Raw genomic sequence first — 72,089 nt, 5'->3', positions numbered from 1 at the left:
CAATAAATTATTCCACCACGAGCATAGATTGTAACATTTATCACACCAATTAAGAGGACTCTACCTATCAAATGGTCATTGAAGGGAAAGATATTATTCTTTGAGAGGTCTCATCGTAGGAGCTTCTAGACAACATACAATTATCATAGGGGGCAAGCATATTCTTTAACCGTTGCAATATCGCGATGAAACATCTACACGGCTAGTGGACTACCGCAATATTGTAGGGGCAAGCGACAATTAGGATAACCACGAGCCCGCGATATCCATATTCGCATATCCATACTTGCCTTGCAGGGTGGTGGGGAAAAGGACCTCCTCACTTCCCCACTATCCTACACTTCATTCACAACCTTTTGAAATCTTTCACGGGGTGGCAGGGAAGCATGCGCCTTGAAAATGAGCTAGTCCCACCAGCCAAACAACCATCACAGCATCACAACCAAAAGTGGCTAGTTCCTGATCACTGTGAAATAGCGATTGTAGACACCTAAAATTGTCCTATATAATTAAAAAAATATTTATTTATTTAATTATTTTATCCTAAGTCTTTTATTAATTAAATAAATAAAAATTTATTTAATTAATTCACTAATCCTCTTCTAAGTCTTTCCTCATTTAAAAAAATACTTTTATTTATTTAAAAAGTCCTTTTCCTAAATTAAATAAATATTTTATTTATTTAATTGATCCAACTTCCTCTATTAATGAAATAAATCTTTATTTATTTAATTAATTCATTCACCTTTTCTATCCATGACACATGTCATTCATCTCTTAATTCCTACACCACCTACCCTCTCATTATTTTCTTATTTTCTCTACCTACCCTTTATTCCTAGCTGGCCATTTATCTTTACACCTCTTAATCTTATCCCTCCATTTCCTATAGTGTTCTCTATATAAGAGGATGCCCTCTTCCTTTTCAACCCTAATCGTCTAATCAATGTGTATAAACACTCATATGCAATCAAGCCTTCTTGTGATCAAGCTATCAACCACAATCCGTTCTTTGTTGAGCTCATGTGCACACATAAAATCTGAAAGAAAATATATCAAACAAGATTAATGGAGATAGGAAAAAATGGAGATTGAAACCCTACTAGACATGTGAATGCTATATCTTATTTTGTTATTGTTTATTTGCATGATCTTAGGTATCTTCATTTGTGTATGGTGGATGCTTTTCATTGTTAGGCTAGGGTTTTTGTGGTTGGATCTTTGTTAGTCTTTCAATATTATTATTTTCATCATCCATTTTCACCATATACAGCGATAACACTTTATTCCTTCATATCATTGGCCACATAGCTTATCGCACAGTTGCGCAAAAGTAGAAAAGTCGCATTGTTCTTGTTTGGAAAGAAAGAGCGATAGGCGCCTACCAAGTGATAACAACTTATTTTCCTCCCGCCAACATCGCTTATCACGCAATCACATGAAAATAGAATAGTGGAAGCATGAAACAAAAATGGAAAGTTCCTCACTGCGCGATAAGCGATAAAAAAGAACTCCCACCAGTCGGTAGCGAGTGAAAGGCGTCGATGCCACCAGGAAGAAGACGCTAAACTTTAAGTGAAATGACCACCCGTGCCGGTCAACAAAGGAAAAGAATAAGGCTGAAAAAGGTTAAGGCAAAAGCCTTAAGGGTTTAGGGTTTTAGGCCTTAGGGGTTTTAACAAGGTTTTTAGCCATTGATGATTTCTTAGATCAGTTATCTACATGGCTAAAGTTGACACAAAAATGGTGAATAATTATGGCGACTCGGATGGGATGGAAAGCCTACTTGGCACAAGATCAGAAGCCTGGGAGATATATTGGGTACAAAGTCCAGATTGAAACATGATAATAAACCTCTTCCCTTGCAACCTGCAAAAAATCAAAATTTTGCCATTCTAGTGAAGAATGGCTTGTGCTCGTGCACTTCTTGAAAAAACAAGAAACCTAACTAATATTTACATTATTACAACTAAGAGGCAATGAATTCCTTTGCCTCTGTCAAAGATGATCCTTCTGAAGGAGTTGATCTCCCTCAGACCATGGTTATAGTCACCAACCAACTGCAACAATTGAAGTCTCTTGCATGCAACATCAGATTATACATGTTGCTCGTGTGGTACAAGAACACCTCACCATTGACTTTGCTATTGTAAGGGATCCATATAAAAGAAGCCTCTGAAATACATGGAGGCACATGAAATGCACATTCAGCAGCAAAGGGAAGATACACCAAGGGTAGGCCAGTACCAAATTTGACCCTTATAGAAGAGAAAGAAACCTCTTCACACAAGGAAGAGTCGATGTTATCACAATTGTCCTACTCCTAGTATGAGTTGAAACCAAAGGAAAAAGGCCTCAAACTCATATGAGGATGGCAAGCATACCATACCTCCCTCTTGATATGCATAAGGGTGCTCCTCAAGCAAATCAAAATCACATGTGCTGACAACCAACTTATCAGCACAAAATTCAAGCTTATGAGACACCTCACAGGAAGATCTAAAATCTTCAAATTGTCTCTCTATTTTTATCTTCTTCTTGGCAACTAACTACAATAACCTCAGGTTCATGGCATGACCCATTCACCATGCCATCTATTGTAAAAACATTACCCCCTGAGGCCTCCTCAACATTAGCCTGTTGCGCCAAAGCTACCATTGGGGAAGGTGTAGACACATCCATCTATTCAAGATCTATAAAGAAGGGAAGATTGTCAAATAAGAGGTTTGAGTCCTCTTCTTTATTATCTTCACACTCCTCCTGCTCAATGACTTTCTACAACTGGTAATCCTCAATATCTTCCTACAGCATCTCTGATTCCTCCATATTGCCCTTACTAGCAGGCAAAGGGCACTAAGGGGCATGAATAATAGGTTCCTACATAAAAACAGTTGGAGATCCCTTGAAACTTGATATTTTGAATTTGGGGCTCTCTTGAATAGGCTCCTCAATAGGCTTGGAAGGTCTCCCCTACATGAAGATTGGGCTTTTGAACTTAGGGGCTCTAGGGGCAGAACCTTCCTCTTGCATGATCTTCATCTCCAAAGCCACCAACTACTTCATTTCTTCCTTCCTAGAAGAAGCAAGTTGCTTTGCAATGAAGTTTTCATGTTGTTGTATTTGGGCCTCCAACTCCTGTTGTTGAAGTTGTGCCTGATTTTGTACAGTTTGATAATCATGCAAAGGCATGTATCTTCTAAAACTTGGGAAGGCATATTGACTAACTTCCTCCTTAATAGGCTAATCTAGAATATAAGAGTTGGTTGGGCTTCTTTAATGGGATCCTCATAAGGTTGTACTTTCTCAAGAACAGGCTCTTGAAATGAGGGAGGACACCTATAGCTTGGAATTTCAGACCTAGGAGATGCACGAGGCCCACCTTGTCTAAAACTTGGAACTTTGAATTTGGTTCTCTCTTTCCTTGCAAGTGACAACTTCATCTCAACCTCTTTTGAATTGATATGTTGTTTGAGACCATCCTCAAACTATCTCTTTTGCATTTCATATTGTTTATCCTAAACATAAGTTTGGCAATCTTTTTCGTTGCAAATCCCAATGTTGTTGTTGTCTTGGGGCCTCCAACTCTTGTCGTTGTTGTTGAGCCTGATAGGCCATCTCCTCTTTCTATTGAAGTTGATCCTGATATTCCATCCCCTCATTAACCTCATATAGCAATTGTCTCAACCCTAGAATCATATTTGTGAGCTCTGCAATTTGTGCTTCTTCATTATTTTGAGGCTGATTAGGCTGCCAAGAAGGTTGAGCAGGGGTGGGTGGGTGGTAAGCATTAGGAAAATACTGACCTACTGTTGGAGAAAAGTTGTTGAGGTTAAAACTAGGAGCGGTCCTAGTTTGAGCTTATTGGTAAGCAGGGGAAGAATGGTTTGCATTCTCATAGAATGGGGGTGAATAGAAGTTACACCCATGATATAAAATTGTGTTAAAGAATTCGAAAGAAATGGATCCTGCTAAACAAAATTCTTAAAAGGGCAAACAAATCTATTCAACCAAATACTGATACTATACCCCAAATTTGCCAAATGATTGTAGAGTCACCAGGTGCTTGATGAACTGAAGAACACATCGAATCTTCAGTTGATTTGCACTTAGGACTACTTGACCAATAGATTTCTTCTTAGAGTTATAAGGTATGTAAATTGTTGCCTCCAAAGGCAGAACTTACTAAAAAACACACCAACTATCAACAATTTAGTAAGAAAACGTGAACTAGAGATAGTTCAACTTCTCCCATCGAGCGTTCCAGAAACTATGGTATGATCGGTGTCTTGGATTGGAACTATCTGGTGAATGGATTTTTTTTTAATTTTTTTAAAGACTAGTCCCACTGGGCATGCCAGAAATTGCTCCCACAAAATTTTGCACCCTTGTTGAACATAGTGCTCAACAACCTTGTGGAACGTGGAAACAACCTCCAAGCATGGGACCTTGCGCATGTGAGGTTGACTGTCCGGAGAAGGACTGATTCCTTATCAATCAGGGTGCAGTGCTAGACCAACCCAATACTTATTAAACCTATTCTAATGCTCTGAGGGGAAAAGGGGAAGAAGGAATGTTGAAAGGGAAAAGAGGTGATGCACCTAGATTGAAAGTTGATCCTCCCTACCCATAACTACACAAGACATCAATGAAAACTACTCAAGGATATGAACAATTTTCTATCCTAATCAGATCCCTAAGAATATGAAAAGGTTAGAATCTTGCAAGGTGACGAGAGGAATTAAAGCAATTCATAGAGAACATCTACAGGGGTGTTAACACAATCGCATAAGCTAAGAATCAGAAAAGAATACATTCAAATAAGAGGTAATACACATTACACATAATATTTAAACTGAAAGAGAGGCAATACATACAATTTTATTGATGTAAGTGTGAGGCAAAGTTTACAGTTGCAAAAAAGTATGAGTTTTTAATAAGACAAACAAGGGCATAAGATCCCCATAAAGGGTTACAAAATTGCCTTTATAGGTCAGGCACAACTGAGAAGATACACTTGATTCAAAGACCCTAACCAGCCAAGGTTTGTTTGCAAAAAAGAGAAAAATCAAACCAGAAAGATTGATCTGATGGTTGTGTGCCCTGAAGATCCTCACTTAACTGAGAAGGAGCAGCAATCTTTGCAATCAAGGGAGCTCCTGCATTAGGATGGTGTCTGAACATCCTCTATCAGACCCATAAGTCTTCAATCTACAATAAATGAGCATGGGTAACTAAAAGGAGGTGTCTTTAGAAGCATGGCGGAGTAATGGCAATCATCCCTCAGCCCTCTGAAAGTGGTTGAGATAGATTGGATTTGATTTGGTTAGCCGACGAGGTCAAAAACTAATTTGTGACCCATTAAGTCGACAACCACCCTTAGGCACCTCCAATTTGAAATCAAGCCACTAGATCCTGCTTATCGTGCACGGATGGATGGCCAAAATTGCACCACAAAGGTCGAGCCCATCAACTAAACAACCATATCATGGTATCATAGACAAAGAGAGAACATATTCTTTAACTGATGTGATACCGCAATGAAACATCTAACCACTGGCAAACTATCGCCATATCGCAAGGGGCAAGTGGTGGTTAGGGATAATCGTCGCAACCTCGTGGTATCCATATTCGCATATCCAAACTTGCCTTGCGGGATGGCAGGGAAAAGGACCTCCTCACTTCCCCACTATCTCACACTTCATTCAAGGCCTTTTGAAATATCTCACAGGATGGTGAGGAAGCATGTGCCTTGAAAATGAGCTAGTCCCACCAGCCAAACAACCATCACAGAAATGCACCCAAAAGTGGGACCCAATTCCCAATTGCTGTGAAATAGCGATAACACTTTATTCCTTCATATCACTGGCCACATCGCTTATTGCGCAGTCACGTGAAAGTGGAAAAGTCACATTGTTCCTATTTGCAAAGAAAGAGCAATAGGAACCTACTAAGTGATAACAACTTATTTTCCTCCCTCCAGGATCACTTATCGTGCATTTGCGCAAAAATAAAACAATGGAAGTAGGGAACAAAAGTTGAAAGTTCCTAATTGCACGATAAATGATAAAAAAAACTCCCGCCTGTCAGTAGTGGGTGAAAGGGGTCAGTCCCACCATGAAGAAGGGACCCTCCAGCTAGTAAAATTTAAGTGAAATGATCGCCCATGTCGATCAACAAAGGAAAAGAATAAGGTCAAAAAAGGTTAGGGCAAAAGCCCTAAGGGTTTAGGGTTTTAGGGCTTAGGGGTTTTAACAAGGTTTTTAGCCATTGATGATTTCTCATATCGGTTATCTGCATGGCTAAAGTTGACATAAAAATGGTCAGTGGTTACTAATGCAAAATATCTTTACTAAGATCTAAGCATGGCATATGCCAAAACAAGCCAAAAAAGACCAAGTTATGAAAGTGATATTTATATTCTCAATGATGAAAAATTGATAGCACCACAAAAAAGTAGACAAAAAATTTTGATTTTTCAAAAAAAAAGGCACCTGAAAAAGAGGTCATATGAGCCTGAACAGAGCCCCAAAAGTTGCAAAAACAAGGATTGGACAGGTACACTTGTGAAAAAATGAAATTTCTTTGAAATTTGTCTACCAAAATCATAATCTAACCACACCACAACAAAGTACATAAAAATTAAACCTAAATAAATTAATAAAAATTGCACTGAAAAAGGCCTCAAAATGACCAAGATACAAGCCTCTAGAGTTGGACTACAAAATTGAAAAGCTCAATAGAGAGGGGTCTGCAAATTTCAAAAAGTGTTGATGTAGTGCTGACATCAACAAAACAAGTGATTAAATTTGATTGTCATATGCTCGTCATGCAAAAAATCCCCTTTCTTGTATTGGTGTTCATATTGTACAGACTAATTACGTGGTGAATGATTTAGTAGAAGGCATGACAATGCAAATGTTGATGTGGACTATACGACCTATTTGCATGGCAAGTTGATGTGCTTGATGAGGTGGCAATCCATACAATGAGTTGGTAGTCCTGCATGACTTTATATACACGGACATGTCACATGTGTCGGTAGTGGTTGTGATGCTAACTAAATGTACGACTGATCATGTGCGACAAGGTGACTTGGCACCAACTGAGCCCTGATTGTGCATGAACCAGTGAATAAGAAGTTATCATGTGTCTATGTGTTGTCATAGCTATTAGCTTGCATGGCACAAGAGGTCGGATCTACGTTGATTGCGGATCTTTGCATGGTCATTGGTTGAAGTGTGATAGTTCTAATACTTAATGTTAAGTACAGATGCCAAGCTAACAACATGAGAGGGGTGGTGAATCATACAAACTTAATCTTCCATAAAAACAACAGATTCAACCTTGGTAACATATACTTCAGTAATATAACCAAAATTGCTAAACATGCAAACTCAAAAGCATATAAACAACATAAAACTCATAACACCAGATTTAACGTGGAAACCCAAATAGGGAAAAACCACTATGGGATTTCGGACCCACTAAGAAATATACTCTTCTAGAGTATGCTCGGTTAAAAGCAAATCCTGTTAAAGATTACAAACACATTGCTAGATGTGACCTGGTTAAGGGATTTCCCTCAGATCTGTTAGGATCTTCACCTTGTTAGAAGTGACCTTGTTAAAGGATTTCAAACACTCGATCAGAATGTCACCTTGCTAGAGGGTTTTACAAATAAGACTGTTAAGTCCACTCGGTTAAGAGATTTTCTGTTACTTCACAAAATAACAGTAATAAAAATCTATCTGCAACTTCACATCTAAAATGCTAAAGCAGATTCTTATTTTCTCAATACAATAGGACTTATCTTGTCCATCTGCTGGGCTTTATACTCTGTTATTCAAACAAGTCTTCAAGCTTCTGTGCTCGGTAATCACTATGTAGCATCCCTGTGCATACACTTGCCCGCATACATTGTTTATCAACAGTTCCTTATTTATAAACAATTTGCCAACTGCTTAATCTCCTTGATCACATTTCCCATGATCAATCATAGCCATCAGATCTTCAAACTTGACTAGGTTCAATGTATCCTTTGATTTGAAAATGGTTTACCCCGCCTTGGAACTTGCATACATTTCTTGGAACTTGTGCTAGGGTATTGCGGTTCAATCTGAGCTGTAGATCTTCCTACCGATCTTCCTTTGCCATAGATTCTTTAACAAACTTCATGCAAGGCATACCAATCATTAATTCAATTCCATCTCACCAGCTTCCTTCATTAAATAATGCTTTTATTCATTCAATGCATTCTGTTATTACTCGGTTGCAACTCGATAAATACTAAACTTCACTCGGTAGACATTTTGCCTTCATTAACCGATAGTGATAACCTTAGGGTTTACCAACTAGGTTCTTTGCTTAGTAACATAGTATAGTATCAACCTTACAATCAACAACATATGTAGGATATCAAAACAATCTAAACATCATAATCTCATCATTGTCTAACTCGGTAATAGTTGCCCATTGAATAACTTATTCATCCCCTTATTCATCGCATTCTTTCTGTGTCTTTTACCAACATCTTTATACTCATCAAATCATACTTCTTAAGATATGGCAACATCATACTGAATTAGAAAATCAATTTCTTGACATCAATGACAATTATAATATTAGGACAGTAAACATCCTTAATCAATTATATCCATAATCATCAACAACCTTCTCAATATCCTTATTGAAATGCCAACAATCTCCCTTTGTCTGTTATAATGCCAACAATCTCCCCCTTTGGCATTGATGGCAAAACCAATTGATTTGACCTAATTAATTTGGATTGTTGTTCTGAAATGCTGAAATGCTCTCCCCCTATCATCAGTCTTCTCCCCCATACATTAGTCTTCTCATTTTTCTTCAGTCTTCTCCCCCTTTGACAACAATGCCAAAAAGTAAAGAACTAAAACATAATTTCTTCCTGTATGAAGTGATTTCCTATTGTTATGTGTCAAATTAGTCTCGGTCATAGCATTTTGTCTTCAATTCTTGTTCCCTGTTATTGTTTCCTACACACCTTTAGAAAACATCCTAAAGTGTGTAAATCAGCATCAACTCCTAAAAGATATTCTGCAGAGTCATCAAATTGATGCGTTCACCGAACTCAGTCAATGAATGGAAGATAGGGGTAGGACCCCTAACTTACTTCTGAGATACTCAAAAGTGTCCCTTGGTAGTGGCTTGGTGAAGATATCTTCTATTTGTTCCTTTGTGCTAACATACTCCAACACCACTTTCTTCTCTTGAGCTTCTTCTCTAAGATAATGATATTTGACAGAGATGTGCTTTGTCTTAGAGTGCATAACAGGATTCTTTGAAATGTTAATGGCACTAGTATTGTCACAGAATATAGTTACTGGCTCGGTAACTTTCTCATTTATACCTTCCAATAGTTGTTTGATCCATGCTATATTGGTACAATTCAATGCTGCAGCAACGTATTCAGCTTCTGTTGTTGACTGTGAAAAACATCCTTGTTTCTTGCTGAGCCAACTCACTAGTCTTTCTCCTAAAAAGAAAGCTCCTCCACTTATGCTTTTCCTGTCATCAATGTTGCTTGCCCAATCAGCATCAGTAATAACTTTTAAATCAAAAATATTTCCTTTCTGATATACTAAGCCATAATCTTTAGTGCCTTTCAAGTATCTGAAAATTCTCTTGATTACTGTCATGTGTGTTTCCTTAGGATCTGCAGAGAATATTGCAACTATACCTACTGCATGTGTTATATCTGGCCTGTTGTGAACAACATATTGCAGTTTTCCAATCATAGATCGGTAAAGTGTCTCATCAACAGATGCAGAATCATCATTCTTTGGTAGTTTACAGTTGGTAGTCATAGGAGTACTTACTGGTTTTGAGTCCTTCATTCCAAATTTCTTCAAGATTTCCTTTATGTATTTGGATTGAGTAATGAAAATCTCATCTTTCATTTGCAGTAATTGTAAACCTATAAAATACTTTATCTCACCAATTAATGACATCTCAAATTCTTTGCTCATTTCATTTCCAAATTTCTTGCATAGAGAGACATTTCCACAAAATATAACATCATCAACAAATATGGCTGAGATCAGTATTCCATTTTCATCATTCTTCATATACATATTGTTGTTTTCACTTGTTCTTATAAAACCAATCTTGATTAAATACGAGTACAATCTTTCATTCCATGCTCTAGGTGATTGTTTCAAACCATATAAAGCTTTGTTCAATTTACATACCTGATCTTTATTCTTGTCTTCAACAAATCCTTCAGGTTGTTCAATAAAAACTTCTTCTTCTAATATACCATTTAGAAATGCAGGTTTGACATCCATTTGATATACCTTGAAATTCTTGTAAGCAACATATGCCAACAAGGTACGTACTCCTTCAAGTCTTTCCACAGGTGCAAAAGTCTCACCATAATCAATTCCCTCTTCTTGGGCATAACCTTTGCAAACTAATCTTGCTTTATTTCTAATGACCTCACCTTTTTCAGTCAACTTGTTTCTGAAAATCCACTTTGTATCAATTACATTTTTGTCCTTCGGTCTTGGCACCAATGTCCATGTGTCATTCTTCTTGATTTGATCAATCTCTTCTGTCATAGAATTTACTTCACTGTTAAATGCCTCTTTCATTATCCTCGGTTCAAATTCAGATATCAGACATGTGTTCTGTCTCAGTTTGTTTCTTGTCATTATTGAATCATCCTTATCTCCTATAATTTGACTTGATGCATGATGTCTTATGACATACTTGGCTAATACAGGCTCGGTAGGCTCTATATGATCTTCTTCATCACTCAGTAACTGGATATTCTCTTCATTTTCTTCAACAGTTCTCTCAGTAAGACTTGTCAGTTGAACATAGACAAATTCATCATAATCTTCTGGTTCCTTGGAATTTCCTTCATCATTTCTTTCTGCAAATTCATCAATTTTCACATTTGCACTTTCTACTATTTTGTTAGATGATTTGATCAGACATTTAAATGCTTTGCTTCTAGAAGAATAACCTAGAAATGTTCCTTCTTCACTTTTTTGATCAAACTTTCCATTTCTATCATCTTTGTGAACATAGCATCTACTTCCAAAGATTTTGAAGTAACTTACATTAGGTTTCTTGTCATACCAGATCTCATATGGTGTCTTCAAAGTTCCTTTCTTCAGTTATACTCGGTTCAGGGTGTAAACTGTTGTGCTTATTACTTCTCTCCAAAATGTTTGTGGCACTTTCTTTTCAATCATTAGGGTTCTGGCACAATCCACAATAGATCTATTTCTTCTCTCAGCAATTCCATTTTGTTGTGGAATTCTTGATGCAGAGACTTGTCTTTTTATACGATGATCATTGCAGAATAAGTTGAACTCATCAGATGTGAACTCCCCTCCTCTATCTGATCTAAGACATTTCAGTTGTATTCCTGTTTCATTTTCAACTCTTGCCTTGTACCATTTAAACATTTGAAAAGCTTCTGATTTTTCTTTTAAAAACATAACTGACATCATCCTTGAGTAATCATCCACAAATAATATGAAATATTTATCACCATAATAACTTTGAACTTTCATAGGACCACAAAGATCAGTGTGCACAAGATCTAAAATTCCCTTAGAAGTGTAGGACTTACTTTTAAAGCTTGATCTTGTCATCTTACCCATCTGGCATCCTCGACACATAGCATTCTCAAGTTTTTCCAAACTCGGTAGACCTCTTACTCAGTGCTTCTTGCTTATTTTGATCAGATTATCAAAATTTACATGACAAAACCTTTTATGCCATAACCAGATATCATCTATCTTTGCATACAAATACTTGTTCCGAGTTGAGTTAAGGTGAAATGTGTTACCTTTGTTTGTGTCCCGGTAGCAGCTAACTTTCCATGCTTGTCATGAACTTTGACAATCCCTTTCTGAAATTCTATTTGGTAACCTGTGTTGTTTAGCTGTGCTACACTTAACAAATTGTATTTCAAACCTTCAACCCAATAAACATCATTGTATTTTGCATTGTCAAGAAGTGTTATAGCTCCTTTACCTTTTATCGGACATGGTGCATCATTACCAAATCTTACAGAGCCTCCATCATAATCTTCTAATATAACGAATTTGTGTTTATCACCTGTCATGTGATGTGAGCATCCACTATCTATGATCCAAGAATCATTAGTATATATGTGAGATATTAGGGATTTTTCTTCATACCTTTCTTCATCTGATCCATCTTTGATAGCCACATAAACTACTTCTTCTGTATCAGTTTCATCTGATTTATCATCATTGGATTCCTCATCAGCTATTAGGCATGACTTTCTATCTCTTCTTCTGAAGTCTCGATGTCCTCTGTAATGATTAGCTTTTTGTCTGTCATCTCGGTAATCTCTCTTTTCAGTAGATTCTTTGTCAAGACAGTTAGAAGCCATAATACCTATCTTATCACAATTGAAACATTTCAGAGGTAGTTTTCCCTTATACATACCTTTGCCTCTCGGTAATCTTCTGGCTAATAGTGCTTCAAATTCTTCTTGCTTTCTAATTTCCTCATATAGTTTGTGCACTTTTTCCATGTTCTTGCGAAATCTCTCACTTGCTCCACTATTATCCCCTTCAGTGTACTTACTCATTCTATCATTGTAATCATCAGATTCACCAATATGAAAAGAACTAAATGCAGACTCAACTTTATTTACCGAATCCCACTGTTATCAAATTTACTTAACTCAAATGCATGTAGCTTACCAATAGTAACATCTAAAGAAACTGGCATATTGGGTACAGACCTCAATTCATTGATTGCAGAGACTCGGATTGCATAAGCTAGTAGAAGGGTTTTTAACAACTTACTTGTTATATCCTTTTCTTCAATAGTTCCACTTGCTCCTTTGATTTGATTGACAATCTCCTTTAGTCTTGTATTTTACTGGGTTATGTTCTCACCTTCATTCATCCTCATATATTCAAGTTGTCCTCTTAGACTATCCACTTTTTCTCTTTGAACATGTTCATCACCGCCATACACAGATATGAGCTTGTCCCACATTTCCTTTGCATCATTGCAGCCTTCTAGATCATTAAACTCTGAGTTGGTCAACGCAGATGTTATTTCAATCATTGATTGAATATGTTCTTACTTTGCCTTTATCTCTTCCATTGTCAATGGATAGGTGCTCAGTGTAATGAAATCATTCTCCAGATAATATACAACATATTCTCCAACTCTCAATAGGTGCAGCTTCATCCTTTTCTGCCATGTAGAGAAACTTGACTTGTTCAGCTTCGGTGCATCCCTCTTATACATCTTTGGATCTTTGCCTCAAGTACCTTTAAACTTTTTCTTCTAGAGTCCAAAGTTCTGATACCAATTGATAGTTCTGATACTTAATGTAAAGTACAGATGCCAAGCTAACAAGATGAGAGGGGGGGGTGAATCATACAAACTTAATCTTCCATAAAAACAACAGATTCAACCTCGATAACATATACTTTAGTAATATAACCAAAACTGCTAAACATGCAAACTCAAAAGCATATAAACAACATAAAACTCATAACACCAGATTTAACGTGGAAACCCAAATAGGGAAAAACCATTGTGGGCTTTCGGACCCACTAAGAAATATACTCTTCTAGAGTATGCTCGGTTAAAAGCAAATCTTGTTAAAGATTACAAACACATTGCTAGATGTGACCCGGTTAAGGGATTTCCCTCAAATCTGTTAGGATCTTCACCTTGTTAGAAGTGACCTTGTTAAAGGATTTCAAACACTCAATCAATGCATTATGTTATTTCTTGGTTGCAACTCAGTAAATACTAAACTTCACTCGGTAGACATTCTACCTTCATTAACCGATAGCGATAACCTTAGGGTTTACCGACTAGGTTCTTTGCTCGGTAACATAGTATAGTATCAACCTTACAATCAACAACATATGTAGGATATCAAAATAATCTAAACATCATGATCTCATCATTGTCTAACTCAGTAATAGTTGCCCATTGAATAACTTATTCCTCCCCTTATTCATCACATTCTTTCTGTGTCTTTTACCGACATCTTTATACTCATCAAATCATACTTCTTAAGATATGACAACATCATACTGAATTAGAAAATCAATTTCTTGACATCAATGACAAAATAATAATATTAAGACAGTAAACATCCTTAATCAGTTATATCCATAATCATCAACAACCTTCGCAATATCCTTATTGAAATGCCAACAATCTCCCTTTGTCTATTATAATGCCAACAAAGCAGTCGTGGAAAGTTGGTTGAAAAGGGTCGATTGTCACCAGCATTGGATAAGCATCAAAGAGAGAGGTCGATATGGGAGCTTGTCAAACCGAAGGTCGAGCATGAGTGTTGGAACCTGCAAAGAAGGCCACTAGAGAAGTAAGGATAAATACGGATGGAGCACTAGGCATGAGAATAGGTAGGGTCTATGGGGAGTCGTCGGAAGGAGGTGTTGGGAGAACGTTGTAAGGAGACAACTGGAGGTCGCCAACAAGAATGATTGAGCCAGAATTGAACAAGTGTTGGCAAGTTAAGCCCAAAGAATAGGTTACCAATAAGTGGTGTGTGTTAGCGATGGTGCAAGTTAGCAGTGGCATCGATGGATGTTAACAGCAAGGAGGAGGCTGACGAGAGGAGAGTCAGATTGAGTTCATAGAGAGGATTTGGGCAATTGGAGTGGGTGCAAACCAAAGAAAGTCAGCAGGAAGATAGATCAGACCGCGGAGTCAACAGAACTGTCTAATCTAACATGAATACAAGTACGGGTACAAGGTATATGTAGCATACCAAATAGTTGTAGATAATAATATATGTTTTAATTTTCCAAAAAATGCAAATTAAAACTATTGCAAACCCAAATTGTTAAAAAATATTGTGACAAATAAAATCAAAATACAATATGCAGAATATAATTTTTTTAATAAAATCATATCATCAATGGCACGTCAGGTCGTACGTCTCGTCCTGCTAAAAAACATTTGCCCCAAAATCAAATTTTGCTAAATATGGACAAATTAATACTCATGAAAATGGCCTCCCAGATGCGAAGATGAGCTCAAATTTGGTGTAGGAAACTCTTGAAATGCACTACACCCCAAATATCTGAATATGTCGACCTTCATATGCACCAAGATCTCTCCAAAGATGATTGTGAATGGCACCCTATAATCTCTGATACCATGTAAGAATTGACTATAGCAATCCAATATCTATAGATCAATTGAATAGCACAAAATCAAGAGAGAACAATAGAGACAAGAATAAATTGTATTCTCATCAAGATGCAAATAGTTGGATTATTGTACATAGAAGACTACCTTGTTTATATAGCCAAGGTGAGTGGATGAGACAATGACAGTCTCATGACATGATAAGGGAGTTAAAAGCTATCAATCCACCTAAAGTGGAACAATGATAATGGGATAAAACCACAAAAGGTGGATCACCCACTGAAGGTGGAAAAGTGATCCACTATAAATGGATATGATGCACTAATAACATGATAAGTCCACCTAAAGTGGAAATGCTCCAATTACTCCTATACAATTCCCTAAGTAAGCTTAATTAAAGTGTAATTATATCATAAGAGAAATAAAATAAATTAATTACACCAACAGCCATCATAGTTGCACCATTAAAAGAGAAGTTGAAAAAGTGGAAGACAAATAAAGTTATCAATTGGACAAAATAATGCCAACAATCACTTGACACTTTGAAACAAAAGATAACAAAAGCCCTTATCCTTTTCCTTTCAAATTGGTTTGTATGGTCCTTCCATGTTCATGTAGATGCATCTAGAAAAGCCATAGGCATCATACTTGCCCAACCTAGAGGATACAAGGATCACCTTGTAGCATTCCCCAATAGGAAACTATCCTAAGTAGAGAGAAACTACACCACCATTGAGCAAGAAGCCTTAGCCATGGTCTATACATTACATAAATTTGGACACTATTTACTATCCACTCCCTTCACATTTTATACAAATCATGAGCCCCTAAGATTCCTCTTAATCAAACTAGTGATATAGAATATATGCAGAATGTTATTCCTCTAGAATTCTGGTAGGAGTCAAGGGATTCAAAACCAAACATGAACCCTTTATGGAAGCTCCTTTGAAGGATTAAAACATGTATGGCATGGCTTGATGAATAATCAAACTTGATTATAAAATAGGGGCATCCCCTAAAAGCTTTGTTATAATCCACCATGAATTATTTTTTGCCAAGATCATTTCCATATCCGTCTTTCAATTCTATGTCCTTCAATCCTAGGATTCCAAGAAGGGGAGAGTGACAATAATGCCCATTAATTTCTACATCAAAACATGATTTCATAAATAGGAAACACCTTCTACAAAAAAGTGTAATTGGATCACTAATATTAGTCTAGCTTGGCACCACTCTAGACATCCATTTACCTTTGGTACTCAAGGCCCACCAAATTGAGAAGGATCCTCACCATGCAAAACATTATGCAAAAAATCAATTGCACCTGCATGCAAGGAAGAAGACAAGTCAAATTTGAAAACAACTTCTTGAAAATAAGCCATCAAATATCCCCTAGAGCCCCTATTAAGGGCAAACCCACCACCAATAAAAGAAGAAACTCTCCACAAAGACAAGATAAGGCCCAAGCAAAACACTCCATACCAAAACTGCAACCAAAAAAACCTGCATTTCCTCTCACAACACCCCAACCACCACCACCCCCCCCCCCCCCCCAAAAAAAAGATCCCTAAGTAAGAAAAAACACACAAGAAAATGTGCAGGTAGGGCTAAGACACCCTAGCCCGCACAAAGATGCCTCCACATGCACGCAATGCCATCCCTTACTTTTTATAATTACATAATTTCTTATTGTAGCATCATAAAATTGCGACCTTGCAATTTTTTACCTCATTTGGCTCTTTGCATTCGCAGATGAATCTCTAAGCATGATTGGAGACCCAAGACATGCTCAAACATCAGAAACTTGCATTTTCTACCACCCTGCACTGCCTGTCCTAAATTGGGGCAGGACAGCGGTGTGGTGCCCCTATCCATGCCCTATTTTTGGCCTCCCTTGACATAATCCTGCATTGGGCTTGTCAATTGTGAGTGGGAAAACATTTTCCTATGTCGGCCTAAGACGAAAAAATCAGTTAAAACCCCTAATTAGCAAGTATATAAGGAGCATCTCCCCTCCTATTTGCATAAGTCCAATAAGAAAATATTAAGTTCAAGAAGCAAAATCAAGCATAAGCTATCATAAGGCGAAATTACCAAGCAATATTGTCATCAAGCATTCAAGCATTAAAACATCTCTTCAAGCGTTGAGCATTTCAAGTCTCCTTTCAAGGCTAGGTGTTGCATTCAAGTCAAGGATTCAACCATTGAAAAGAGGAGATCTCTACCGACATTCAAGACATTCTATTCTACATATCCTTCCAATCAATTCTATCAATATTTCAATTGCATCCTCTCTTGAGATGAATTTTACTTCAGATATTTCCTTTCATTTACTTGCAAGTATTTTCAATCACTTGGTTAATTCCAAAACGGGGTTTGACCTAAATGCAAACCCCCAATCCCAACAACATTTCCTCTCTTTTCTGTGTATAGGTTGTAGGTGCGCAGTTGTAATTGCAGGTTTAGACTCCATTTTCAGAGACAATAAAAACCCTTTTCCACGCAGATGTTTTGGAAGACCAAATACACTTTCAATCCGGTCCCGACAACTTTTGCTCAAATTTGCAGGGGACATTCATCTCGACACATTACTGCTAATTTTAGGTGCACAGCTTCATCTCGCATCTCTATCTCAAGATATAATCATTTCTTTGTCATCTTTACACTTAGTCTCAATTCACTTGATTCAACTTGTCTCTTTTAAAAGAGGGTTACTTTACTTTCCAAATTAATTGCAAATTCCCTGCAATTCACTTAGCACTCAATCTCTTTCCATTGAGATTGGATCTAGTGAATTCAACCCCCTCTTTTAAATGTAATGTGTGTGATAAGTTGAAGGGAATCCTTTGTGAAACTTTCACTCCTTTCTTGAGGAGGGTAAATCTTTCCACTTGATCTCCTCTCATCACTTTACATCACATTACATTTAAGTTAACCCGACGTCTTACATGCTCGACATTCAAAATTATTGCATATTTTTTATTTACAAGTTTAATTTTCATGCACTTAGTGGTTAATTCAATCAAAATCCTAGTTGTTAAAATTGACATTGAAATTATGTTTTGCAAAAAAATTGCTATCTATTATCTTAGATCTGAAAATTACAATTCTTTCATTGTCTTATTCAATTTGCAAATCAAATTCAAAAAATTAAGTGGTTAATTGTCAAAACCCTAATTTTCAAAATCAACTTGAATTTGTGCAAACATTGGATTCAAATATAATTTTCAGAATTAAGACTATTTTCAAACTTGTCTTCTTGCCTAAAATTCAAATTTTCAGTTTCCCTCCTTTTTCCAAAATTCAAAATTTTAAAATTTAGTGGTTAGGCCCTAAAACCCTAATTTTCAAATTGTTATTATGAGGATCCAGTTACTACTGAGAGGGGGGGTGGGTGAATTGATAGTTAAACAATTCTACAATACTTCAAAAAACTATACCAATAACTATTCAAACAATCTTCATAAGCAGATTTACCAAACCATTCACTCAAGTGTTCATCATTATGCAAACAATGTAAAGATATCAAACGCACAAATCAACAATGCAACCACCATATGAACACAAAGATTTTTCATGTGGAAACCCAAATGGGAAAAACCATGGTGGGAATTACCACCCACAAATTGCACTCTTTCGGAATGTGCCTGGTTAAAGGCCTAGCCCGATTAGGATCTTACAATATGCACGGTTAAGAGCAGACTTTGTTAGGAGTCACCCGGTCAAGGGGTTTTCCTTAGCCCTATGAGGAGCTCTACCCTGTTAGGAGTAACCTTGTTAGAGGATTTTAAACTCAAGTTAATGAGCCACCCCATGAAGGGATTTACAAATAAGACCTGCTAGGATCTACCCGGTTAAGGGATTTCAAACTGTTGTAACTGTTAGGGAACAACAGGGCAAATGATCTAATCACAACACTTCCTTTCTTGCTAGTACAAATTATTTTCAACACAACTTTGCTACACACATGCAGACACTTCAATCCGGTTCGGCAACACCTTCTTCTCAAATCATCGACACAAAATCTCTTCTCCAACTAGCCCTAAATATACTTTTTAGTTAGGTCGGCTACATAACACTAACTACATTCAAAATACAATGAGTTTATATTTCAGATCATTACAACAAATTTCTAGACAATTTCCATTATTGAATGATCACCGCACATCCATTTGATAAGCAATCAAACCCTTGTCACATTCTACTAAGAACTTTGTTGTTTCCCAAGAAATTTGATCCTTCTACGCGCTCAAACACCATCTTATCATTACAAACAGATTTTGACATGTCATCACTAAGTTATGATCTTGATAAGATCCATTGCCAAACCTTAAATCATTACTGGTTAAAGATTTGTTACCGGTATACATTCTTCTTCACAGAGTTCACAATAATCAATCATAACTCTCTCAATACTCAAAATCTGTTGATGTGGTTTGGAACATAGGTGCATGTTCCTTTCTTCAACACTCCTGTAAAACCGCAATGTCTAACTCTTCACCAATCATTTGTACCAGTCTCTTGATCATCGCTCTGTTCTTGTTTACTGATTTACAACAACTTAGTAGTTTTGTTGTCTAACACAATCCTCTATTGGTTAGGCTATACCGGTAGGCCTAGATGATTTACATGACTCAAAAAACATGGTTGCCATAAATCACAACACAAATAAAGTCATCAAACAACTTACAACTATATCATCATCATCTAGCCAACAATCTCGATCAATTTTACCGGTCATCTTCATCTCATCAACATCTCCATATGCCAACAATCTCCTCATCATTATCTTCATCAGTTATGCCAACAATATCCCCCTTTGGAATTGATGGCAACACCAAAATAGGAATACCAAAATCTCACCAAAATCTCATCATGCAAAACTGGAATACTAACTGTTATGATTGTTGTGCTTGTTCTTCTCTTTCTGCTCTTCACTATTCTTCTTCTCCTTTAATTTTCTTCTCCTCCTTTGCTTTACTTCTCCCCCTATCACTTTTCTTATCGCCCTTTGACAACAATTCCAAAGGTACAAAGTGTCAAATTCACCTTTTGTTGCTAGTGTTTTCTTCATCTCTGTTGCTCCCCCTGAGGAGTATCCTTCGTCTCAACAATCCACATTGAAAGATCTTCAATTAGTCCATTGGATTGATGTTGCAACAGCATCTTAGTTGACCTTTGGTAGGGGTATAACCCCTAGCTTTCCTCTGAGATATTCAAAGGTTGCTTTAGGAAATGGCTTAGTGAAGATATCAGCCAACTACTCCTTACTTGACACATGTTCCATCCTGACTTGCTTTTCCTGCACTCTTTCTCTCAGAAAATGATACTTCAGTTCAATATGCTTTGTTCTAGCATGCGATACATGATTCTTTAAAATACTTATTGCACTTGTATTATACAAATATATGACCACCGGTTTTGTCATAATCTCCTTGAATCCTTCTAATACATGTCTCATCCATATTGCTTGAGTATAGTTCATAGATGCAGTCACATACTCTGCTTCTATTGTAGACTGAGAAATGCAACTTTGTTTCTTACTAGTCTAGGATACTAGTCTTCCTCCTAGAAAGAATGTTCCACCGGTTGTCCTCTTCTGGTCATCTAGATTACCTTCCCAATCAGCATCTGTGAACGCCTTCGAAGAGAAGTTGCCTTTGTATGGATACCATAATCCATAATCAATATTTCCTCTAAGATACCTGGAAATTCTCTTCATTGCCACCATACGAGTCTCTTTAGGACTTATCTGAAATCTAGCCACTGTACCAACTGCATGGGCAATGTCTGGTTTGCTATGAACAACATAGTGTAGTTTTCCAATCATTGATGTATACTCAATTTTATTCACTGGATCTGAATCATCTTCCTTAGATAATCTACAACCAATAACCATAGGGGTTCCAACTAGTTTACAGTCTTCCATTCCAAAGGTTTTCAATAACTCCTTCACATATTTGGATTGACTGATAAAGATTCCTCCTTTCATCTGTTAGACCTGCAAACCAATAAAAATTTTGATTTCTCCTATCAAAGACATTTCAAATTCCTTTTTTATTTCTTCTGCAAAAGTTAAACTCATGTCATCATCTCCTCCAAATATGATGACACTTATGCAATCAATAACTTGTCTCCTTTTGTCTTCAAGTAAATGTTGTTGTCCTCATTGGTTCTTTGAAATCCAATCTTTATCAGGTGTGAATAGAGTCTATCATACCATGCTCTTGGAGCTTGCTTTAATCCATATAAAGTTTTATGAAGTTTGCACACCATTTCCTTGTCTTCAGTCAATGCAAACCCATCTGGTTGTTCAATGAAAACCTCTTCTTCTAGAATTCCATTCAAAAATGCAGACTTAACATCCATTTGGTATACCTTGAATCCTTTGAATGCAGCAAATGCAAGAAGCATTTTTACTCCTTCAAGTCAAGCAACTGGTGCAAAGGTTTCTCCATAATCCTCACCTTCGTCTTGTGCATATCCTTTGCAAACTAGTCTAGCCTTGTTCCTGATCACTTCACCATCTTCATTTAATTTTTTTCCTAAACACCCACTTAGTACCAATCACATTTTTATCAGTTGGTCTAGTGACAAGTGACCAAGTGTTGTTCTTCTCTATTTGATCAAGGTCCTCATTCATAGCCTTTATCCAATCATCATCCTTGAGAGCTTCCCTCATTGTCTTAGGTTCAACTATGGAAATCAAACAACACTTTCTCTGATCTTTCTTATTGTTTGAACTCCAGCATTCTTGTCTCCAATTATCTGATCTACGGAGTGATTCAACTTTATATATCTAGGTATAACCAGTTCCAGTATAGAAGTTTCTTCTTGTTCTTCTTCTTCATCTTATCTTTCGGTTTAGTAGTATCCTCCACACTGTTTTGCCCAGCATCATTTTGAACTTTCGGTTCAACGATCACTATCTTTTGTTCTTCTACTGCATAAGATTTGCTAGTATCATCAGCTTTGTCAGAATACTCATCAACTTTCACATTAACACTTTGCACAATCTTCTTGGTTCTTTTGTTAAAGCAATTCAATTCTTTGCTCTTAGTTGAATAACCAAGGAGAGTTCCTTCATCACTTTTAGGATCAAACTTTCTGGTACGCTCATCTCTCTTTATGTAACACCTACTACCAAAGACATTGAAATAAATAACATTAGGAGTACGACCATACCATAATTCATAGGGATTTTTGTCAGTACCTTTCTTGACCAATACCCGGTTCATTATGTATACTGCAGTGTTGACTACTTCTCTCCAAAACATTTTAGGTACATCTCCTTGTAGCAACATTTTTCTAGTTGCTTCAACTATGGTCCGGTTCCTCCTTTCTGCAATCTCATTCTACTATAGTGTCCTTGGTGCAGGCAGTTGTCTCTCAATTCCATTCTCATCACAGTATATCACAAATTCAGCTGATGTGAATTCTCCACCCCAGTCAGATCTTAGGCACTTTAGGTTCTTACCGGTTTCTTTCTCCACTAAGGCTTTGAATGCCTTAAACTTTCTGAAAGCATCAGACTTCTCCTTCAAGAATGTAACCCACATCATTCTTGAATGATCATCAATAAATATCATAAAATATTTATCACCATGAAAATCCAGGTAGTCCTCATAGGACAACATAAATCAATGTGCACCAAATCTAAAATATTTTCAGAAGAGAATGATTTGCTTTTGAAAGAGGAAGTAGTCATCTTACCCAACTGACAGTCTTTACAAATCACATTGTCTGGTTTGACTAGTTGTGGCATACCTATAACCATACTTGACTTGTTGACCTTAACCAAATTATCAAAATTTGCATGACAAAATATTTTATGCCATAACCAACTGTCTTCAACTTTTACAACCAAACAACTATTAACATTAGTATTCAAATGAAATAAGTTACATTTTGGTTGTTTACCAGTAGCAATCAGTTCTCCTTTGCTTCCTAAAATCTTGCACACTCCATTCTTGAACTCAAGATGATAACCTTTATCATTTAGATGACCAACACTCAACAAGTTATGCTTCAATCCTTCAACCCAATACACATCATCAACATTACTTTTTCCATTAAAGAAATTGAACCTTTACCTTTTACCAGGTATGGTGTATTGTTGCCAAATCTCACTACTCCACCATCAAATTCCTCAAGTGAGATGAACTTGTTCTTGTCACCGGTCATGTGATGTGAGAAACCACTATCAATGACCCACTCATCACTATTGTCAATATAGGACACTAAAGATTTCTTGTCAAAGAGATCTTCCTTAACTGCTAATTTGCTCACTATCTTCATCCTCTTATTCCTCATCGATAACACCTTCATCAACTGCAACATAACATTGTTTCTTACCTTTTCCCTTAAACTTTCTAAATTTTTCCTTCCGATCACTGTTAGGACAATTAGAAACAATATGTCCTATTTTGTTACATGAGAAACACTTAAGAGGAAGCTTGTCTTTGTACTTATCGGTGCCTCTAGGAAGTTTATTTGCCAATAAAGCCTCAATTTCCATCAGGTTATGTTCCTTATCCACTTCTTCATTACCACCGTCATGATGACTTGACCTATATTCACTCTTTTCTTTTCTTACCGGTGCATTAGATACTGATGCTTTGAAAGCAGATTCTACTTTAGATACACTATTGTCAAAGCCATTCAATTCAAAAGCAGTAAGCTTGCCTATCAATGAATCAACTATAACTTTATCTTTGCTGACTGACCTCAATTATTGGAAAGTAGATACTATAATAGCATAAGCAGGCAATAAGGTGCTAAGAATTTTACTTACCACTATCTCTTTAGTAATGGTTCCACCAGCACTTTTGATTCCTCCAACTACTTCTTTTATCCTTTGTCCGTAATGGGTGATGTTCTCACCTTCCATCATCTTCATGTCATCAAACTTGCCTCTTAGGCTTTCTTCTTTAGATTTTTGCACATGCTCATCTCCACCATAAATTGACTTCAAATTTTTCCAAACTTCAGAAGCGTTTTCTAAACCATGAACATCAATATACTCACAATCAAAAAGAGTACTTACAATGTCTTCCAATGCTTGAGTACCAGTAGGAGGTAAGTACTAATTAACCACATGCTCCCAGAACTGTGGCCCGATACCTTTGATATAGATCTTCATTATGTCACTCCAGATTCTGTAGTTATCCTTTGTGAACTTAGGACCCTCCTTCTTCATCATCTTAGATCTTTACCTCAAGCGATTAAGCTTCTACACAAAGAGGACCTAGTGCTCTGATACCAATTGTTATTATGAGGATCTGATTACTATTGAGAGGGGGGGTGAATCAGTAGTTAAACAATTCTGCAATACCTATACCGGTAACTACTCAAACAATCTTCATAAACAGATTTACCAAACCATTCACTCAAGTGTTCATCATCATCCAAACAATATAAAGATATCAAATGCACAAATCAACAATGCAACCACCATATAAACACAGAGAGTTTTCACATGGAAACCCAAATGGGAAAAACCATGGTGGGAATTAGTACCCACAAAATATCTGCACTCTTTTGGAATGTGCTTGGTTAAAGGCCTAGCCCATTTAGGAGCTTACAATATGTCCGATTAAGAGCAGACCCTATTAGGAGTCGCCCGGTCAAGGGATTTGCCTCAGCCCTGTTAGGAGCTCTACCCTGTTAGGACTAACCTTGTTAGAGGATTTTAAACTCAAGTTAATGAGCCACCCGGTGAAGGGATTTACAAATAAGACATGTTAGGATCTACCCGGTTAAGGGATTTCAAATTGTTGTAACTGTTAGGGAACAACAGGGCAAATGATCTTATCACAGCACTTCCTTGCTTGCTAGTACAGATCCTTTTCAGCACAATTCTGCTACACACATGCAGACACTTCAATCTAGTTCGACAACACCTTCTTCTCAAATCACCGACACAAAATCTCTTCTCCAACTAGCCCTAAATACACTTTTCAATTAGGTCGACTACATAACCCTAACTACATTCAAAATATAATGAATTTACATTTCAGATCATTACAAATCATTACAACAAATTTTTAGACAATTTCCACTGTTGAATGATCACCGCACATCGATTTGATAAGCAATCAAACCCTTGTCACATTCTACTAAGATCATTGTTGTTTCCTAAGAAACCTGAACCTTGTACGCGCTCAAACACCGTCTTATCATTACACACGGATTCTGACACGTCATCACTAAGTTATGATCTTGATAAGATCCACCTCCAAACCTTAAATCATTACCGGTTAAAGATTTGTTACCGGTATACATTCTTCTTCACAAAGATCACAACAACCAATCATAACTCGCTCAATACTCTAAATCTGTTGATGCAGTTTGGAACATAGGTGCATGTTCATGTCTTCAACACTCCTGTAAAATTGCAACATCTAACTCTTCACCAATCATCCGTACTAGTCTCTTGATCATCGCCATGTTCCTGTTTACCGATTTACAACAACTTAGTAGTTTTGTTGTCTAACACATTCCTCTACCGGTAGGCCTAGATGACTTAGATGACTCAACAAATATGGTTTCCATCAATGACAACACAAATAAATTCATCAAACAACTTACAACTATATCATCATCATCTAGCCAACAATCTCCATCAACTTTATCGGTCATCTTCATCTCATCAACATCTCCATATGCCAACAATCTCCTCATCATTATCTTCATCAGTTATGCCAACACAAATTTACTTGGATTTTGTCCAAAATTCCATTAATTTCAGTTTTCTAAATATCATTCAAGGTGGCCCTATCCATTAGGTTTTACCTTTTTCAAATGTGCAATCCAATTTCTTATCTTTTTCAAAACCCTAATAGGGTCCTATTTTGACATTCAAACCTTATTTTCGCCTATCTAAAGTTTGTAAAATTAACCAATTTTGGGGGGTTATCTCTAAAATCATCATAGCTTTCATCCCTAAAAAATTCCAAAAAAGTTGGGCAGACCAAGTACACTTTCAACTTGGTCCTCGACTTTTTTCCCAAAATTTCGAGAGATTGTTATGACTGTATTCAATTGTTTAAATCCAGAAAATTAGATTATTTTGTCGAATTTTTATCCCTCTAAAATAAAAAATACTTCCCAATTTCAACATCACAACTTTCAAGGAAACGTTTAAAATTAAGTGGTTAATTATAATCTGCCCTAATTTTAAAATCTTAATTTTGTCAATTTTAATTTTGAAATTAAGTGGTATCCCATTGGCCCTAATTTTAAATTTCAATCTCTTTTTATTCATCATAATTTTTGTTGGAAAGTGTGTCATTTCTTCTTTCCACAAAATTCAAATTGTCTAATCATAATTTTCTTCGATATTTGGCATTATTCAATTTTGCAAATTTTGTTCCCAACATTAAAAATTCAAATTTTCCCTCTAGTGCATGAGTTTTACAACTATTAGTCCTACCTATACTATCCTCATTAGACGAATCATTAGAATTAAGGCTTCCCAAGGTTTAATTCCTAGAGAGACAGAGCCTAATTTGGGTGACTTCTTCAATGACGATAATGCTAATTCTTCCCATCCTAGTAACATCTCGATCTACCCAATTGATGATTCCAATGACGAAGAAGAAGTTTTGACTAGAGTTTCCATAGATCAACTTTCAAAATTGGACAATCAATTTGACAATTTCCAACAATGGATGTCCCAAGAATATCCTAATAGTGACGCTCTTCCATTAATTGAAGGTCTAAAATGCATGATTCAAAGTGATAAGAATGGAATTGATATATTGTGTGGTATTGTTCATATTGTTGATTCTAATGTCATAACTATAAAGAGTTGTGTTGAGACCTTAGGTTATTCACAACCTCCTACACAAATCAATCATTCTATTCCTTTGACCACTTCAATGACTAGGATTCCTACTTTCACTTCAAACATCATGGCTACATCAACTCAAAATGTCATACCTACAACTATTAGTCATGGAGGCAATCCCTCTTCCTCAATCAATCCTCCATATTTATCTATGCCTTCAATGATTATTCCTATTGTCTCTCAACCAATCAATGTGACACAAGGGGGCAATTCGTCCGATCATTATATCCCTCCTTTTAGTGTCCCATTTCCTACTCAATCATCACCTGTGCCTACTTACCATAGTGTTCCACCACCCAATTCTCAATCAATGCCTTCTTTCAATAATATCACACCGTCTTCTCAATCAAACATGTCTAACATAAATTCTTCAACCGAAGCAACCATTAATAGCCTTGCCCAAACTATGTCATCATTGCAACAACAAATTGCTTCTATGAGTCAATCCAAGTTTGGTGTGCCCACAATTGATGTTGTGAGCCCACTTTCTCTTGATATTGTTAGAGTTGTCCCTCCTAAACACGTTGAAGTCCCTCAATTGGAACTCTATAATGGAAAAGGTGATCCTTTAACACATGTCAAAACATTCCAAACTTTGTGCACTGACTTTTCTTATGATCAAAGATTGCTTGCCAAATTGTTTACCAGAACATTAAGAGAGAAGGCTTTACAATGGTATTGCTCTTTGCCTTCATATTCCATTACTTCTTTTCAACAATTAGCAAATGCTTTTATTCAACAATTTCAAAACAACATAGGTCCTAAAATCACTTTGACTGATTTTGTAGACACCTAAAAATGGTCAACGCTTGCGAGGTCATACTTTAACATTTGCGCATTGCCTCATTTTAGGTTTTTGCGTCGCATTAACATTTCTCCTATGATTCGCACTTGGTCTTTATCATTTGCGAACATCGAGTCATTCTTCTACATTCTTCAATCATCTCGTCCTCGAATTTGGTCTTGTCGACAACATTATCCAGTCATGGTTTTGATCGATTTTATCCTGTCGCATCAATGTGCGTGCTAATTTGTCATCATTTTGGACATCATCAATCCTAATTAGGGTTTTGTCCTCCTGTCAATCGTATCATCAATCTTATCATTTTGGACATCGTCAATCCTAATTAGGGTTTTGTCCTCTTTTCAATCTTGTCATCATGCGATCGATTTGTCATCGATCGTTGTCATTGTTCGATCTTGTCATTTTGCGATCAATTTGTCATTGATCGTGGTTGTTTTCAATCTTGTCGTCTTGCAATCTATTTTATCATCGATCCTCGTCCTCTTGTCAATTTTGTCATTTTGCGATCATTTCGCTATCGATCATTGTCTGTCTCAATTATGTCAATTTGGATCAATTTGTCATTGTTCCTCGTCAATTGGCGCATCTATCAATCAAATCATTTTGTCGCACTAGTCATTTATCAATTCAAAATCATGACATTAATTATCTTCAATCAAGACCTAATTGTCATTTTCGCATTTCTAATTCGTCTTCTAGGGTTTTATGATTTATTCATTTAACCTAATTTGTCATTCCTTCCTCTAGGATTACTAAATTATTTATTAATCCTAAGTCTTCTCATTACAATTAAATCTTTATTTAGTTGGCTAATTATTCTTCCTCTTGTAAATTAATTAATAAATGACAAATTATTAATTAATTTACCTAATTTCTTCTAGTTCCTAATTTCCTATTTTTCCATCAATTTCTAATTCCTAATTGTCATCAATTTCAATTTTCTAATTTTCTAAATTTCTAATTTCTTTTCCCTCCTATTTCATCTCCTAATTCTATGGGAATGACATTTCAATTTGTCATAAATTGTCATAATTGACAATCAATCAATTTTGTCATAGAATGTGTCATAATTTGTCATCAATTATCAATCAATCAAATTGTGCATGGAAAGTGCATAATTTGTCATAATTTGTCATATTGATTTGCAATTTCCATTTGAATTGCATCATGCTAATCTTGTCATTTATCCAATTCTTCTATAAATTGGATGTTTTTTTCAATCAAACCCCTTCGAATCCTTCGAATCCCGAATCCGAATCCTTAATCAAACTACCGAACTTACGCTTCTAGTACTCTTGAGCTTTTCATCAATCTTGCTTTCAATTGTATGTGCACTTGTAGGTGAGATCCACAAATCTATTGAAGAGGAAAGAACAACAATGGAGCCGCATGGAAGGAGCATTCAACTCTGCATTTGGTTTGCATAATTTTTCATTTTTGAATGCTTTGTTTTCATATCTCTATTGAGTGTGCTTAGGATTAGGTTCATTTGCAATGAGTGCTCTCATGATTGAGTTATCATGTCTTGTGTTTTGATTGATCTACTTATCTTGTGATGATTCCTAATTCCTAACCCCACAGATTTAATCCATTGTAAACAAGGTGTTAAAGAAAAAGTGATTGATTTCATTGGTAGATATAAGCATTTGTGTTCTCAAATTTCTTTTCTAGTGCCTGATAATGATATTCAAAGAATTTTCATTTCTAATTTGCAAAAAGACAATAGGGACAAACTTCTCCTTTCTGAGTTTACTTCCTTTCCGCAGTTGTGCACAACACTTCACAATTATCAACTGACTGTGAGTCAACTGAAGCAATCTACTCTTATGGATCCAAGTGATAAGGGTGAGAGTGCTCAACAACCATTTGTGAAGTTCAAACCGAATAAAGGTTTCATCAAATTCAATGACACCATCAACAACAACAATGTGAATGCTACAATAGGTGTGCCTCCTGTTTCTAAATTTTTCAAAAGAGAAAGACAATTTACTCCTTTGAATGAATCTTTGCATAGCATCATGTCTCAGTTCTTACAAAGAAATGTTATCAAACTCCCTCCAATAAAACCAGTTGACCCTTCTAAGGTAGCCTCACCTTACTTTGATAATAATTATTTTTGTCAATTTCATCGTCAACCTGATCATGATACTGAGAAATGTTTTGCATTAAAAAGTAAGATTCAAGACTTGATTGATAATAATATTATATATGTGGTAGGTGTGAATGATAAGGGGAACAAATCAATAGCTCGTCCTAATCAAAATCTTAATATTTTTACTGATCCTTTACCCTCTCATACCTCAAATGTGATTGAAACTTAACATACCTCTTTCTCTCCTTCTGATCTCACTACAACGACTCCAAATTTAGTGAATATGGTAGAGAAACAAGAAACACCTAAGGATCAATGTATCACATTTGACCCTCGTGAGACCATTAGAGCACCGATGGCCCTTTATATATAGTTGCGAAAATCCAAGACAAACCTTATCGTGATGTTCTTATTGATCCCTCTTGCATGGTTAATGTCATCGCTGAAGAATATCTTTATACTTTACATTTGCATAAACCAATCCATGATGATACTACTGTGGTCGTTAAATTAATAGATGGATTTTCTTGTCCTACTATTGGTTCTATCACACTCCCTATTGAGGTTCACACTAAATCTATAGATGTCAACTTTGTTATCATTCCTTCATCTGAACAATTTCGTGTGAAGTTAGGTTACCCTTGGCTATCTTCCATGAAGGCTATTGCCTCTCCAATCTATAAGTGTTTGAAATTTCCCCACAATGAAGAAATCATAACTGTTAACCATAGCTTATTTCGACCAATCGAAAGAAGCCTAGGTGTTCCTATTGATTACTTTTGGCCTCAACAATTTCAATCTCTTCCAACAAGAAGTGATGCTTTCAATCTTATCGGAAATGGAAGAAAGATATGATCTTATCCTTAAGCCAACCTAGAAATCCAACATTTGATATCCCCACTATTCTTGAAGATGAAGTTATTCCTCTAACAGAGAGAATTAATCTTCCTCCTAAGGAAGATTCCCAACCTATTCCTACGGATGAAACTATGCCTTCTCCTAAGAAGAACAATAATATCCCTCCTAAGGTTAGACCTGTACCTCCTCCTCATGATGGGCCTGGTCTCCTTCCAACACCGAACATTCCTCCTTTATATGGTGCAGTTCTGCCTCCTTGCTCTTACAGAGAGAAGAGACATGCCTCTCCTCTTGTTCAACCTAAGAGACCTCAACCTAACCATCCAACTACCAAAGATGAGAACATTCCTCCTTCAACAAACATTCCTCCTTCTTCTCAGCCTTCCGCTAAGACTCAACAGAACCATTGTGCAAGAGATCGCCAACGAAAACATCGTGCTAGAGCTCATGAAGTTGTTTCTCAAACTATTCAATCTCCCAAAACACCAACAGTTGACATTATTCCATTTTCTCCTAAGCAAGATGTTGAACATAAATCTCCAAATCATAAGTTGCAAAAAACATGTGATGGTTTTACTTCTACTCATGTTAGAGCTCCTATTTCTATAAATCTTGATGAAGAAATAGTTGAAAATGTTATTCATGATGGCAATACAACTCCTAATGCTTCTGATAATGAATATGAATATGTTAATGTTGACAAACATTTATCTGCAGAATTTTCAAAAGCAACATTGTCATCAAGCATTCAATCATTCAAACATCTCTTCAAGCATTGAGCATTTCAAGTCTCCTTTCAAGGCTAGGTGTTGCATTCAAGTGAAGAATTCAACCATTGAAGAGGAGATCTCTACCAACATTCAAGACATTCTATTCTACATATCCTTCCAATCAATTCTATCAACATTTCAATTACATCCTCTCTTGAGGTGAATTTTACTTCAGACATTTTCTTTCATTTACTTGCACGTATTTTCAATCGCTTGGTTAATTTCAAAACGGGGTTTGACTTGAAGGTAAACCCCCAATCCCAACAACATTTACTCTCTTTTATGTGTGTAGGTGGCAAGTGCGCAACTGTAATTGCAGGTTTAGACTCCATTTTCAGAGACAGAAAACCCTTTTCGATGCGTGGATTTTACGGAGGACCAAGTACACTTTCAACCTGGTCCTGGCAACTTTTGCTCAAATTTGCAAGGGAGCTTCGTCTTGACACCTTACTGCTAATTCCAAGTGCACAGCTTCATCCCGCATCTCTATCTCAAGATATAATCGTTTCTTTGTCATATTTACACTTAGTCTCAATTCGCTTGATTCAACTTGTCTATTTTAAAAGAGGGTTACTTTACTTTCCAAATTTATTGCAAATTCCCTACAATTCACTTAACATTCAATCTCTTTCCATTGAGATTGGATCTAGTGAATTCAACCCCCTCTTTTAAATGTAATGTGCGTGAGAAGTTGAAGGGAATCCTTTGTGAAACTTTCTTTAATTATTTTATCATGTTCCTTCCATTGTTAATCAAATAATTTTATTATCTGGTTAATTTATCTTTTGGTCCACTATAATTTTTATTTTTTAATTGTGCTATCATTTTATCATCGTGCTACTTTGAAGAGCAACCCACATTTCAAGCATTCAAGTAAATATCAAGAAAACAATGGAGCAATCTAAGGTCTTTACTATGGAATTATTATTTTTCATTTGATTTTATCCATAGATCATAGGCTTTATTATGTGTTAGTGTGAGTTTGGATCTTGCATTTCTTTTTTTCATTTTATTTTGATTCGCATTCTCATCCTTCACACAAATAAAATGTTGATCTTAGCCTCATATAACTAGTAGTTGTCTAAGGTGTATAATGGGTCAATCTAATGGTTGTGTAAAATGAATAAATAAGAAATTATGGATTTATATTAATTTTCAAGACATAAATAAAGTATGCTTTTGTGACTCGTTCCGAGCACCATTTATAAAGTACTAAAAATGCTATGAGGGAAGTATACACGTTCACATATTAGGTTTCTAGGTACCATTAGGCTAAGATTGAAATTGAAGGGCACCATTCATTTGCAATGATGAATGTGAATCCTATTTGTATAATTCTATATCATTTGGGCTAAAAAATTCTCCAATCGTACAAAGGATGCATGATGAATAGGTTTAGGAATTTTATACATGACTCTATTACGTATATCGTGATTATTGAATAATATGTGGATTGGTTATAAAGCATATGCAAATCTCAAGGCTAATCTCCAAAGTATGCAAACAACTGGGAATTCTATATTGTCTAAGAAAATTTATATACGGGGATAAATGTTCACCCCCCAAAAGGAAGCATGTACAAGGTGCTACAAGAAATTCACTAGGAGGAACGCAAAGGTGACATCTCTTGTAAAAGAGTTAGAAAGGAATCAAGTTGCTCAAGAATAAATTATAAAAAGTGTTCTGCAACCAATTAAATCCATTTCAATGTCAATTGATGCATCAAGTATTACAATTGGAGTAGTGTTGGCACAACCACAACATGATAAATTAGGTCATCCTAGTTCTTTTTAAGTTGAAAGTTGGATAAGGAAAATAAAAATTGTGCCACTATTAATCAAGAGGAATTGCATATGGTGTATTCATCACAAAAGTTTAGATGTTAAATTTAGTTGTCCCTTTATAAAACTAAGAAATACTAATTAAGGGCTTCCAAAATTCCATACTAAGGCAAGATATGAATGCTTTCACAAGTAACAAATGATCAAGAGAAGCATCTTAATTAGGGAACTCTTGAAAAACTCCATAAACTCATTTGTCAAACTCACAAACAAATAGAATAATATTTGCATCTCTTGTTAATGGGATTGAGCAAGTTAATCTGCAAAAGGTTTTGAGAAATGAAGTAACTTATAAACCTCCCCAGGATGGTTGGGTAAAGGTTAATTTTGATGGAGCATCACAAGGAAATCCAAGGCCTAAGATGGCAGGTTGTAGAATAAGAGATTACGATGGGAGCCCGATCACATTTGAATCCAAAAAATTGGCAGAAGAGACTAGGAATGAAATTAAGTTTCAAGCGGCTTGGCTTGCTTTGAGAATGGGAAGAAGTTTTGGTTTAAAAAAATCCACTTAGAAAAAGATTATCAAATTATTTTGAATGCCATTAAACACAAGAGAACCCCAAATTGAGATTTAAATAAATATCTAGAGCTTATTTGGCAGTTTTTGGAAGAATGTGATGATTTCTACATTTCACATATATATCATGAAGGGAACTTGATGGTAGATAGGTTGGCTTTTTGGACAGTTGATAGAGTGGAGAAGGAAAGTGGAATGATGGTAGAAGACATTTGGCACAAATTTAAGTAACGAAATACCATACTAAATACCTTTGCAATTTATTGTTGTTAATGGCAAGTGAAAGTCAAATGATTGAAAGGACGGAGGTGATTTTGAGGGGCCAAGATCTGCTTGTAGACAAGGTTAAAAGGACAAGGTGGGCAAGAAATGACATCAAATAGTGTCTAGCAACAAGAAGTATGGAGGCAAATTTTAGTTTATGGGCGTAGGAGAGAGAAATTGCATTGGAAGGCAGGATTTTGATGAAAAGTTGTAAAACGGTTTCAAGCGACATTGTATGATGATGTTCAAGGCCATCAAAATGTTATTGGGAGATGAATTTATGAACTTGGATTACAAATATCAAACTAATATTGGCATCGTTTCAATGTTTTTTGTGTGGCTTTTGGAGTTTGAAGATAAAAACAAAGTGAGACAAATAATGGAACAGTGTGTATGGGATCGTTGGAGAGGAGGAATGGAAAATTTTATCAAAATGGTGAAACAAGGTATTAATTTTAGGGCGACATATGAGTTTAAGCTATGACTTTATAGTCACTTTGACGTGCCTTCGTAGTCGTTCACTATGTAGGGCACCAATCTAAATGAAGACCACCAAAGAGGGCAAGTGATGGCAGGGATCAAGGTTGTCAAACTTATGTTGGAGGAGCCAAAGCAATTGTACGAGTCTGGGGAATTGGCTATGCAGCCACTTAAAACTCTCCTTATATAAGGGGCACATATCTCTATGTGCTTTTTTCTTCTTATAGGAAAGGCAAAGGAAATGATCTACAGTAATATGGGACTGCCTTGTACTCCTTGCAGGAGGCACCTAACTCCACTACAAATGAGACATACAAACCCCTATTATTTTAATACAATGGGTACAAACCCCTATTATTTACTTTTTTAAAAAATAGAATGGTAAATACATTTAGCAAAATATTAGACATTATGTTGACAAGTATATATACATGTCATCGGTACAATAAATTCAAATGATAAAATGCATTTAATAATATGTGATTATTGCGGGGATGTCCCCACAACGCAACAGTAAGTTGTGAGCCTTGCTCATGCAAGGTCCTAGGATTGAAACCCGGCATGCTCATGTTGCTTCGAACCCTTGAGACCCGTGATCATGCCCTGCCATGTTCCCGTCTGTCGTCCTTGCTTGTCATTTCGTGCCCATTGAGTTACCACATTGGAGATCGCTGCATGCTAGAGATGGCTCGTATTGGTGACTACGCACATGGTATGGTTCCCAACATTGACCTATGTCTCTTCCTGGTTGGCGATAATGTTCATTGTGAAGAGAAAGGAACCCATGTGACATGAGGAATAAGGAGATGGTGGTTGGCGTAGTGTTGTGACCCGCAAATACATGCGAATGTGGACGATAAGTAGATGGAAGCAAGCTGAGGTGTTAGTACCTCCAAATCCGTAGGGGCACTAAGATGATTGGAGGGATAAGGCTGAAATTATGGAGCGATAAGGCGTATATTGGAGAGATAAGGTTATAGATGAGATGGAGCAATAAGGAGCCCCGGAGAGCACAGGCAATGCAAAGATAAGGTGATGCTTGTGCGTGTAGATAAAGAATGAGATAGGATGACACAAGGAGATTGGTGTCAAACATATCTGAGGATGAGGTCCCTCAAAAATGTGGTCTCACTGGTTCATAGCTCCAATCAAAAGCGATTTGGCTTTGGCCCATTATAAAAATATAATATAATACAAAATATAAATTTAAAATAATGAAATTAAAGTTAAAAAAGATGAACGCCACACAAAACAACATTTCTACAATTTTTCAAAATTTGCAAAACACAGAAATTTTCAAGAGTGAAATCTTCATGCTATACATCACAAAAAAATCCAATAAAAAAATGCTTTGCTGTATAAATTTGAAAAAAAAATGGAATGCCAAATTATGTAAAGATTAGCGTGTACCAAAAAAGATAGGCTCCTGCGTGACTCCGTCTGCTTTCGCTCACACAACTCTCTCTGTGGCTGACTGTTTGTCACATAGGGTGCTAGAAGGAATGGGGATTTGGCCATTGGATGGACGTCTCTTGCTGCTAGGGGACGGTCTTTCAAGGATGCCCTACATCATGGTGTGGTTTGCATTGATCCTCCATCATTTCATACACAATGATCTAACCCTAACCCTAGAACGCAATACAAACGGGCTCAGGGCTTTGATTCAGTCGAGACTAAGCGGAGACAAAAGAATGTGGCACCTGCCAATCGTCCGAGGAAAGCTTACAAGGGTTTTGGGGCCCGTGAGCTACACCACTCTGCTATTTTGATTGATCCGTTAGCTTTTGTTCCAGAAATTCATTTAGACGGACTAGCATGAGATAGAGGGGTTTCTTACAAAGCGAAACTCAGTGAATTGCACGATTAGATTTCGACAAGTTGGAAGGATTTTATGGGGATGAAATTTGCCTTTTCCTCTGCGCCAAGGGATTTTTCATACTTGAGTTTGAATCACAAGCAGACAAGGTGTGGGTGTTGGAAAACGGCCTTTAGATCTGCCAAGGTGACTTCATATGCATGAAGCCTTGGTATCCCTCCTTTTACCTACAAACTGAAACATTTTCCTTTGCCTTTTCGGGGGAGTGCTTACCTTATCTTCGCTTCCAATTCTAGGAATCAAATTGTTTACATGCCATTAGGAAACGATTAGAGAAATATCACTGCAACTCAGATGATACAGTTAAATATTAAAGCTATTCGTGTGGAAATGCACCTATCCAAGGGGCTCCCTACAGAGATTGCCCGTGGTAAGATTGGGGTTGTCAAAAAATGAGAGCATGCCATAGCGGTAGTGGTAGTTTGTATTCAAGTGGTAAGATTGGGGTCGTCAAAAAATGAGAGCATGCCATAGCGATAGTGGTAGTTTGTATTCAAGTGGTAAGATTGGGGTCGGATTCCACCTAGCCCATAAAATGACGAGGTTTTGTCTCAAATTCCCTCAAAAAATCTCACAAAGGATTTACCCCCCCTCAACAATGGATCATGTTTCTATGGAATCTGCTACAATTAGACCTTAATATTAATAACATCCGAGACTCTATGACCTCTTTACAAACATTGAGGCTTTCGAGACAAATCAAGTCTAGACAAAAAGTTAAAAGGAAAAGATCAACACCTTCAAAAACAAAGCATCAAATGACATTAAGATCAATAATAATAATAAAAGACTATAAAGGATTGTACAAAATTGAGGCACTCCTTTATTGGGTTGATTCAATATAATTGGGGTTTATGTTTCAATAGTAGTTGTATCTACACCCCTTTATTGGGTTGATTCAATGTAATTGGGGCTTATGTTTAAGTAGTAGTTGTGTCTGTAGTTCACCATTGGTTGATATGGGTGACTTGTCAATTTGTAGGTGCCACTATTTATAGTTGGTTGGAGATAGTAGATATTACAACAAATAATCATAGCCTATAAAAGTATTAAAACAAACATGCAATCTTTTTTGATAATTTATCTAATGGGTGCACCATCTTAGGTTACATTTTATTGATAAAAAAATAAAGATATAAATCCAAACATTTTAACTTTGAAATATTAATTTATATATGATAAAGAATATAATAATTTTTTTTTATCTAATTATTATATCAAATTAAAATATTATAATAAAAATTTTAAAAAATTTGTCATTGGTATTTGTCATTGGTATTTGTCCTTACAAAGAAAACAAAGTAATGAAATATTTTGTATTATAAAAATATTAATTCAAAATCTTGAACTTAAAATATATTTTAACTACACAAGAAGGGTGTATAATCCAAAAAATTTGATTTGATTTATTTTCAAAGAGAAGATCCACCTTATAAAATAAAAAAATTATTTTATTTTATTTTTTTAATTACCTTAATAATAATATGCTATTCTGTTATAAAACAGATAGTGGAATAATCCACTTTTATTGAAAAAAAATAATAATGTGCTATTCTGACTCAAAAACAGTGCACTTGTACATCATGTTATTGACTGCTTGAAAAATAGCAACCATAGACATACTAGACTTTTAGAGCCAGTTTAGCTTCAGCTTAATAATATCAAGGTAAAAAAAAAATTATAACTTAAATATGAACAATTTCCTATTTAATTAGAAATAGATCTATCGAAATCTTTAGCTAAGTCTTGCAGTCAAAGATTTGTTTTAATACATTGAGATGTACTGCATATGCATGGGAGTCAATTAAATTTGTTATCTTTTGGTGGGATGCACGATAACGATCTTTAATTTTTGAAAAAAATTGTATTATTGACTTCTCATGTTATTGAGATGAGATTTTGAAACCAATTTAGCTGCAGCGCTTTAGGAATTATATAAAATCTCATTCGTTTACCTTAGTAATTTTAATCAAATGACGTAAGAAATCCTAAAATTTGTCTTTTGGTGGGTTTATATCTGTATGTTTCTGTGAGCAGGTCCATTGATAGCGTTAAGAGCTATTTAGAGTATTTTGGCTTCCTCACAGTTTTACGACTGTCGATCTTTTATTGTTCTTTGGTCCTGTTTGAGTATATCGCATGCATTGCACCTTTTCAAACCCTGGATTGTTTGCTCCTTGATGCTATATCTTTACTGTTTGATTCACTTCATTGATATATTCTTTCTATTTATTGTACGAGTTTCACGCCCTATCAAAATCTTTTTTATCTGTAATTAATGGAATTTCGTCGTGTTCTTTCATTTTTTTATCAGAATGATAATGTCTCGATATCCTTTTAGTTGTGACAAGAATGACAAAATATTTCGATTTTCTTTTGCTTGATGTTAAAATGTCTTAATGTGCAATATGCATAATCCTTATTTCCCCATTAAATCAAAGTCAGTGGGATTAGTTTGTCTGCATGAATGCTATAACTTGAGTCTTTCGAAGCATGTCAGCGAAAATGCCAGTGATGTTCCTGCTAATATGTTAATTGGCATATAAACCTTTCGTTGTGACATTAACGTTAGCTTTTAAAAATAGTACACAATCTACATGTCTTTTCATACTATAACCTTGTTTACCCGGGTTATCAAAGCTTGTGGGAATAATTTCCGCAGCTGAACAAATTCAAGAACTCTCCACCCCTTGAAAAAGGTAGGCAACTCTTGTTGACAACATACAATACCAATAGGCCAAAATACCAGGGGTGCTACTAATATTTGGCATATAAACCTTTTTCACAACCAAATGCTCAGGGTAACTTGCTGTAGTTTGATTGCGTTTAGTTTGTTTTTTTTATTGAAAACTCTTCATTTGCAATTCCTAGTAACGCTCCATAAAAGTCTGTAAACAATTTTTTATCATTTGAGAGCGTGTGTTTCAAAACCCACCTGGACCACAGCATTTTAAATTTGTCTTGTAATTTATTTAGGTCGTAATCCTGGTTAAATGCATCAGGGTGCTTAAATGTAGTCTCTAACATCCATGACCTGCACTTGGCATCACTTACAGAAATTCAGGATAGTTTGATTATGCTGAACAATTTGCACAGGAAACACAGGAATTAGTTTCGTCAAGGAAATTGATAATCTTATTTGATTTGATATGCACTTTCAGGCAAACTTGTTCGTACATATTTTTGCTCGCCCAATGAAGAACCTTTAATGTTGTGCTTCTGAAGTAGATCGGTGAATAGTCCGGAGAAATACTGTAATTGACCGAACTGGTATGCCATGGATACGACTGAGTCCAAGTGCAGCTTAACATTTGCCAGCAAATCAATGTGGAATAGTAACATGATCCCTTCACACTAGAGTTAAACTACAATGACCTCACTAAAGTTTCTCTTCAGTGATACAAATGAAATGATGGATATAAACCTCCGCGTACCTCTAAATCAAGGACAACTGAAACATCTGCAAAAAATACCCACTAACTGTAAAATCTTGGTTGGGAAAGAAAATGTGAAAGGAATCATCTCTTAAACACGCCCAATTAGGAAAATCACTGACTACACAATTCCTGGAAAATCTTCAAATTCACAATGCACCACTACCAGTGAGAATTATTGCAATTTCGAATACATTTATTTTTAACTTAAAAGTTTTAACCATTTTGCTTGCCAGAATCAGTATGCTAGGTGTCAAACAGGACCGTTTATCAAAATGCATAATGAAAATAAAACTAAAAATTATATCGCTAAGCTTCATACCAGCACCCTTTGGTTGAGGCTTGTAGATACTCTCGTCTTTTCAGTTTTCAAGAAAATAAATAAACTTCTAAAAACTATAGGTCCCAAACGATGCATCATTGAAGACAGTTTCTGAAGAATCGTATTCCCTGCAACGTGGTTTCAAAAAACCATCTTTAATAAGAGAAATAAGAGTGACCTACAAAAGTGGTGAAAGTAGAGATAAGAGATATCATGTCATGCAAAGTAGGTTGAAAGCCTATATACCTGTAAGGCAAAAATTACATCTCCTTCATCGACCTTCAAGGTTACTCTCCTGAGCCTGTCTTCTCGGGATTGACCAAGGTTAAGAAGAGCCTAATTTGCAAAGCAAAAATAAGCATTACATGATCAGTAGAAGCCTTCATAACTTTTGAACTCTATCATGGTTAGAATTTCATATGAACCTTAGCAAATGTCTAACATACCTGATCACTAAGCACCCTACACATGCTTGAGAACTCAGGCCCGGTAAGAGGGTGCATAGATGTGGCTTTACAAAAGTCCAAATATGCTGCATTCAGCTGCATCAGAAACAAGAAAAGCTGCTGAAATGAAAATTGCATGAACATCATAATTACGTATATTTAATTTGAGAAGCCATCACTTAATAGATACTTATAAATTTGTGAAAAGAATTTAATTGTTACAGTAACTAAACATTTCGATATACAATATATAAAGTATTCTATAAGAAACACTAATTTGCTATAAAGAATAAAAAATTAAAAAAAAATTTAAAAATTAATTGCTGTGTTTAACAACCTAGAATGCTATGTAAGATTTAATAAAAAAAGTTAGGAAGGCAAGCTTGAAAAATAATCAAGCTTTGTTATTTTTATGGAAGGAACCATACACTGATAAAGTTAACATAGAAAGTTGTCCAAAATAGCTAGAAAGGCGAATACCTTCTTTGTCTTTGCCTTAAGGGGCAAAGAGATCACATTTTGCTGGACAAAATTTGTTGTTCCTTGGACGTACTTAGCTAAATACATTTAGAGTTAAAGAGACATGCCATATCATTTAAGCTCCCAAAGGGAATAAACGAGAGCCTTATCAGATCTTGTTTGAACTTTCATCAAATACATTGAAGTTAAGGGTATATTGATGTCAAACAATAACCAAAAATAGGTCAATCAAACAGGAGAACATTAGTCCAAATAACAGCCAACCAGAGGATCAAGCAATGAGCAACATCTTTACAAACTGAAAGTAAAGAAAGAAAATTAATACGGATTGAATTGTATTGCAAGAAACAAGAAACCATCATAGTCGACTACAAGATTGGTGATAAAACCAACAATTCTCACTCGGAGATGGAGGCATGTCTAAACAAAGTCCCTAGCAGGCCTTAGAAAGAGGACTGGAGATTAGATCCAAACTCAAAAACTAGACCTGACACAAATTTAGAAGTTATATAAATGAAAAACTGTTTGGATTCAGGCCCAGCATATATGTTATGTTTATGTTTGATGGAAATTTGAAAAACAATAAGTTCATTATCTTACCTCCCCTAGTGTAGCATCCTTCTTCCCACGGCGAAAAAACTTGACTGCTGAACATAGTACTATCTGCACAATAAATGATATAAATTATATCCCAACAAATTTTGCAATTTCTGAGGAATTCATAAGCACAAGAATTACAATCATAACTTGATACTGAAAAGAAACTCCGTATTATGACACCTTTTTTGACTCATAATGTTATAATCCCTAATAAAACTAAGACAAGAAAACTTTGCATTACACACCAGACAAATGTTTCAAAGCGCAAAAGACATAGAAGTTTGTTTTGGATATGCAACCAAGGCACCCCGTGATTGTTCCACTGACTAAAGATTTCCCTCATAAAAATTCACTCCTTGCTTCAGCTCCTTAGCAAACTCTTCCGAAAAAAAGGCACTCTTTCATTGCTTTGCATTCCTACAATTAATAGCTTCAATAATCGTTTCTAATTTTAACTAGATCTTATGAATGCCTGCTGTACTTTTGTCTTATTTCAATTTCATATGGTACCATTATTAGGTTTGATTTGTAGGACTTCTCACATAGTAGTTACTTTTTTATAGAGTCAATGAAGGATGAGGCTATTTCACATATAATTTAATAATTAAGAGTGCAAAATTAATTCCACTTAGAGTTGCATAGCACACAAGGCAAACAAAATGAAAAACCAACTCTGCAGGCATTGCTTATCCAAATTAACACTGAGAAAGACTGCTTTAAAACTCAAATCCAGTGAACATATAAGCCAATGACCTGTACATTAATTAAAATTGTTTGTATAACTTTTAAACTTGGTTGAAGGTTGCCAGATTAATTGTGAGGGCAACCTTGCAATATACACACAGTATCGCAGCAGTTCATCCCCATGTAAGGTATCATGCCAGAAATCAATTGATCATAGAAAGAAGTTTCTGTCTTGAGAACAACTGATCGGTGCCTGCACACTGCAGTACCCCTTAGATAAACTGAGAGGTGCTTCTGTGAGGCATCAGAGTCCATTTCAAAAAATTTGCTTTAACAATATGCTTAAGCTCGAACATCATTTGTTAGAACTTAGGACTGATACATGTAAATGTAAATGGATTTAGACCAACAGTTGATATTCAATAGATAAAACCGCAAAGCTCAGAAAAATTAAATTTAAAATTTCCTTAGGCTGGATCTATAAGAATTAGTTGTTCAAGAGAAGCCCCTTCAGCAAAATATTAAAGCATTGATACAATCATACAAGATTAGTATCATGTAAAAGTTGAACTTTCTCTCTTCCGCATGCTAACAAACCCAATTAGTAAATAATAAACTTTTAAGATGACCATGGAAAAAGAGCGCCACCCAAATAAGATATACCTGTTGGTGTTGTGGTAAAGACTGTATGGTGTCAACAACAGCTGACCGGAATGTTCTTGCCAGAGCCCTGGCCATGTGATCAATCCTTACCTACAAAACCATAACCCAGCAATCGATCTATTATGAGAAACATCCCTCGCTATTATTATCAATGCACTCCATCAAAATGTACTCAGCGACACTTTAGAAGCAAAATCATCGGCTTAATATGCAAGAATGAATGTGATTCATAGATACAGCAATACTTGAGTCACAGAGTGCCTTAGGCTGTATGCAAATAAAACACTATACTTGACACAGTGATGCAAAGGCCATGAATCACCACAGGCTGTCAGTTGTGAATCATTTCCTATTCAAAGTACCGTGTAGGTTAAATCCCCAGTTAGCTTGACCTTAAACCTAGCCATAAAATTTGCATTTAAACAGTAGCCTACTAACAGGCAAACCTTATAAAATAATGTGAGTGCGTAAGACTAGCTTGCACAAACTAGAATTCCATATTATGCTGCCAATATTCATGCACTATTCATATGATCCATTTTAGTTTGTAAGCCTCCTGAACATAAAACCGTTGACACTTGGAATCTTATATTAGCTTTAAGTACTCACCACGTGCATTTCCTGCTTTGTTAATTTGCCCTCAATTGACAAACTTGGATGGCTAGGCAGCTTTTCAAAAGAAATTTTATCTGAGGAATATACCGCATCAGCTAATTCAGCTTGAAGCATTTCAACAGCATCTCTGCAACGAGCAAAATCACTAGGTCATTATGATGAAGTTATAAACACTTGTGAAAACCATAAGAAGAGTTTCATGAAATTTAAATTGATTACCATTAGAAGTAACTAAATAAAGAAACCTCAAAAAAATAGAAAATTGCAAATACAATGCCACATACATATTGATATTGAAATAATTATGCAATCAAAATTTATATGCCTTTTCAAATGCCTTGAGTCTCAAAATTATCGATGACCATCATACTGTTGTCAAAATATTTGTGTACAAAATGAGTTTTTCTGTTCACTGGAGCCAACTGGCATCAACTTCTAATATATGTAACAATTGAAATGCACAAATAGGATTCAATGAAGATAGTAGACCTGCAGACATGAAGAGCTTTCCTCATATCCCCTGATGCGGCAGCTACTTTCTGCAATACCCCAGGACAATTTTTAAAGAAAAGTTAATGAGGATTTTGCTGGTGCTATAATAAAAATTTGCGATCACAAAACCACATAACATAAATTGCTAAGCTCCTTATGAAATCTAAAGGAGAAGCAATTCTATTATTTATCAATATTCATTATGCAACATCATGAACCATCAAAGAAATGATCTCAATGCATCACTTCTTTCTAAGAAAAATTTAAATCTACATGAAATTTTCTTATTCTACATTCTCTTTCTAGGGATGTTATTAAGGCTGTTTCGCTGCATTTTAGTATCACAAGCATGAATCTCTTATTCTTGGTTCTCTCATGGCTCTGAGTTTGGTTTTCTTCAAAGCTTTGGATTCTTGTGGTGTTTAGACAGGCCGGATTTTGGGGTGATGGCTCTGATTTTTGGTGGACATTCTTGACTCCATCTTCAAATGCTCCCTGTTAGACTGATTCTTACAGCTTCCTTTATATCTAATGCAGATGGCAATGCATTGCAATGTATTGGGGGGTTTTGGTATGCCTGTGGGCTTTTTGTAATGGGTAGATAAGCTTATGTCTTCTTGAACAATACTGAAGGGTTTTCTTACTGGTTCTTTCCCTTCAGTGCTCTTTGAACCAAACACATGTAAAAATATATATAATCAATATAATTTTAGTGGTCTCATCCACTTTTATCAAAAAAATATATATATATATATTCCATTAAACCAAATATGCACAACCAAAGTTTACATAAACCAATATTCCATTAAAATTTGAGAGAATAAATGCCATTTTCAGCACTACATTGAAATACAACATATTAGAGGAGATCATGAGAAGTGTTAAAAGGATATTTATGTGCAAGAAGAAAAAATAATGATAAGCCCCCAGGCATTCAAGTGAATGTTAAAAGAAATGAGTTAAGTGCCCCAGGCATTTCTAGCTTTAGAGGCTAAGATTATAAGTGGAACGCAACTGCGGGAATGATACAGTTGCTAACAGGGCCATACCAATCAATTCATAAATAGAACATCAACTAGCACTCAATTTTTCCGTTGCATACTTCAGAGTTGAAGTGTAGAGTTCAAAACCATCTACGCTAGCTGCTCTATTCCAATGTAATATAGATATAATGGCACTTTACTATGGAACTGAGGTCTGCAAGAGAAAACTGTTTAGTGTAGGGATGAAGACGTCACCTCGAGGACTTCAGTCAAACATCAACCACATATTTGTTTTCAATGAATATTAATAAACCAGAAGTCTGACGGTGTGGGGGTTGTGCGGGTAAGTTTGACGGAAGCTGCTAGTAATCTGACTGCCAATTCAGACACTTCTAGAACCGTGAGAGATAAAACTTGAGGCAGGTCCCAATCAAATTTAAAGACAAATTCAGTGAGAAGACCAGCATTACTCAGGACTCAAACAGATGCAAGACTAACCAAACTCAAGAAAGATCATTCCCAGGCAGATTAGAGCAGATTCCAAGTGTAGCCAAAAAGATGTGCCTACCTTGAAATTCAAAAAAAACCTGCATCATAAATTCTAATTAAGTACTTCAGATTATGTTTGAAAACAATTGTTATGTAATATAACAATTGTTTTCAAACATAATCTGATTCTGGACCTGATATGATTATTGGCATTGTTCGTGAACCGGCTCTAAATACAAGAATGTGACGAACATATTTATAGAATTCATGGGATTCGACAGATCGTTCATTCTATAAATCAGCTTAGATTTCAGCGTAAAGCATCAAACTAAAGAACTTAATTGAAAGGCAAAAACTTGGAGCTCTTCAAAGAGGATTATAAAGCCATTTCATCATCGGCCTGTTCACATTGTAATTTGACATATGAGATAGTTTTCAGCCAATATTATGGAGGTCCTCGTAATTGATTAGTTTGAAAACCTTCAAAGCCTGTATGTTTGATCTGCTTCAAAGGCATACTCTCATTCTTCGTTAACTTTAGCAGTGAATGCATGGCTTCAAATTAACAAGGCTACATATTTTGACATGTAACAAAAGTGAAAAAAATGTATATTTAAATGACAAAGGCCACAATGTAACAAGAGTGAGAAATAGAATATGCATTCAATTGACAAAGGCCGCAATGTAACAAAAGTGAGAAATAGAATATGCATTCAAATGACAACGACCACATTGTAACAAAAGTGAGAAATAAAATATGCATTCAAATGACAAAGGCCACAATTATAGCATAGATTCTTTTGTTTCATCAAAAATATAGTCTTCCCACATAAAGACTTGATCCAAAAGGAAACAGAACTCACCCTTGCACAAAGCTCTAATGCCTGAGGTTGAAAAGCTTGAAATGGAAGACCCTAAAATCAACAAGACATGTATAAGCTAGGAGAAGCTTCAAAGACTTTGAAGCCCAAAATAACATAAAAATGTTTCTTAAAGTGAAAATTGTAATAATAATAACATTAATTAGTATACTTTTGACAAATATCGATGAAAATGCATATGATAAGTTATCAGCGGAAAGGAGGCGAAGCAATTCAAATCACAGTAGATTACCTTCAATCTTTGCTGAAGTATCTTAAGTATCTGATCTTTTGAATAGGCACGAAATGTCATAACAAGCGGTTTACCTGCTAATTCAAACATAAATAATAACGTTAGTATCAGAAAACAAAACACCTCTAAATATAAAAATGAGGCAACAGACTACAAATCATGATAGAAAACCTTTAGTCATTACTGGACATGAAGTGTTTTAACTACCATAGTTTACGATAGTATGCACTTGGTTGTCTACAAAGACGTGAGACATTGTAAGAGTATTTCATGGTTGATAAATCACTTCATCGTGATTTGACATTTTATAAATAAAATTTCAAGATTAATACAATTCATAGTTAGAATTGAGAAAACTACATACTCCACAATCAAAGCTCTTTCAAAGGATTGATAAATCCTAAACTAAATTTTTGGTGCCTATTACTCTAAGGACTGCATAATTTGTTGGAGCTTAATAGAAATCAAACTAAATATGAATTTCCTCCATTTGTGTATATTGTTTTATCAAAAGCACATAGAAATATTAAGAGCCCGTACAGTTTAGAGACTGCAACTTCGGAAGAAACCGATCAGTCAAGTCTATTGCATTTGAAATTCCTGCAGGAAAAAGTAGAAGTATTAATTCTATAAAGAATTCCATAGAAATTTCACATAAGATCTCACTATCTTGCAACAATAACTAAAATGAAGAATTTGCTTACCCAACTCCTGATCAACATACCTATTAGCATACATTGTGAATTTGGGAAACTAGGAAGCCTGAAGAGATCATACAGAACTGATTGATCCCTACTAATTAGAAAATCCATCTCATCAACAATCAGCAGCCTTTTCATAAGAAAATATAGAAGAGTTAATTAACAAGGCCCATTTTAAAAAGATATGGAATCCCAACAATTACAATGATTTGTGTACATATCATTCGCAAGGTTAAAGGAAACTGACAGAATCGAATGAACGCTTGTAAAGCAAATTGATTTCATCTCATATTTATATTTTTCTTGTCAAGGCTCAAGAGACAAGTTGCACGAGTGGAAGCAATAAGACTTATGAACCATGCAAGGAAAAGAAATGCTTTGCGGTAACAACATTACTCACGTCATCTTTAATGCATCTGATTTTTTCTTCTGACACAATAAACTTTTCAACTCTTCAAATGGTGAACTATATGTAGAGTTCTTTTTCCTTCCTTGGCATTGTTCTAGTATCTATTAGAAACAAATCCAGCAGACGATATTAGAAACTGCGTACCAATCTTGTATAATTCAAAGTTCTGATTCAGGTATCAATTCGATATGTCTAAATCTGATATAAATGAATACTGTTAATAAGTCATTTTAGGAGGAAATTTTTTTCATTTCCAAAATTACTTACCCTTTTGAATATGTCTGAAGTGTTTGTCAAGGAAGTGCAATTAACGACCACTGAAACTGGGGGAGGAATCCTAGCCTGCTCACGTGGAAATCCAAATTTCAGAAAACAAGTTATAACTGAATTGACTGAATTCACACCAGGTATTTCTTAATATACGCTATAGGCAATTCACATCAAAGTTGATTATATTAATGGAAACAAACCCACTATAAAACCACCGAATATGTTCAGGAACTGTTTTATGCTTCAGTAGAGACCATTATAAATTACAACATAAAATCAGTATCTAGCTCACAAATGATAGCGAAAATTTTCGATGCACCTCTTTAGCCCATTCCACAGAAAGTGATTTAACTTTCTCCAATAGCAAAGACTTCCCAGTTCCTGGACATCCACATACATACATACTTCCAACTTTTTCTTTTTCAATACATGTTTTGCAGAAATCAAATAACTTTTTCTGCTCTTCTTCACGGCAGATTAGTGATTTTGGCACTTCAGATAAATGCAAAGCTGTCTTCACCGCAAGAATATGTGAGGAATCTGCAACAAAAAAATTGAAGCATACTCTCTTACATATATTTGGAACAATTTCAAGACGTTACTTTTAAACTTCAATAACCAAAGACACAAGATCTGTTAACAAGTCCTACATCTATGGGGGAGTACAATACCAGTAGGATTCCAATTTGGTATTTGGTTAGTTACATTATTCAGTTTCTTTCTTGGGGACTTCGGAGATCGAGAGACATCAGCTTCCACTCTTGTTACCTATCAATCAATAACTAACAATTAATCATCTCCTTAACACCCAAAAAAATTGAAACTTAGATTAAAACATTCACCTTGCATACTTCCACGTTTCACACACTTTCTTTGGCAACTACAATTAAAACTGAAGCAAATAATCTGGATTCCGGGGTACATTCAGTTGACACCACTTTAAATTAGTTAAATTTGTATATTATATATAGAAGCAAACCGTAGAGACATTAGAAACGGGCATAGCATACTTACATATGTACTTAAAAGTATGTTTTACTAAATGTTCACTACACTCTCTTGAAGGATATCAGTAGTTGTCTATATTATCTATCAGTTTCAAACTATATATGTGCAATTGGGGAAAAAAATGATTCAGCCTTACAGACATTGAAATTCTAATAATCTGGTCTCTACATAAATGGCAAACAGATTTGGCCTGCCTGATTGAGCATTAATTGATGCGGAACAACATTTTCCAGTTCAAAGCCGGACTGCAGAGAAACCATCTATATAAAGATATTGGCAATCATTGACCCGGGGATTACAATCAACCTCAAAAGAAATCATCTGAGCCCTACAAATGGATAAGCATAATAGTTTCAAACTCTACAACCTTCACACATGGGGCTCTCCTGCCCTATTAGGACATCTGAGGGGCAAATTCTGTGCAACTCTAAGACCCTAGCAGGCTTCCCGAACCCTACAAGTACCATAACAAGGATTCCACCCTGACAGCAAAATGCACATGGTGTTTTCTTTTGATTAAAATCTCTTTAATAGCAAAATACCTACTGAGCTATCATAGGAGTGGTTGTCAAATGATAAAAGGGCACGTTTGTAAAGAGTAGATATTCCATGTAATGCTAAGATGTATGTTAAGATCAGTAAACTCCCGCGTCCCGGAAGTATTTTAACCTAGATCCCTCCTAGCATGCAGAGAATCTATCAAAAGGACTGGGGAAGTTATATATACATATAATAAAGGGAATAACACCAAAGAGAACATGAATTGTAGAGTATTGAGATACTGATAAATGAGATTATTGAGTATTGAAAATAGATGCTATACAATCCGATCCAGAAAAAATTAACAAATCAGGGCACTGCTAAACCAATTTAAAGCATAACTATCAACTGTAAATGAGCATGCTACTGTAAGAACAGAACCAAATAGACCATGACATTATACAGTATTGAAATATGAATAAATGATAGTAGGGAGCATTGAAAAAATTGCATTTTTGCCTCAATGCAAAACTCTTACAGGAAATTTTTAAAATTAAAAATAATAAAACAATAAATTAGGCATAACCCTTTTAACTCACCTTTTTGGGTGACCTGGTGCTACCAATGCCATTAGTCTGAACTGCGGACGCCATGCTCTGCTTATTCTCCTTTCCAACGGTGCCCTTGCAAGGGCTCCTTTTATTTTCTATATTTTCCCCATTTGAAAGAACCCCATTTTCAGATCCTTGCAGATTTAGACTGCGACGAACTCTACTGGGGCTCTTCTCCGTTTCCAGTTCTGTTCTCAAGCGCTTTGACTTGGGTGTGGTACATTCCTCCTCCAAATGCCGTGAAGGGCTTTCTCTGCAGCGCTTCAACCCTGGTCCATTGGAGTTAACTACAGTTGCTGGGCTATTAAGCCTAGATGACCTTCGGGGTGTCATTTCTAATAGTTTTTTAGAGCAGCTGGACAACCGGCTAGGACTGGATTTGTGGGAGGAAGTTGGCACCGCCATGATCACTTTACAGAACTAGATTTAATGTCCTGTTTGTTCTGTTTGTGAAATGTATATCTCCAAAATAAAAATAGTAGTTAGACAAAAAACTAAAAAAGTTGTTGGCTTCGTGATGGCGGGAATACAAGCGCGGGAAGCACAAATATTTCGATACAGCCCCCATCTGGCGGGCGTTGTGAAATTTTAAAAAACGGGGAAATTTCCTTGTATTTTGTGTTGGCAGTTAACGGTCAATTGGGTGGCTCCCATTTCACGTAAATAATTGATTTGATTTTTTTTTGTCACGAGTCTTGAAAAAAAGTTGTGCTGGTTTGGGTTTTATTTCGTTTATGGGTGTTCTTTTAAAAAAGAATTGAAAATTAAAGTAAAATGATGATTTGGTTTGACTAGTACAATATATTCTAAAATTAGTACCTAATTTGTCAAATTTTGTGTTGGTTGTGTAACATGTTTAGAAATTAGTAATATGTTAAACTTTGTGTTAATTGTTATTGTAATGTGCTTAAAAATTAGTAATCTTTAAATTATGTATTTTGGAGGTAGTAGTATAAGGTTTGAATTGTAAAGTAAGGAAAAAGTAATTTATTTATTTTTTATTTTTTTTAATGAGTAAAAATAATTTATTTTATTAATGTTGTAAATAGTGGCATAAGTTTTAATTTATAGAGTGTTGTGTTTATTAATTACAATGTTTTCTGCAAACGTGTCTCTTGTTCTAGTATTCTTGTCATTATACCCAAAACATTTAAAGTACTTAGGGATGCCTCATAAATATCTCCTCATCTTTGATCAATACCAAAAATCTATGACATCCCAAAAAAGTGCTAGAAATGACAAGGGATGACTAGTCGTCCCTTGTGACCCAACAATGTTTTGAGTTTTTTTTTAGCACAATTTAAAATAAAAAAAGAGGATGGGCCTCCCCCCACCCCTTTAAACAAAACATAGATGTAATACCACCTAACAAAACAACAAAAAGGAAAAAAAAACTCTTATCATTTTAACAATTGTAAATTTATATTGAAGGGTGGCCAGAAAAGAGCAATAGTTGAAAGAGGAGATAAGGGCATCAAATCCATCTCGTTAGAGGTAAGCTCTTCATTTTACATTCATCTATTCAATTTGTTTTGTGTTTTTTGAGTTTTTTTCAATTTTTTAACCACATAAGAAGGGCATTGTGAGTTTTTTTCTTTGAACTTGCAACTTTCTTTTCAATACTCAATTAAAAAAAAATCATGCACAATGGTGAGAGTACTAGAAATGATAGTTGGGAGGTTGAGGTTCATATGCATGAAAGAAGTAGACCTAGAAGTAGAACTCATAGAAGTATGGCAACCACTTGAGGTTTTCCAGAATTGAGAATGTCATAGGGTTAGTAACTTCAAACCCATTTGAATGTCCTTTTGAAGTCCTCAAAACCTATGCAAAGGCCCATTTAATCCCAAGAAAAATCTATTACAGTTTGCATTGTGAGTTGATAAGGATGAGAAAAATAAAGCATGCGGGAGTATAGAATGGCTTTGCCATTTATGCAAAAAAAAAATAAGGACAGCTATGTAAGAGTTTATTGTCATCTTTTGTGGATAGGTGGTAAAGGGGTGAAAGGATGTGAAAAAATAACTCCAGTTAGGAAGATTGGGGCAACAAGATTACATATGGAGGGTGTGATAGTAAAAAAGCAAGGAACTCCATTGGAGAGTTTGCAACCTAGTGTAGCATTACCTATAGGATCTATGGATCAGATTTCATGGGAGAGAGGGTTCTAATTCTACAATAGGAGATAAGAGCTAATTCCTCTATTGCTAACTTTTTTTTATGCTCATGCTAAACTATTTCACGTGGCACATTCACCATATTTTAAATAGATGTTCAAAGATGTGATAGTTAAAGGTTCTTCATTTGTTCCAATTAAAGAACCCATGTTATGCACCACCTGCCTTGACAAAGGATATTACAATGCGAGTGTGCTTATGGAAGATAGAAGGCAAACTTGGGTAAGGGATGGATCCATATAAGGTTTATAGTTGAGGGTATAAGGTTAAGGATTGAGGATACATCCATCTCTCTCTCTCTCTCTCTCTCTCTCTCTCTCTCTCTCTCTCTCTCTCTCTCTCTCTCTCTCTCTCTCTCTCTCTCTCTCTCTCTCTCTCTCTCTCTCTCTCTCTCTCTCTACAAAAGTCATAATTCTCCGTATAAGTTATAACACAAGCATGTTTCATGAGGTACAAGAAAAATGGTAAAAAGCATGTGACCTGAGATTGCTGCAAATATGTGCTTGAATGATATTTGAGAGATGTGTTGTCATTGATGTCAACATATTTCTATGTCTGTGTCAGTGTTGTTGTGAGTTCGATGAGTTGGTTTGGTCAGCATGTTGATGATTAGAGTTTGTGGACTAAAGGGTTTGTAGAGGATTGTGTATAGATAATTCAGTGCAATTTTCAAAGATCCACATGTAGATTTGAGTGAGTTATGATTATATGTGTTGTGGCTAGTTTTTCTATTGATTAGTGGTGGTAGAGTGTTAGGTATTTTGATCTGCATTGTAATATCTTGTTTTGCGGATCTGGAGGATATGTTTGGAATGTTAATGTGTATCTTCAATTCAATTGGTTCGTGGTTTGGAGCTCCGCAACTTATTTTCCCAGATTGTCAATCATTTCATTTAGTGATCATGAAGTTCAATATGATGATGATACGATTCTAGTAATTTGAGTTGGTGTGGATGTTGCGGTGGTAATTCATGATGCTTGTGGATGTTTTTAGATCGCGTGCCTTTTGTGTTGATGGTCTGCATTGACTGTTGTGCGCATAGTTGATGATTTTCTTCGGTATGTTTGTGTTATTTGGTTCTTGGTCGACCAAATGCCTGTAGCATGTTGCAGATGTTCAAGGCATAATTCTTGGAGGTGTAGTGTGTTTGTGGTGATTGATTTGGGTCCATGTTATGTTTTAGCCAATATTGCTTGGTCTGCATATGATATTGTAGCGTGTATGGTTATATTTTTGTAATTAGGTGTTGTATGTTGAGTTGACCTTGTTGATTTATCCAAGGTTGATGTCATGTATAAATAAATGTAATATATTTGTAATTGAGTGTGTGAAGAGTGTATGGATGAGAATCATAATATTTATGAGCATTGAATGTATACGTCTTTCAGAAGTTGAGGAGTGTGAAGAAAAGGAAGTTGTGCTTAACCAGAACTGTAACCAGGCATTAGGAGATGTTATTCTATTAGTTCGTGCCCTTTTAGTATTTTGAGCAGTGAGCTATAGGCAATGTGTCTGAATTCATGTGCATTCCCCATTGTAATGTTTCATATACTTCTAACATAGTATCATCATATTGTGGGTAGGTTCTCACTATGGTTTTTCCCTTGATCGAGTTTTCCATTTCAAAAATCTTGGTGTTATGTGTGTTGTTGATTTATGCTTTCATGATTAATTATCATATCTGAGAATAAGTTTAAGTTGTGTAAGTTTGTGAGACAACTGATTCACCCCCACCCCCCCCCCCCCCCCCTCTCAGTTGTCTTTCGATATCAAAGCTATTTCATCAATGACATGTCATTCAAGCTCGCGTGCACTATTATTCTCTCCTATATGTGCATTATCCAACTAATAAATACTTATCATGATGTTGACAAAAGCACAAGCACATTTTACATATTCCACCACCTTTTTCATTTAACAACATAGAAGAAGTTAATTTGATATTTTTAGACTGAATTTGACTATATGAGCTAGTATTTTCATTCTTCTAGTACTGGAATGCTTATTATGATTTTTTGTTTTAATTTGATGATATAGATTTGTTATTTTCATATTTTTTTACTAATCCTATTAGATTTATACATAATTATACATTTGAATACAAAGGAACTTGGCAAAAAACCCAAATTTTTAAGGAGTTTGAAGCAAAAAAAGAACTAAACATAATTGTGTAATTTGTCAAATCAAATCTCAAATTTTTTATTTATATTTTATTTGTCTTTATACCTTTTATGAAAACCACCTTATCATATAGTTTAATTCCAATCATTTTTATTTGATATTGTTGGCATACTTAGAAACCTATGGTTGTCCTTCATTCCAATCCTATCCATTCTCAAAATAAAACCCAAGTCACTCATTGCTATCTCACATTCCTACATCAGTCCATGTTAGCATACTTAGAAACATATGGTTGTCCATGAGGAACTTATGACCTTCCTTCATTCCAATCTTATCCATTCAAAATAAAACCCATGCCACTCATTAATATATTTCCTATTTTAAGATAGAGATCTTTAATTAAAACTAAATAGAAAGAATATTATGTGTAACACCCCACCAAGGGACCCAGAAATTAATCAACTAATAACTCAATTTCATAGCAAGTAATTTTTTATTTAAATTTATAACTTAACACACAAATATCTATTCTACATGTTCATTTGAAAACACCAAAGAAAGATTCCTATGATAATCATAAATTAATAGTAAGAACACATGCAAAACACATAAACCCATAAACATGCAAAACATCAATTGATAAACATGTATTTATTGCAATCTTTTCCTTTTGGTATAATATCAACAACTCTTGATTACAAATACAAACATGCAAATTACACGTCCTTTACATCATTTGGAAGATACATTACAAATTACATCATAAAGGTAGATCATCTCATAGTTGAGATACGAAGACAATGAAACATATTGAATAGGTCCACTTAGCCTCTCACATGCAAGTCCTCCAAGGTATTCCCAATGGGTGGAAAAAGCATCATCACCCAACCATGTGGTACTCATAGGCCCACCCCCCATGCTAGGAGATAGACACAAGGGCCCAAACACAAACAAACAGGCTAGGGAAGATAAACAAAACATGCATACTTCCAAAAGATAGAAGATACCATAACACAAGAAAATAAAATATAGATAACATACAAGACCATCAAAGACATCTAAAGAAACTTCTAGAGGGTTATACGTAAGACTAACACCATAGGCAACTAGGACACACAAAGGGAAGAGTGTCAACACATAGTCTCAACAACTCGTGTGGAACCATACATTCCTTTCGTGAAGACAAGGTAATGCATAATCTAGCTAGCTCAACATCTCAACAAACAGTCAGGGTCGCCAGCTCAACATATCAACAGATGGTCAGGCCTTCCCATTCTCACCCTCTGCCCATATGAGCACATGAGGCATGAGTGGGCACATAATTATCTTGCTAGTTTGTAACCCAACCCAAAGTTTATTAATGTTGTCACTTATTGCTAAACTCACCTATGGGTTACCCTGACAACCACTTATGGGCCCTGGCCCCCATAGTGAGCCACTCCCCCTAAGTGTACCTAGCTAACCTATCTCCTAAGGTTCCGGTAAAAATTCAATCCAAAAATAAAAGAACCAACCTAGACATGAAATCAAGCTCAGTTTACAAAACAATTATGAATTTCATGCAAACTCAAATCTTGCAAATAATAAATAGAACACAATCACAGATGATAAATATAATTCAATCGAACCCCAATGCCCCTTAATAATCATTTAAAATCAAATTACATAAATCAAGAGTAAAGTGATTACTTACTTGAAAACCTGTGAAAGAAAAAGAGAGAGAAGAGAATGTCGATGACGAATTCTGAAACACAAAATCTTCTCAAATCAACAACCAAGTCTTCAAAACATCCAAGCTCGGGAAATTCCAATCATGCTTCAAAGTAAATCTGAAAACTTTAAATTCCTATCCTCAAATTTTCTCCCTAAAGGCATAATAAAAGTTCTTCTCTCAAAGATTCGAAAAGAAAATAATAATAATAACCTCTCATCAATTCTCATAAAAACTAAACAGATAAAACATAATTTCCTAAATAAAACACACAAAAAGCAAAAAAACCCTAATCCTAAAAATATTAAATAAATAATAGATAGATATTAAATAGATTTCAAAATAATAACAATTCCCATAAAAATAATTAAATATTATTAACAAATAATAAATCACCAATTACAAATCTTCTATAAAAAGTTGGCTCGTCAACAATCGAAAAAAGAATAAATAAGAAAATAAATAATTAAATTATAATTATCCACAAAATAAGACAACTAGTTTCCCTTTGGATAGAACAATTAGTTCCACACTCAAAGCAAAATAGATAAATAATAAAATATCCACTTACACAATAACAATAAACAATAAACAATAAACAATAAACAATAAACAATAAACAATAAATAATAAACAACAAACAACAAATAATAAATAACTCTTGTAATGGGTAGATAGGCTTGTGTTATTTGAGCAATACTGAAGGGTTTTCTTACTGGTTCTTTCCCTTCAGTGCTCTTTGAACCAGACACCCTGTAAAAAATATAATTATTAATATATTTCAATGGTTTATCCACTTTTATCAAAAAACAAAAACAAGTAATAAATAACTTGTATATCTATATTTAAAAAATATATATAAATTATGCTGAGAGATATCTTATAATAGAAGGAAATATGACGATTGCAAGAATATTAGTAGTATATAAGAGTTTCAAATATATGGATGATAATGGGGTTGATCCCGTAGTGCAATGACAAGTTGCAACCCATTGTTGATAGTGGGTCTTGTGTTCGAATCCCCGCTCGTTTGCTTGTGTGTTCCTGCGCTGGTGGAGGTTGTCGGTTCGTGCTTCCGGTCCCATCATGTTGCTTGCGGTTGGTGTTGTCTGCTGGCAGCGTTAATGCCTCACCATGTACGATGTCCATACACTGACATGGTGGTCCTTGAGAATTGCTTGACATTGGCTGACATCCTACAGATCATGTGTCTTGTGATCAACAATCTAACAAGGGTGCTAATGCCATGTTCAATGCTAACAGTGGCTGAGGGCAGATTCATTGAACGATGTGGTGCAATGAATTTCACATGAAGCGATAAGGTGAGGGAGATTTAAGGGGTCATGATGGAGTGGAGAGATAAGGAGAGGGGATTGGAGAGATGAGGAGGTAATGGTTGCTGATGTTAGAACTAATGCTTAGAGGCGTTAATACCTCATATATGTAAAAATGGGGATGAAGCCACGCAGTTTGTGGCCTCACTTGGTGATTGAAGCAGGCTAAAAATCCATGTCACCGATTAAAAAAAAATATAGATAATAATAGAGTTGCTTAAGTATGACACTCTTCCACTAGCATTGAATGTAACAATTTGATATAGTTGGAGACAAGTGGCAAGGGTTCTATTTTTTTTGGAGTAATAAAATAACACCTCCACAAAAACCAAAGATAGCATATTTCATGCATTTGCCTGTCACTTGCATGTCAAATTGATTCAAATTAAAGTTGAATTTTTGTTTACTAACATTTTAATGTCATTGTAGATGCCCATCGGCATAATAAACAATAAACAATAAACAATAAATAAATAATAAACAATAGACAATAAATAATAAATAATAGATAAAAAATAATAATAAACAATAAATCATAAAACATTTATTAAATATTATCCAATATTAAAACATATTTATCAAATCAAAATTACATTTAAAGCCATAATAATCATGAATTAATTATTAATATAATTTACAACACATGGGCTATAATTAATATTAATAATCACGTAAAATGCATCACACTCAAACAAATTATAAACTAGTGCCAACATCTAAACAAGACTCACCACTGACAATTGGGTAATGAAATATTGTCCACATGACAAATTTGACAGGATAACATATAAATATTAGATAATTGTCCCTAGGTTAGGACAATGGCTAGGGTTAAGTATAATTTGGGCCTTGCACTATCTCCTTTTACTACCATTAGAAATTATAAAGACACGCTCAGACCTATAATACCACGTGGAGTCGATGTCTAGTACTTGCAATCCTGCACCAAAAATATGTTGTATACAAACATACATATATACATGTAAATCTCTAATCCCAACTCAATTAAATATAACAATAGTCACATCCTAAAATGCATAAGCAACATAACATAGCCTTGTTAGACAGATCTGATACCGAGAGTAAACTAAGAGGTTGGGGGGGGGGGGGGGGGGGTGAATCAATTTACCATCAAGAAATCAGAACTAATGCATCAAAACCAGTAAATAGGAGCACAAAGAAACCAACACAATGAATGATAGAACATGAAAGTACAGTACACACAACACCAATATTTTGACATGGAAAACCTGGTAAAGGGAAAAACCATGGTGGAAAACCCTACCCACAATTAGATAATACTTTTGCAACAGTATGTGAAATTACAATGGGGATTGCACTTGCAATCAGGCCAACCGCCTAGAGCTCACTACTCATCACAAAAAGGAAGTCTCACTGACTTACAAAACATCATACTACAATCTGAAAAGAATGAACTGTGAAAGTAGCATCTTCTAATGTTTGATACAGTTCCAGTTAAGCATAGATGTCTGCCCTACAATACAAAAACCTTCACCGAATGATATATCACTTGTTCGCACATAAACCTTCCTCTGATAATGCACACATAACCATCGATCCCATCGATATCCAAATTACATGAATAAGTCACCTATTAATACAAATCATCAACCTTATCGATAAGGTCAGCTAAACCATAAACCCATAAACCTATAATAAAAAAATACATTACACGGTATCACCAGACCAATATTTTGATTTACATTACATAGCATGGACCTAAATCAAGTAACCAAATAATTTCATTCACTATAAATTCTGCTAAGACCAAAATCCAACATGCCTCACCAACCAGTAGAAACCCTTAGTGAAGTAACCTAGAAAGTCTAACCGGATCCAAGTAGGACCACCATAATAGCATGCCAGCCAATGCAAAGTCACCAAAAACTCAGAATATGATCAAGAAGCACCTTCAGCATGATAGAAATTGATTCCATAAGTTGGACCAAAATCGTTTGACCAAAACATCAAATATCACTTACCGGTAAAGCTAATCGATACCAAGAAATGCCAACCGGGAACATAAGCGATAGTTACCGGAGCACCAAAACATGAACCAACAGAAGATGGAAAACAAATAGCCATCCAGAGTAAGCATCCAAAACCGATTCCAAAGATCTGATCATACCGAATCAGAATCATAGCCAAAACCAAGATGATCACCAAGACTAACCAGAATAGGTCCAACCGAGATACAATCTTGACATCAATGACAACACTTAACCAAATCCAACATATTTCAAACAAGCCTAACAACAATGTTCATGTGAATGTAATCATTCACATATATCAGTGAAATGAACCACACAAAACGAATCAAACATAGTCCAATAAATCAAAGTAGCATGTATCTGAAGCAAAACATGGAGGGGCATTACATTATGAACAACCCCAATCGATATTCTCAACAACCCTTGAAATCCGTAATAAACTCCTAATATCTCACCAAAATACTTAACTAAATACAACTACTTTCCTATACTTTGGATGGCCAATGTTTCATACTTTGCATTGAAACTCAACTTCAAGGACAAATTCTTTTTTAGTTTCTTTCTCCCAAGAATATCTTCTTCAAAAAGATTGACTTAGGTTTATCAGGACTATTTTGGATTCATTGGGACTGTCCTAGGGGTTTAGGATTGTCCCGCATTCACTATAATTATCTCAAATTTATTAGGATTGTCCTAGGTTCATTTATTACAATATGATAAATCCATGTAATATAGAACAAGGCAACGAACCGTCAATAAAACCCAAGTAAGAAGCAAATAAAGTATGATAAAAGTACAAGTTATCATCATGTGAATAAAGGCTATGTGAAGGATTACTTTTTGGCTACCTAAGATTTGTTATACTATAGGGCAACAATTGGTATGGCAAATATTGCATACTTTGCATTTAAACTCAACATAAAGTACAAATCCTTTTCTATCACTCTACTCCCAGGAATATCTTCATCAAAAGGATTGTCCTAGGTTCATTAGGATTGTTATAGGTTTATTAGGATTGTCCTAGGTTCATCACAACTGTCCTAGGTTCATTAGGATTGTCCTAAGTTCATTAGTACTATCCTAGGTTCATCACAACTAACATGGGTTCATTAGGATTGTCCTAGGTTGATTAGGACTATTCCACATTAACTGGAATTGTCATGGGTTCATTAAAAATATCAATAATTTCCACATAAGAAGTCAATACAATGTGATAAAAGTACTAATTATTATCGAGTGAATAAAGGGTATGTGAAGGACAATTATTCAAAGATTCATCACAGGTTATACAAGAATGGTTATCATTATGTTCATCACCATAAATGGAAGAAGGTAAAGCAAATGAATATGTGACCTAAACCACAAATTCCCAAAGAGATCTTCCTTAATACACCACCTTCTTAAAGTATCTACATGGTAATCACAAAAGATATGTCCCATCTAAGCAACAATGAGATCCCACTCTCCTTAACTAATCTTCTACCATCCCTTGGGGTCAGATTTACAAAAATAAAACTCAATTTTATTTTCATCATTTGAGTAGTGTCTTTATCACTCCAAATGAACATATGACTATCCTATGGAGCCCATGATTTTCTTAATGAACCTATGATTGTCCAAAGAAAGTTATGACAATCTTGATGAACCCATGACTTTGCCAAGAAAATTATGATAGTCATAATTGTTGCAAATGTGATGTTGATGGTTGTCATTAATGAATGTCATTGATGTGAACATATGGTATTGGTGTTAGTGATCCAGAAGATGTGTTCCCAAAATCTTTGGTGCGTCGGAAGATGTGTTAAAGTTGATATTTAATGTTGATTATTTGTGATGTTCGTGATCGAGATTTATTTGTTTTTTAAATATGGTGTTGATCGATTGTATTCATGAGTATCTTGGTCCCATTCTTATTTTTTATGTGTTGGGTGATGTTATTTTGGGTCTAGATTAGGTCTGGAATTCGAGGATGAGTAACGACACGTGATGGATGTAACGTGTTGATCTGACTGTTGCTATGTGTTGTGGTATGGTCTAAAGAGGGATACATGCACAACGACGAAAGTGAAACAACGGCGAAGGCTGTCGCCAGAATGGCTACAACTTCTTTTTATTATTCCCCAAAATCAAAATACATAAGTATATTATCAAAGATAAACAAGAACATGCCAGTCTGATTTTTGATATCTCTAATGGAAGAGATAAATTATACTCTCTATGGCAGTTACTATTGACTCAGACTTAAAGCAATTAGAACCTATGAAAACTCTAGACTCTTGATGCCCAAAATACTTCTACTAGGGCTTATTTACAATAGATAAGTGACCAAAATAGGCAATACAAGGGAATCTGACTTAGTATACCGGGTAAACTGGTTATTAAAAAAGGAGGTATATTGGCCATAAACCACCGACATTGTTTGTCCTTATACAAACATTCCCTTTCATCAAAAAGTCCTTTTGTAACTATAGACATGGTATTCATTATTACTTGTTGATGATGAGCTAGAGACTGGTGAAGGTAGTGGTGACGTCACTTCTCCACAATCAAATACCTGTTCCTAGTTTAATGGTTTCCATTTGGAAAGAATATGAATTTTATGTCGTATGTTCCAGTCTTGGAGATTATTGTCATATATTAATTGTGGGGAAAAGAAATATTCTCATTTTAGTATTGTCTCATCAATAATTCTTATGACAATCTCCCTTCTAAGTGAATATTCAGGATCTAGATTTACCTGGTCTAGTCCAACATAAGTAAAGAAAACTAATATTTCTTGTGTTATTGGTGTAGAAGAACTAACCAACCATGTGAAAAAAGATCTTTTGATGAAGTCTAATAATGGCAGATATTGGTGTTCTGTTTTAATTCTCATAATTGAGAATTCACCATAACTTTCACTGGTTATAATTGGTTCAAAAATACACCTAAATGTGATAGTGTGTTTGTTGCATAGAGTGTCTGATATAGATATTTCTTTTTAGTACCTTTTAGGAGCGTGATTCTTTGGACGCTCTGATTTATTGTCTGAAAATAGACATCAAATTCCTTATCGATCAAGAATCCTGGATTAGAAGAAGGATTAGCTGGATTCTGCATAAATACTCTGGGTACTTTCCTGCTGAGACAATCAATGACAACATTTTCTTTCCCTAGGATATGTTGAGCTTCATAGTTGAATTGATTTAAATATTCTTGAAATCTAACATATTTCCTTCAACCATCCTTTATACTATGGTCCTTTTCTTTAAATGTCAGGAATTTGGTGCAATCAGATTTGATTATGAATTTCTTTGAGTACATAAGTTTCAGGGCAAATTTCTTCAAATTATTAATGATCCCATAGATTTCTTTATTAGAAGATATCCATTTTCTAAATTCTACCGAGAAAACACTTCTACCATATTCTGCAGTAAATTATTTTCCATCCTTAACAAAACAAAGGTGTCCACCCTATGCATATTCTGAAGCATTTGTATATAGGTAGATTTTGAATCTTTTGTCGTGTCTTCTTAACTGCTTCGTCATGGCTTGGTCCTCATTGTGGTTGTTGGCAAATGCACACTCAAATGAGAAATTGTAAGTGATTGAAGGTATTGTCATTGATGGCAACCTTACAATCATGTGATACTGGCAGGCAGACACGGGCACCGACACCGACAAACTCTACACCGACATACAGATCACCGACACCAAAAAGAAGATTATTGTCACCCTAGCTGACAAGAATTTTGTATAGATATATTTTGTAATTAATTGTAAAATCTTTTGTAAGACGACTTGGTGGATTGTAACATGATTCATAAAAGTACGAGATCATTGTAGATCATTTAGGAAGTGCGATATATGAAAAGATAATAGCAGACCTAATGTGCGAATTATTGGGATAAGGGTTTATGTATATTGCAGAGCTTAAACCGGTACTGAATCTGGCGTAGTAGATGTTGATCTGAAGCAGTACAAGCCATTTGATTTGTATAATCCAATTTTGTAAGTCAGTGTGACTTCTTTTGTAACTGAGCAGTGAGCTCTAGGCACTTGGCCTTCCTACATGTGCAGGCCCCTATTATAAACAGTAATATTCCCTTATTGGTTAGTAAGCGAATATTGTGAGTCACAAATCCCACCAAGGTTTTTCCCACACCGGGTTTCCTCATTAAAATATTGTGTTATGGTGTGTCTCTTATGTTGTGGTTATTATTCTTCTTTAATGCATTATTTTTAGTTTACCGGTACACAATTTTGAAGTGCTTTTCATGTTATAATTCAAGTAAATTATTTTACCAGTCAGATACTGATTCACCCCCCCCTCTCAGTTTCTTTGGGAATCCTAACAATTGTTATCAAAGCTTGGTCCTCTATTTTCAAAAGCCTAACAGCTTGAGGAAGATCTTGACATTGGTAGAGATGGAAAACTTAAGAAAGCAATTGGAAACACCTCTTTCAGACTATGATGCAGAAAAGGTGAAGAATATCAAACTTGAAGATGATCTGAATGCTGCACAAGATATTATTTGAGGACTTCAAGAAAATTTCACTATAGCAAGGAACAAAAGAAGAGAACTTTGTGAAAAGATGCAGAAAGATGAAGATGAAAAGGAAACTCTTAATGATTTGGTAAACAAGCTGAGACAAGAAAATAATACAATGAAGAATGAAATGCAAGATATGACTATGAGATTTTGTAAAGAAATTGAAGATAGGAATAATAATGAAGAGGACTTGGTTAGAAGACTAAATGATGCTAGAAATGAAAACACAAGACTTAGTAATGAAGATGATATGTTGAAGACAGACTTGATGCATACTCAAAATGACACAAATGAACTCATGAGACAGGAAGGAATCTCAGAGAGTGAATTGGCTGCTGCAAATCAACATAAGGATAAATTCAAGAAAAGTCGAGAGGAACTTGTTGACATGCTGAAGAATCAGAAACCTAATGGTGATACAAATGGGCTTGGCTTTGAAGTTGGTGAAAGCTCTGGTACTGCAAACAATCATGATCATAGTAAATCGGTAAGACAACCTAATGCTTACAATTTTAATGAGAAATGCTTTAACTATAATAAGTACGGTCATAGAGCAAATCAGTGTAGATCTAGAAATTATCAGAACACTAATATACCCATCGGTCAATGCTCTAAGTGCAACAAAGTTGGTCATAATTCAGAAAATTGCAAAATGAATGTAAGATGTTATGTTTGTGGAAGATTTGGACACTTATCTAATAAATGCATAACACATATTGGCATGGGATATGGGAAAGCTATTCAGAAAAACAATGTGACTTGTTATGCTTGCAACAAAATTGGACATATTGCAAAATTTTGTAGAAGCAAGGCATCACCGACAAATAACAAAGGTCCTAGCTTGAAAGGTAAAGAAAAGGTTGAAGAGGTAAAGAAAGAATTCTCAAAGCAATGGATCGTGAAGTTAGATCAGAATGTTGATGGGAATACTCCTCCACCGGCAGAATAGAGTATCACTCCACCAACTGGAGACTCTTCATCTAATTGAAGGAAAATCCTTTGAGGGTCTAGCAACAAATTGAAAAACATGCTATTATACCCTCGATTGATGGTGAGAAGTTGAATTACTTCCTTACCGGCAAATGAGTTAAGTTATGACTTAACCGACAAGCATTAAATGTGGTAGTTGGAGAAAATAACATTATAAAGCAAGTGTTTTGGCTCCTTTTTCATTCACCGAGCATTCAAATCTTCGAGAGCGTGAAAATTCCCGAGCAAAGGCATCCTTAGCAAAAAAGTGAAGCAGTTCATCCAAGCACTCGTCCCTAAGGCAGATTGAGGTATTTATAACCATGGCTTCCTCATCCACACCTAAATTTATTGCAAACCCTACTATGATTGAAGTTATCAAGCGCCCTAGACCCGTATTTAAGCTTGTTCTTGAAATTGCAAAGAAAGATGATACCATAGGTGCATTTTCAAAAATACCTAAGGGAGTAGTATATGCTCGAGATCCTAGAATATACATACATTGTCATATAGAGGAACTAGGAGATGATGAAATCAAGAACATGTATAGGACTATGATTTGTGATGAAAATGGCAATATCAAACCAAAACACAAGGTAGTAGAAACCCTAGGTTTTGTGGATATTCTTAGCATCCCTAGTTTTCTTGAAGATGTGATAAGAATAGTCCTAAGCAGAGCCCATGGTGAATTATTTCGGTTGGATTCAATTCATAAGATCACCAAAGAAGCAGTTAAGGCAGTAACAGGGTTACCTTCCATCGGTAGCAAACCTGACAGAACTAAAAGAGTCTTAAATGACACAGTGATGTACCTAACCAGCGCAACATTTGACAAAAGGTCTCTAAAGGTAAATGATGTGAAGGACATCAATGTTAGATTTGTTAGTATGATTTTAGGCTACAAAGCTACACATGCAAATAAGTTAAACTCAATATCTAGCCTATGTATTAAAAGTGCATATTACATGGTTAATGATAATGCTAGAATAGATGTGTGTGAATGGCTCAAAGATGAATTGATAGACAACTTGAAAAAGATCAAAGGAGATAAGAAAGGAAATTTTAGATTTAGAAATTTGCTTGTATGTTTAATGTTGTACATTACTAAGCAAGTACCCAGTATTGGTAGGAGAGATTTTGGCTTTGATATACCGGTAGGAAAGAAACTATTGGATTTATTAAACAACATGGGAGAAAACAAAGAGAAAAATATAAACGAACATTTTCAAGCACTAAAGGCTCGAATGAAGACAAGAATAAGGTTGTCTTTGGCAATTGTGGATAAATATCAAAAGGAAATATGTTTTGTAATCGAGAAAGATGAAATCTGGATGGAGGCAGTTGTCCCTAAAACTATCTGGGTAACTGAAATGGGGTATGAAATAGATGATAACATCATTGAAACTTATGCAAAGGCTCTCCTTGAAGCACCAAAGGAACCCTCTAAGAAAGTCTTTGGCAATGCAGAAACAATTGAGAGTGGCATTCAATCTAGGAAAAGAGTTAAGAAAGTTGAACAAACCGTAAGGAAAGGTACTAGACAAGCAAAAGAAATTAAGGAAGATGTATTGAAGCAAATTGGTATTAAAGAAAGTGAGTTGGAAGGACTTCAACCGGAAACTCATATTTCACCGGTTGCAACTTCCTCTGAGAGTGATATACCGGCGGTATTCAAAAGGTAGAAAGGAAAAGAAAACCCTCACTGGCACCCTCACCTACACCCAGGAGAACAAGACAAAAGCAACAGGCAGTGAGGCCTCCAACTAAGAAGTTAACTCCAAAGAAGAAGAAGGTAAAACAAGATATTGCTCCACTAGATAAACTCCTTAGTGAAATAACAGAGGATGGAAAGTTGAAAAACATTAGCAGACTATATAACACACTTTCCATTGATGACAAAGAAAGCATAGAAAATAGTATAATCTTACACTTGGATACATACAAGAAATTTTTGATGGAAATTATTGATGAAATACCCAATGATTTGTATAGAAGACTAGAAGCTAGAAGGGTAGCCATTGTTGAGCTGGACAAGAAGATAAAAATTGAAAAATTACTTGCAGTGCATCCAGTAAACTCACTTGATGAGATAGACAAATTAATCAGTGAGGCCAACCGGACAATATTTTCAACCACTCACCGACATGTAGCATTGATGGCAGGAAGAGTAAATGAAATTTCAGAAGAGACTGCAGATCAATGGGACATATTCTTTGTTAAAAAGGAGAAAGAGGAAGAACTTATAAGACCTAAGACTATCAGAGTCTATGAAAAGGACAAGGATAAGGGGAAAGGTAAGGTAGGTGGTCCTCCAAGCCTAAAAATAATAGACAACTTACCCCCACCTCTTTTTGATACTCCACTGACACATACTGATGATAATCAACCAACTACAGAGAGTATGGAGACTCCTCTAGAGGATACAATTCCTGAGTCTGAGATATTATATACTATGAATATAGACACCCAAGAGGTGAATATTGTGGTAGATAAATAAACCATTTAGGATAAGAAGGAAGATGTGGATACTGAGCCACTAGCTGCAGATGTGGTGATTAATGTTAGCACAGATACAGAGAAAACGACAGAGGACACCACTGAGAAATCATCTAAAGCACCAGTAAATGAAATTGAAAAACAATCAGAGGTAAATACAGAGAAATCAGAAGTACATATAGAAACTACATATGAGAAACCGATAGTTGAGAGCTCAGAGAAACCTTATGAGACATAGATGGAGAAACCTGAACAGAAACAGGTTGAGACACAGGTTCAGACCAAGATAGTGCCACCGACAAAAACTGAAAAGCCTAAACCTTTGCAAATAGAAATGCAAACACAAACCTACCAGAGGTCAAAACAAGCAAGATTATTACTACAACCGACAACATGAAGATTGTGAAAACAGTTGAGCAGACATCTGGTACTTCAATAGCAGAATTTCGGCCTACAAATGTGACAGAGGTCTTACTGGAATCAATAAAGAAAATCACAGAGTGTAATGCACAAGCCTATAAGGCTATTGATGACACAATTCCTATTCTTAAATTGATAGCACCCAAGTGCATTGTGGATAATAAAGATTCTTTAGGTCAACTAGACACATTGTCTAAATTCATCACCGGTAACATTTTGACAGTTGATCAAATCAATGAGGACACATTCAAAGAGAAAATTAATAAGGAGTGTAGACGTATAAAAATGACCATATTCCTAAATGAATATTTTATGTTCATTTACTTATTTAATTAAATCCAATTTAATTAAATTATCCACATTCTTCTATTTTATTAAATAAAGTATTCAATTTATTTAAATAAAATTCACTATATCCATTTAATAAATAAATCATTTTATTCAATTAAATCCCCCTAGCCACTTTTAATCAAATTCAATTTTTTAAATAGTTATCCTAAATTGAATAAATCAAATTTATTTAATTACAACCAAATTGAATGAATTAAATTATTTCAATTAAATCCTATTATCCCCCCCATCCACTTGCAAAATCACAAACCCCTTCCTAATCCCTTCTAGAATCTTCTAAACGCTTCTAATTAACCTAACCCTCCTCTAAACTTTGTCACATGCCTAAGCAAAGGGAAGTCACTTCTCAAACCCTCAAAGTCTTTGATAACCATTGAAGGTTTTCAACCTTCAACCACTAAATCCTCAAAGTCTTTGAAAACCATTGAAGGCTTTCAACCTTCAACCACTTAATCCACAAAGTCTCCAATAACCATTAATGGTTAACTCAAACCCTCCCACATGGTTAAGACATTTGTTTTGACTCAACCTCTACCCAACCCAAAGGTCTCATCAGGCCATTAATGCTTTGACCATGATTATCTCTTAATCATTTGCACAAAGGTTTGTCCTTGGATTAACTCCTAATCCAGTGGGTAATCCTAATTTAGACTTGACCCTTAGCCTTTAGATAACCATGAGGTCTTCTCAGAACTTTAATGCCTCCAACCTCTTCTCTCAACCCAATCCTATGTTGACACTTGTCACCATTTCATTGGTGCCAATTACAAACATGGATCCCCAACTTTCAAACTTGGCCCTTGATTAAACCTTTCAATCCTGACCATCCATTGCCCTGTTTGTGCTATAAATAGAGCTCTCATTCCTCCATTCTAAACAATCATCTTTCAAATTTGAAGCATCACACTTATGCTCAAATTCTTTCAAGCTTTCATTTCATATATGCTCATCATTTAGCATCTCTTTAAATCAGGAAGTAGACTAAATATGCATGTTTAGAATAATTTATTTATCATTTTAGCTCAATCATAGACTAAATATAGTATGCTAGGATAGTATTCATACTAATCTTGTCATCTTATCATTTAGTTTATTGCATTTTAGAATCATACCTAGCTTAACTTCCATCTCATACTAAAATCTAAAAAAGCATCTCTCGTTCTCATATTTGCCATCCCTAAACCATTTTGCTCAGTAATCTAAGAGCAAAAACGTTGGTTTGAGGGACATTGTGAGATAGAGAACCATGGGACCCTCCTTGGGAAGCTGAGTAACACTATTTTACTCCATAGCTTGCATCAAGAAGTCCTATGTGTGTGTGTGGACTAGTATTAACTAAATTTTCACATTTTGAATTTTATCGCCCACTTTTCCACCATACAAGGAGAAAGGAAAATTCTTTGAGGAAATAGTAAAGAATAATAAGGAACAAACAGAAACCTTATTACTGACACTAGGAGAAACAATTTTGGATTTCAAGAAACTGTACAGGGATACATGCAAAACCGACATCTTGACAGAGGACATAGATTCGGAGATCAGCAAAACACAAACTGAGATTAACAATATTGCTGACAATCTAATAGGCACATCAGATTCATTTTTGGAAATAGAAAAGAAAATTGCAGATCTTGAAGAGAAAATTGAGAAGTTAGAAAAGGATAAAGAGAAAATAAAGCATAAGGCAAAGAGCTTAAAATGCAAACTAGGCCCTAAACTAGATTACCTCATTTCTTTGAGAAAATAAATTTTTGAGGCTCTGGTCCCCGGACTCAAGACACTAAAAGAGAAAATGCACATACTCACCGGTACAGTTCAGAGAACACAAGCGGCATTAATAGATAGCAAAAGATTCAAAGACAGTTTAAATTTGGTTTTGGCAAATCTTTTCCAGATTGTAACCCACCGGTTACAGGAATCTAGGCAGGAACCACACTCCACTGACAGCGAATGACAACCTTTATCATTAACGTCAAAGGGGGAGTAGTGAGATGAGAAAAATGATCAGAACAGGACATCATCAGCTCAGGGGGAGCATACATTTTTTACAACATAGTTTTGGTAAGATATTTTGGCAGATTCTTTTTGGACATCATTTTGGACACTTTTTGATTTTTCTCATGAGTGTTGCCATCAATGCCAAAGGGGGAGATTGTTGGAAAATGCACACTCCAATGAGAAATTGTAGGTGATTGAAGGTATTATCATTGATGGCAACCTTACAATCATGTGATACCGGCAGACAGACATAGGCACCGACACCGACAGACTCTACACCGGCACCAAAAAGAAGATTATCTGCACTCTGGCCGACAAGAATTTTGTATAAATATATTTTGTAATTAATTGTAAAATCTTTTGTAAGTCGACTTGGCGGCTTGTAACATGACTCATATAAGTATGAGATCATTGTAGATCATTTAGGAAGTGCGATATATGAAAAAGATAATAGCAAACCTAATGTGCGAATTATTGGGATAAGGGTTTATGTATATTGCAGAGCTTAAACCGGTACTGAATCTGGTATAGTAGATACTGATCTGAAGCAGTACAAGATATTGGATTTGTATAATCCAATTTTGTAAGTTAGTGTGACTTCTTTTGTAACTGAGCAGTGAGCTCTAGACACTTGGCCTTCTTGCACGTGCAGGCCCCTATTGTAAACAGTAATATTCCCTTATTGGCCAGTAAGCGAATATTGTGGGTCACAAATCCCACCAAGGTTTTTCCCACACCGGGTTTCCTCGTTAAAATATTGTGTTATGGTGTGTCTCTTATGTTGTGGTTATTATTCTTCTTTACTGCATTATTTTTAGTTTACCGATACACAGTTTTGAAGTGTTTTTCATGTTATAATTCAAGTAAATTCTTTTACTGGTCAGATACTGATTCACCCCCCCTCTCAGTATCTTTGGGAATCCTAATAGTGGTTTCTTCTTCGTGAGAAGTTGTTGTAATGGTTCTCTATCAAAATCTGCACCTGGATAGTGTTGGAATCCAAGAACACTGAGAGGGGGGTTGAATCAATGTTCTGTCAGATATAATATTTTTAGCCTTATTAACAAATCTACTTAATAACCGGTATGCATAAAAGAAAGTAACAACAAGTAATATCAATGCAACCACATGAATCAACACCATAACACAAAGATTTATATGTGGAAAACCTCAAAGAGGAAAATGTACAATGGGATTCGAGACCCACAATATCTATCCACTGGCCAACTGAATAAATATTACAAGAGGGGCCTGCACATGCAGGAAGGCACACTGCCTAGAGCACACTTCTCATCACAAAAGGAGCCTCACTGACTATAGATCAAAATTATTGGATTACAAACAAAAAAATGAACTCAGAATGAGCATTTTCTATGCTGGATGAGTTCTGGTTAAAGCACTATCTGTACTGGTTATACTGTAACCTTCCTTATCGGTAGATCAGATCGCTTCCCAAACCTCTAGACAAATAATCAAGACCGATTGCATGTCATTACATTCATATTCTATCAATTAAGATCTTGCTCATATACTATCACACATAACCTATTGCATCTCTTATTTGTCATATCCTAAAAATGACCTAACCCAGACTGACTTATATACACAATTACATGAATAAACACAAATGCCT

The 72,089-nt window shown here is 35.5% G+C and overlaps 1 protein-coding gene across 1 annotated transcript; it reads right to left on the bottom strand.

Annotated features, from left to right (window-relative positions):
- Positions 1-39,642: 39,642 nt before the first annotated feature.
- On the bottom strand, positions 39,643-50,817 carry LOC131042262 (cell division control protein 6 homolog B). Its single transcript, XM_057975602.2, has 17 exons — positions 50,323-50,817; positions 48,907-49,003; positions 48,555-48,775; positions 48,233-48,307; positions 47,957-48,066; positions 47,580-47,686; positions 47,396-47,455; positions 46,856-46,929; positions 46,606-46,656; positions 44,268-44,317; positions 43,773-43,905; positions 43,164-43,253; positions 41,817-41,879; positions 40,737-40,832; positions 40,537-40,626; positions 40,291-40,418; positions 39,643-39,994 (listed from the first exon to the last, which is right to left on the bottom strand). Exons 1-16 carry the CDS (start codon positions 50,737-50,739, stop codon positions 40,386-40,388), a joined length of 1,767 nt encoding a protein of 588 aa, XP_057831585.2. The 5' UTR covers positions 50,740-50,817; the 3' UTR covers positions 39,643-39,994; positions 40,291-40,385.
- Positions 50,818-72,089: the final 21,272 nt, after the last annotated feature.

Source organism: Cryptomeria japonica, chromosome 1 (genome assembly GCF_030272615.1).
Source record: "Cryptomeria japonica chromosome 1, Sugi_1.0, whole genome shotgun sequence".
Classification (NCBI taxonomy): Eukaryota; Viridiplantae; Streptophyta; class Pinopsida; order Cupressales; family Cupressaceae; genus Cryptomeria; species Cryptomeria japonica.
The sequence above is the reverse complement of the archived record's forward strand: the minus strand, read 5'-3'. Positions and strand labels throughout refer to the sequence as shown.

Coding starts and splice junctions, on each gene's coding strand:
- LOC131042262 (XM_057975602.2), bottom strand. CDS start 50,739: ATGGCGGTGCCAACTTCCTCCCACAAATCCAGTCCTAGCCGGTTGTCC. Junction 47,456..47,579: donor TTCACAATGTATGCTAATAG/GTATGTTGATCA, acceptor TTTTTCCTGCAG/GAATTTCAAATGCAATAGAC. Junction 46,657..46,855: donor TACTTCAGCAAAGATTGAAG/GTAATCTACTGT, acceptor TGTTGATTTTAG/GGTCTTCCATTTCAAGCTTT.